Source organism: Carya illinoinensis, chromosome 16 (genome assembly GCF_018687715.1).
Source record: "Carya illinoinensis cultivar Pawnee chromosome 16, C.illinoinensisPawnee_v1, whole genome shotgun sequence".
In the NCBI taxonomy this organism is placed as follows: Eukaryota; Viridiplantae; Streptophyta; class Magnoliopsida; order Fagales; family Juglandaceae; genus Carya; species Carya illinoinensis.
In genome coordinates this window covers 29,779,025-29,848,357 of record NC_056767.1, presented here as the reverse complement: position 1 = coordinate 29,848,357, position 69,333 = coordinate 29,779,025, and the positions used below count along the sequence as shown (strand labels likewise).

The following is a 69,333-nucleotide window of genomic DNA, read 5'->3' as shown; positions in this document are numbered from 1 at the left end:
TTCACAAGTTTTTATGGCCAGCTTGATGTGAACAAAAGACAAGGCACATAAATTCAACTTGTCTATTTGAAACCTGAAGATCATATGGCATGAATGGTATGTGGGGATTTTAATGAAATATTATCACATGATGAAAAAGTTGGGGTAGGAACAAATGTGAGGCACAAATGGACAGGTTTAGGCATACATTATAGCAACGTGGGTTGTTTGATTTTGGATATAGAGGTTTGGAATTTTCATGGAATAATGGGCACAATGATTCTACTTTTACTAAAGAAAGGTTGGATAGGGAGTAGCAAATGAGAAATGGCTGGAATTGTTTAAGAATGTATAGGTGGACATACGTGTAGCAAGAAGGTTGGAGCATAAACCTTTACTATTCACTTGCTGGCAAGAACTCCACAAAAGGGGGGATCTAGAAGGCCTTTCAAGTATGAAATGGCCTAAGGTTCTAATGAGGAATGTAAGAAGCTGGTACAAGAAGATTGGTTGAAGGGAGATGCAATGGATGTCACATTAAAGGATGTCGAGACATGTCTTAAAAAATGCAATACAACATTGTCAGTATGGAATAAGGGTAGATTTTATGATATTGGAAAGGAAATTAAAGAAAAAACTGAGGTTTTAAAGCTAATGCAAGATGATGAAGGACAACATAATATTGAGGAAATCAAGAAGCTGCAAAGGAAGATGGGGAGTTTACTTAAAATGGAGGTTACAAAGTGGAGGCAAAGGGAAAAGGTGCACTGGTATAGGCATGGTGACAAGAATACTCAATTTTTTCATTCATGTGCAATACAAAGAAGGACGCAGAATATAATACACAAGATAAGGGATTCAAAGGACATTATGAGAGTTGATGAGTCAGAGATAACACAAGCTTTCAAAACTCATTTTCTGGGAATCTTTTCATCAACAAGACCAAGCAAAGAGGAATTGGAAACCTGCCTTCAATGTGCAGAAGAGTAACAGAAGATATGAATTCAGATCTGGAGGCACCTTTCACTTCTATAGAGGTTTATGATGCTCTTAAACAAATGAGCCCTTTTAAATCTCCAAGACCAAATGGATTTAGAGCTAGTCTGTTCCAAGAGTATTGGTGTTTAGTGGGGCTCAAGGTATGCATGGCTATACTAAATTTTTTAAATGGGGGGAATATGCCTTAAAATCTAAATCATACTAATATTGCTCTGGTTCCTAAGAGTAATACTCCAATGTCAGTACATGATTATAGGCCAATTTTTTTTATGTAATGTTTTGTATAAGCTTATAGCTAAGACTTCAGCAAATAAGCTTAAGAAAGTTTTATCTCATATTATATCTAGCTGTCAAAGTGCCTTTGTACCATGGACATCTATCACAAACAATGTAATGGTGGCTTTCGAGTTATTGCATTCAATGAAGCTAAGAAAGAGGGGAAAAGTTGGGAGTTTGGCATTGAAGCTAGATATGTCGAAAGCGTATGACATAATAGAATGGGAATTCTTGGAAAATATCATAAGAAGGCTAAGATTTGCTGATAAATGGATAAAGATAGTTATGAAGTGTGTGACGTCTATTTCATATTTTGCAGTGGTGAATGGTAGGCTTGGCGAGAGGTTTAGACCAACAAGAGGATTGAGGCAAGGTGATCCATTGTCACCTTACCTCTTCATACTGTGTGTAGAAAGGTTGAGCTCTTTACTTAATGAGCTGAACAAAGGGGAATGATGGGTGGAATGGCAGCAGTAAAGGGTGGAATAAAGTTCACTCACTTTTATTTGCATATGACTGTCATTTTCAGTAAAGCAAGGAAGGAAGATTGGAGAACAATTCAAGAGGTACTACTGGTGTATGAGAATGCTTTTGGTCAAGTCATAAATCGACAGAAAACTTCAATCCTATTTAACTCTAATATAGAAGAATCTATCAAAAATGCAATATTTCAAAAAGCAGGAGCAGTGCTGTGTGGAGACCATGGAAAGTACCTAGTTTTACCAACAATAATTGATAGACTAAAATACCAAACTTTCGAGGGTATTAAAGAGAGGATATGGAATAGGATACACACCTAGAAGAATTCATTTTTATCTACTACAAGAAAGGTGGTCACAATCAAGGCAGTGTTGCAATTCATTCCAACCTATACCATAAATGTGTTTCTACTTCCAAAAAAGTTATACAGGGAGACAAATGCATTATTCTCAAACTTTTGATGGAACAACAAGAAAGAAGGAAGAGGGATTTGCTGGACGAGATGAGACAAGATGGAGGAGAATAAAATGAATGGTGGAATGGGGTTTAGGGACATAAAGTTGTGTAATAGAGCAATGTTGGCAAAATAGTGTTGGCGATTGCAGCAAGACCCTCACTCTCTTGTTGCAAAAATACTCAAAAGAAAAATATTATAGAATGTCTCAGTTTTTAGAAGCAAAGATTGGTTCTAATCCTTGTTTTATTTGGAGAAGTTTGATGGCAGCACAAGGTTTAGTAAAGGAAAGCATGGTATGGAGAGTTGGCAATGGGTATAATATCTCTATTTAAAATCAAAAGTGGTTGCCTCAATCACTTTCTTTCAAAGTATAGTCTCCTATGAGAGTCCTAGAAGACAATGCAAAAGTTAAGGAGCTAATAATAGAGGAACTGCATTGCTGGAATGAAAAACTGATTTTGATATTTTTGAGAAAGATGAAGCTATTCAAATATGCAGCATACCTTCGAGTAGAAGACAGATTCAAGACAAGGCAACATGAGGTTATACAAAAGAAGGCAAGTTCACGGTGAGAAGTACCTACTATTTAGGGAAAAGCATGGTAGCTGCAACCCAAGGTGAATGCTGGAGTAGCCAAAATAAAAAACAGATGTGGGAGAAAGTTTGGAAAATACACATACCAGGGATAGTGAAGCAGTTTCTTTGGAAGACACTCAATATGGTTTTGCCCACCAAGAAAAACCTATTTCAAAAAAAAGTTGTGACTGATATGTTATGTCCCATATGCTGTAGGGGAGAGGAGATTATTTAGCATGTGCTTTGGACATATCCAGCAGCTAGTGATGTTAGGGCAGAGAGGCTAAGTGCATTACAAAAGTGGAGGTGTGAAGAAGGGGAGTTCTTTCAGCTATGGGACAAGCTACAACAGCGTTTTAATCAGGAAAAACTTGAAAAAATATTTGTAATATTTGCATGTATTTGGACTAGAAGGAACAAAGCAGTGTTTGATAGACCAAATAAGATTGTGCAAAATGCATTACTTAATCTAAAAGCTTTTCAAGAAGTTGATAAGGATCAAGGAGAGCAGCAAATCCAAGTCAGCAGCAGGAGGAGAGAAACGAAATGGTTGCCACCTACTGCAAATGTTACAAAGATAAACTTTGATGCAACTTTGAATAAGACAGAGCAGAAAATGAGAATTGGTATGATAGTTAGAAACAATAGAGGGAAGATTATGTTCTCTTGGTGTGCTGCTAAGAAGTTTGATGGAACTGCTGAACTAACTTAAGCATGTGCCTTATGGAGGGCTATGGAGATTTGTAGTGAGCTGCACATACAGAAAGCATTTTTTGAAAGATATGCTCAAAAAGTTATAAATGATATTTACAAGAAGGGGGATACAAGTGCATGGCTGGGGCAGCAAGTGGAAGATATCAAGTTCATTCTCCATCACATACCTAAGTGGGAAGTCAAGTTTAATTACAGAGAATGTAATAATATAGCACATGAACTAGCAAAGAGGGCATTACATATGGTTGGAGATGTGTGTGTTGGATTGAAGATGGACAGGATGACATTATGACTATGGTTGATAGGGAAAAGCCATGTATTGATTAATTTGTCATTTTAGTGATGGATGAAATGAAGTTCTTTAGCCGATTCACAAAAAGAAAAAAAAAAAAATTGGAATGGTAGATATGAAAATACTTATGCAGATTTTGTTGAAAACGACTAATTTAATGACATTTTAGTAGATCTTAATAGGCTATTATGAGTCGATATTATTGAAATCCCTTGATTAATTGTAAAATTATACATTTCTTAAAGATAAAAATAAATATAGATAATCTTTTGTACACTGCTTTTAAGCTTTTCTGATTAAAGATGAAAACAAGTATTTAGTGGGGTTTCAAACCTAAAAAAAAAAAGGTATATGGTGCATCAACTTCCAAGCAGTCAATCGGCTTTTTGAGTCTTTGACCCTTTCTTTTCTTTGGACTAAGCTAAAGTTCCCTCCCACCTGAAAGAGAGGTAAGAACAAAATTACAACTCAGTCCCATATCATGTCACTTCTTTTCTTATTTGAAATTACAACTTAGGACCAAATTCTCATAAGCACAAACCTAGAGACTGATTTAGGCAATTTTTCCTATTTTTAATTCACGTGGTTATACAATCTAATGGCCTACATGCTTGTAAAATTCACTAGAGAAAGTATTTCAACTTGAATAATGTCAGCTACAGTTCTTATATGAGTTTTAAATTTTTAAAATGATTACGCGAAATTTAAGTACTCTATGACTGAAAATATCATTTATCTTGTTTGATGCATACCTTTTATCTTAAAAAGTCATTTGCTTGTATTGATTAATTCTCAAATTTTTTGTTTCAATTCTAAAATCTAGAATAAAATTGAGATAAATGTATTGACAAGTTCTATAATATTTATGGAACGATTGAAAGATTACAAGGACAACTATATAGAAGCCACATATGTATCTATCCTTTTGTTTTAAACCATGAAGTTGGAACAGAAATTACAAAGAAATATGAACAGGTGCAACCGTAAATACTCATCAGGATAATTCTGTAACTATAGTTTACTTAAAAATAGACATTAAAAACTACCAAAAGCTAAGGTAAATGGGAAATTGTGGTCAAAGTAGAGGAACAAGGACAGTTGTGGAAATTGACATCGTCTGTTTTTTATTAAATAAGGAATGTCTGGTTCTGGCTCTAGCATCACTGCGCCCAATCTGCCAACCGCTCTTTCTCTCTGTCTTTCTGAAGATCCCACCATTGTTTGACCAAATCTCAGCCGTTGGTCTTTCCCCATTGTGATCTTTCCCTTTCTGCATTTATCCCAACCTTCTAATTTAGTTTTTATATATATCTTTTCAGGATAATGGGGGCATCCCCTGCATGCATGCAGCTACAAGCTCCACTCAAAATGTCGGAATTGCCCTTTATGTGGAATATTGAGTTATAATTTTTGTTTTTCCAAATTATTTAATAATTGAGAGGAATACAAATTGAAAGTTGAAACACAATCTTTGAAGGGTAAAACTGTCTTTTCGTAACTTCCTCAAAATCAGAAAACGTAGTAGTACAGATCATCACCATCAACAAGAACTCCATATAGTTTCCAACTTTCTATGTTCCTCATAAATGTATCCAATTCTTTCTTTCTTTGGTTTGTCTTTTTCCCTTTTTATTTTTTCAGGGACCTTGTTCCTCTCTTGCTAGCACCACTTCCCGTTCACCCGCTTAGATCGGATCTATTCTCTGCCAATCCCACCCTTTAGTTTCACCAGCCTAAAACCAAAAAATACCTAGGAAAAAAAGAACATTTTTTTGTTTATCTTCCAGTAAACCCAAGAGAAAATCTTAATCCCGTGTGATAAAAAAAAAAATATACGGGGTTCTGTTCCTGGCCTCCATTTCTGAACTGTGTCCGTGTTAAATGGGCAATGCGACGTCGAGTGTGGCTGCAAAGTTCGCATTTTTCCCACCAAACCCGCCAACGTATGATATATACAGAGAAGAGGATGGGAGGCTGGTGTTCCCAGGGCTGATGGCAGACATGAACGTGGAAATGAATTTGCTGGACAGCAAGGGCGGGAACAAGATTGTTGCCATGTTCTGGAGGCATCCCCTTGCTCGGTTCACGTTGCTGTACTCTCATGGCAACGCTGCAGACCTTGGTCAGATGCACGAGCTCTTCATCGAGCTCAGGGCTCATCTGCGTGTCAATGTCATGAGGTACTTTTGGCTTTTGCTGGGTTGGTTTGTCATCATAGGCCTAATGCCTGTGGATGTTTATGGTTCTGGTTCTCTTCTATATATGCTCTGTTCGGTGCTTCTTTTCTGGCTTTTTTTGTTTCTTTCTTTCTTGTGGGGGTAATAGGAATCGTTGGATTTAATGGTTGTGTTTGTGTTTTTGAATGTGTGGTTGTTTTATCTAATTCTTTATTGTTTTGCTTGCGTAAATTACCTGTTATTTTCTGGTTCTGATTTTCCAACTTTTTAAGTTTTCTCCCCCCAAGCTTCCCGAGATTTTCTTTTATTGAGTTTATGGTTTGGTTCTCGATATCATTTCAATTCTCTCTTTTCCCCTCGCCTTGTCTTTTTAGTTTTGCATAAAAAGGAGACATCTGGTGAGACTCATTCGTATGGTTCTGGTCTGATTTTTCCACAAATTTGTTGGCCTGGAATAATATGCTTGATTTTGTTTCTTGATAACTAGGTGTAATGCGTACGTCTATCTCTAAAAAGTCTTGTAAAATTTCAGAGATACGTTGATGATAGGCTCTTAAATTATGTTTGGTTGTTTTAATGATGTTCTTGGGAAGCGATTATTTAATTAATTCATTTGATTAATTTTGGCACCTGCATTGTATTGATCTTCATTTGGTCATTTAAAGCAGTACAAAGAACCTTTCCTTCGTTATTTACTTGGTATCTGTTGATATGTTGCAGCTATGATTATTCAGGATATGGAGCATCCACCGGTAAGGTAGGTACTGTCTGAAGATGGCGGGTTAGCATTTACAGTTTCCGTTTGCTTTGGAAAATCTACTGCACACAGTTAGTTAATTCCAAAAGAATAATGTTTATCTAGGGAGTCTCAAACAAAAGAGAGAGAGACACAAAGTGGTATTACAGCATTTAGTATTTTTCAGACCACATCAAATGCTCAGTAAATAGTCTTGAATTCACCTCACGTGTCCATTTTTCTCGCTTAAAACTCAGGTTTTACACAAAATTGAGAGGATGATACTAATCTTTCACTCAAAGCTTCAAATTATTATCCAAACTTGCGAAGATGTGTATAATCTACTTGTCTAGATAACTGTACATGTGACATGAATATCTCTGTAATTGTGGCAGCCTTCTGAGTTGAACACATATTACGACATAGAGGCTGTGTACAATTGTTTGAGGAGCGAATATGGGATTAAGCAAGAGGATTTGATATTGTATGGCCAATCTGTTGGAAGTGGACCGACTCTGCATTTGGCTTCTCGTTTACGCACGTTGAGGGGTGTTGTTCTTCATAGTGCCATTCTTTCTGGCATTCGGGTGTTGTATCCGGTCAAGCTGACTTTTTGGTTCGACATTTTCAAAGTAAGTTAGGCTCAGATCATGATTACTGTTCCTAATTTTCAAGCTTCTTTATACTTGGTTTTGTACTGAGGTAGCTCCCTTCAATCTTTCAGAATATAGACAAAATACGGAATGTCAGCTGCCCAGTTTTAGTGATACATGTAAGTGTTCTTACTTCTTTTCTTTTCTTTTCTTCTTAACAAAAACATTATATTCTCAAACCGATGTGTAGAGTACAGTATCCATATTACTTAAATAGTGAGATGTAATCATGTGTAAAATTCAAGTTTTAAAATTTTTCTTCCAAGTCATGACATTATATGGTATAAGTATTTATTGTGTTCTCCACACCGGATTATAAGTAAAAATTTTCTTGTACAATTCCATTTTTATAATGAATTTGAATTCTTGTTCTTACCTATTTTCTTTCTGAAATTTATTGCGCATTTCTAGTTTCGTTTTATTTGTTAGATCGATGTTTTGGTGCATAAGGTGCATGTTCTATACCACACAAAATGATTCATGGACAGTTCAGCCATCTTGCATGCCAGCACTAAGGAACCCTTCACCACCTTTATATTTTGTGTTTTAGGTCTTCAACGTCCTTGTTTGGTTTTTGAATTATTGATTATTTCCTTTTTCCCTTTTTCTTCTCTCTTTCATAAATTCATGGTTTGTGTACTCAAAATAATCTGTTTATTCATTTTTTGCTTGGTTGAAACTTATCAAAAGGATTTTTGTTTCTAATACAATACTATGGAAGAATAAGATCAATTATAAAAGTTTACCTTGTTCTTTGTTGAATCATCATAAGGAAAATTCTCACTATGGATAAATTCACTACAAGAAAAACGGACTTTTGTGATCAATTTATTGCAACCAAAAGAATATTTGTAATCAATTTTAACTAAAAATAGTCATTTCGCTGGAATTAACTAATCGTTATAAATAAGCAGTTTTCTTATAGTGATTAAAGGCGATTGGATAAAGATCATCAATCTTCACCTGATTTGTCAATAGAACTGTTTGATTTGGAAAACTGTTATTTACATTACTCTCATCTCACTCCTATCCTACCGTGGAGCGTAGTGCATGGTGTCATAGTCCATCAACACGTAGAATTTATTACTTTGATCAATCCCACATCAGCACAATGCATGTGATGGAAATGATGTGACTGAGGCATGTAGCATATATAACTCATTTATCACTTTTATTTGGTTCATTCTAACTGCTATTGGCATGGGCATGCATATGGCATATATACCACTTGATGGATCCTTTGCAGGGAACAAATGATGAGATTGTTGATTGGTCGCATGGAAGGCGTTTGTGGGAACTTTCCAAGGAAAAATATGAACCCTTATGGGTGAAGGGTGGTGGCCATTGCAACCTCGAAACTTATCCAGACTACATTAAGCATTTGCGTAAGTTCATAAATGCAATGGAGAAAGTCTCACTCACGATACCACAGACGACACAACTCACTTCTAACACCAGTTTTACAGAACAAGTGAGACGCAATAAGTGCTTGAGATTTGGAAAATGATAGCTGCTTCTTTCTCACGATTATCAGTTGATGATTAGGAAACCGAAACAGATTATATATATAGAACTTGCCTATGCTTGCTTGATTCATGGATTCAGTGTTTGGCAGTTAAGCTAGCTGTTTGTGTCGGTACGATGATTACAAAGATATGGCAAAATGATAGGAATCATAGACAGTCTGTTTGATGCATATTGCAGATCCTGTTGATCAGATTACCATTTTTTGAGGTAGCATTCGTGATATGAACCCATTCCCATTCAAGAGAATGTGCTTCTTGATCTAAATTTAATGTACAATTAATTAACCAAACTAGAGCTTTATTGTAAAGACTATCATCATCTTCAGAAATGAAATACATGGGTTTGGCAGAAATTAGCTTGTTTTATATCATTGTGTTTGTGCCATTCTTATAGACCTTGTTCTTAATTGAATAATTCTACTTATCATTTCCACACATCACACCTATTTTTATTTTTTTTTTCATTTTTTCTATAACAAATATGTGGCATATAAATGATAAGTAGAACAACTCAATTAATTTAATAAAAATAAAATAATATTAAATTATATAAAACGTGTGATGTGGGATGATTAGTAGAATCCCTCTTCTTAATTAACCATAAAAAAAGGTGAAGTAATTAAGACTTATCTTAGTCTATGTTCATGCATCCTATAAATTCGTTCTTAATGCAAGTTGATCAGTGTTACTATGAAAAGAAAGAGGTTCCAAAATTTTGAGATTTTAAGGCTCATAATAACCGATTTATAAGTGATGTAGCAAACACTTGTGAACTCTATAATTTCATAGCTAAAAAAATAAATATTCTGGAAAATAATAAGGTCTAATTGAAAGCAAATAAGTATGGTGTTGATGTCGTGTTTCATTGCATAAGCAACTCCACGCGGGGGCCCAGTTTCCAATTTGCACCTATAACTATGGAGAAATGAGAGCTTCGGGGTGGTGGGGGACACCTCTGATGCTTAAGTTAGTATGGGTTCTCTATATGGGAATTGTAGGACCTTAAGTTTAGAAAGTGTTTTTCTAATCCCTCCCCTTGCTAAGAGAGGGGATATATATATACCTAGATCAGAGCGATCCCTGGAAAGGGGATCGTGGGGGTTTTGATCCGAACTCGGGTCGCATCTCCTTGCCAACTTCCCATTGTGCAACAGACCTGCTAGACCCAACCATGGTGACCACTGACAACCCAGAGGTACGTCGTGGCGTGCCCACCCTCGTGGCTCCTTGCTATGACTTGCTCGTCTCCGCCGTCCATTAAATGCAGAGTGATCTCGGTCAAGTGTGCCCACTTCTTAGATATGTCTGGCCGCTAGGTTTAGGGATAGAGGTTATCCCTGACCCTGCACATTGGGGTTGCCGGCCCGTAGTGGTGTCAAACAATTTGCCTTCTAACCCTTGATCAGCACGTGTTGCCTAGCTACTTTTTCTCTCAGCTTCTTGGGCCGACCTAGCTCTACCCACCTATCCTCTCGAACTTTTGGGCCTGTTCAGTCCCCATTGGCCAAGCCCGTTTGGCTCGGCTGCGAGAATAACTCCCCTCGCATATGATTTCTTTGATTGGTTGAACTATAGCTCAACCAATAAATTCCCCTCTATAATAATTATTATAGTCGTGGGGGTGAAGTCGTGGGTGGAACGAAGATATCGTGAAACAACAATCTTCTTAGCCCACTTGTGGGGTAGCATCATAAATTAAACCTGGGTCGAGTACCTTGGTTTGGATGAATCTGACCTAGCTGCTCCCATGGCTAGAGGTGAAGCAAACTCTCAAGTTATTCCCATTGTCTCGAGTTGCTTTGCGTTGCATTGCATGTATTATTAAGTGAGACTACAGTTGTAATAAGAGCAGATACAATGTAACAATAGCATTTTGGATGTACAGCTTTTAGAAGATCGAGCAGCCAGACCTGGACTGGCATGAGAACAGGCTGTGGATTTCCCTCGTGCAATATTGAAATTGTGCAAAGCTTTTACATGTTTTCTCGAAGACTTATTTGGAGGCCAAGCACCCAAAACTAGTGAACCAGGAGCCATTATATATATCCGGCTTTAAAATGCATGGGCAACTGCTGCATGAGGGACCTCTTGAGGCATATAGCTAGGTCGACCCATGTCCCTAGCAGATAGATCAGTTCATGCTTATCTTAACTGTGGGGTTAATAGTACTTATTAGACCTTGATTGAAGTATGTACGTAGCTCCTATATATATAACACTACTGATCATCAAATTTACATCATCTATACATTATAGATCAATCACTCCATCCAATGTGGTACGTACTTAGGCGAAAGTTCCACGTATGGGCTCACGGCCCATACACCATGGGGAACCAATCTAGAACAGGGACCTTCCAATGGGCTTTTTTTTTTTTTTTTTCAACATGGCATGTGATGCCATGCAAAAACACAAATACTAAAAGGTAGAAGAAACCTAGAGTTTCAGTTATCATTTTTTTGTATTTCAAGATGCCCTTTTGGTTTGAATATATTTGTTTGTTTTTAATAAACCACGTGACAGCAATATCAAAAGAGTCATCTAAACGGTAAGTTTCAAATGAACCCATCAGCAATACTCACTTTAGATTTTATTTTTGATTAAATTTTATTGTTTTTATTCATATTTTTTAAAAAGAATACTGTTATTTTTCAGTTATCTACTTTTATCTTTAAATTTCTTTGAAGTTTGAATAGAGATCATGGTATTCATGAGAATGAATGTCAATCGACAATTAAGCAGTTGCAACAATAAAGGAGCAGTCGTTAATTATTTCTATCCATTTTTGGGAGGAATTCCTCAATATTCCTATTCATGCGGAATAAAATAAGTAACTAAATTAACATTACAGCCTCTAATTTCGCACCTAACATACCTATATATAATTCAACTTCATCGCTATCCAAATATTCAGCCTAAAAAAAAAACCAGACACAACATTTTTCCAATAGAATGAAGCATCCTAGTACTCTTTAACATAAATAAACTTAATAAAGTATTTTTCAGTGTTTTTCATAAACTATAACTACCTTAAAGGTGTTTTTTATTTAAGTAAACTACAAACTGACCTGACTTCGTGTAATTATATATATGCCCCGTTTGTTTATTCAAGGAAAAATTTAGTTAGAGTTTTGTTATGTATAAGTAAAGTCGCATACTAATATTGATTTTTTTATATTCAAAATTTAAATTAGCATTATTTTTAATAAAATTTATTTTTTGACTAATTATATTAAATTGGTACACATATTAGTGCACATTTATAATTAATCAAAAAGTAAATTTTATTGAAAACAATATTAATTTAAATTTTGAATATAAAATAGTCAGTATTAATATTTGACTTTACTTTTATGCAGCAAAATTCTTACTCAAACCTAAACTATCTCATTTAATCTCTTATCATCATTATAATATTTTTAAATCTTCATATAAAATATAATAAATAATTTAATTTTATTATTATTATGTTTAAGTAAATATGACCTTTAATATTAGGAAAGAAAGAAAAATTCTTGCTGGGTCCCAAGTTTGAGATGATGAGAAGTCCTAATCAATGAAATACATATCCTGGTACCAAGAGACGTCTCTAAATGTCTAATGATCAGAAGGAAAACTGAAAAGGCTGCATCTCTTTTTCTGGAGCCGGAATCTGAAATATCGGGTCCGATAGTTTCGGGACTTGAGAACAGCCAATGACAGTTAGAAACGTGGAAAAAGCTGGGGAAAGTAGTTCACATGACAAGCCTGGTACTTTTATAGTTATGGGTGAAAGCTTAGGGTGCAGTGAAGAGAGAAGGATTACTCATTCCTCCTCCTACCTTCCCTTTCTATTGCGTGAGAAACGGTCTTCCATTGCTGCTTCAAACCTGTCTACAAACAATCTTGTTCCATCCAACACAAACTTAGCAAGTAATTATGATGGTTTAAATTGACATCCTTCTCTCTCTTTATTAGGCGAATAAATGATATTTTACAGTTTAAAAAATTATCTAGTTATGAGCATAATATCGCAATAATATATATAATAATCTAATATGATTTATCAAAAAATAAATTTTATTAAAAATAATATCAATTTAAATTTTAAATATAAATAAATCAATATTGATATGTAAATTAGTACGTAACAAAACTCTTACAATTTTAAGATGTTTAACAATATGCTCCACTTTTTAAGATATACAAGGACTAGAAATTTAAAAACTGTGAGATGATTTCACTCCAAAACAATGTTTTGAATACCTTACTGGATACCATACCGGTTAAGGTACTGGAACGAAATATTTCAATATCGATACCGTTTCGGGATAGTCGATATATAAATAAATTATATGTATAAATATATAAAATTATATTCTAAAATAATAATTTATATATAACTAATTTAGACATAAATACATATATATAAAATTATAAATAATCTGGTATGAACTGGGAGTCAAAAAATAAGCTTATAGTTTAAAAAAATGAAAAAAAAAAGTAAAGGCAAAAATACCGGCCGATACGACCGGTATTCAGACCGGTACGAAACAGGTACAATATCTGTACCAGACCAGTGGCCAGTATAATATATTTCGACCTTACCGACTAATACGGTACGGTATTAAAAATTATGTTCCAAAATGTTTAGAGGATGATGTTCTATAAAATATTGGTTAGATAATTGGATAAGTTACAATAAGATTATCCAAATTGAAAAAATAAATAACAATTTTAAAAAAATAAAATTAAAATGAGAAGTACTTGAATTTGAATTGACTCAAGTAAATTAATATTATGGTCACTTTTGAGTCAACCCACGTAACTTATAAATTAATTCAAATGACTAGTTATCGCTTCGTAATTAAAACAATATTAAATTAAACATATTGTAAAGTGTCACCTCAAGTCAATCAAAATCTCCAAAAATTTTATTTGCAAAAGGTTATATTTTGACACACAAGTGTTGTGTATGACATAGAGACATGCCAAAATCCACATATTATTCAAAAGAAACAGAAGACAACTTGGCAAAATAAAGAAGATGAGCATGCAAAAATGGTAAAAGGGAACCTCTAAGGTTAGAAATTTATTGTCTTTACGTGACACGTGATAAAGCATGTGTGACATAAATATCGTGCCTAGGACATATAAATATCCTTCCAAAATATGGTGAGCTTGAATAGCATTAGCATTTAAGGCGTAAGAGAATATTTGAAGGTTGATAATGACATTTTTCACTATGGTTTTTTTTTTTTTTTCTATATGCAATTTGGTAAGGTGGAAGTAATTATTCGGAATCAATAATTATCAACATTATATTTATAAGAATAATGTTACATATAACTATAAAATATATTAATACCGTGTAATAGCATATAAATCTCTTATTTATTTATTTTTTAAATAATTATACGATGCTAACACATTATAAATATTATTTATCTAAAAATTTTACTATATATAAGTAAAGTCACGTACTAATCTGCGTATTAATAATAATTTATTTATATTTAAAATTTAAATTAATACTATTTTTAATAAAATTTATTTTTTAAATAATTATAATAGATTAATATACATATGAATGTATAAATATTTATAACTAAATTTTTTTATTTAATTATTAACCCCTCTAATAACCGTACCATTTCTTGCTTAAAAAAAAAAAAAAAAAAAAACTTATAATAGGTATGATTAAATCATTGACTGAATGAAATATGGTAATGGTGGGACCCATGAAATAGACGTATAAAGTACAATTTGACTTAGAATAGCCACAGAGAGGTAAAGGCCAAAGGTCTTTATGATTTTTGATAACTGAACATTCCTCACTGGTGATTTCATTTTATAATTATTATAAAAGAAAAAGGGTGGGGTCTATGAAACTGTGGTGGACATCACACCTACATTATCAGAACCCTAAAGGTCTTTCCTTTCCCATATACGATATGGAGACTGGAGAAAGAAAGTCAGACAAACAGAGAAAGATTACCTAAAAATTGATTGAAAAGAGAAAAAGGTTTTGAAGAGAGAGAGAGGAGAATAATGTAGAGGGGAATTAAAAATTTAGCTATAAATATAAAGGTTTTGCAGTTCTGTTGGCACAGAAAAGCAAGAGACAAAATATACAGTAGAGAGAGAACAGCTCTTCCAGCGAAGGTAAGAGAGTAGAGGAGCAGAAAGAGAAAAGTCTTTCACTAAAATACTAGAAAAGATGTCTGTTTTGTTGGGTTGAATCCCTTCACTCTGTTCTGGCCATCACCATCATTGTGCATCTCGTACAGCCTTTGCTCACTCTCCATACCCGTCTCCTCTCTCTCTCTCTCTCTCTCTCTCTCTCCAGCCACTTTCTCAGTTGCTCCTTCTCATCTTTCTCTCTCTGAGTCTCTTGCGCATGTTCTTTTATCTTCTGGGTTTGGTAAAAAAGGCTTGGATATTTGAGTCCCAACATTCAAAATTGAAACTTTTATCTGTGGTCTCTGTTTGGTGCTCTGTTTCTCGTCTGAGTCTTTCCGTTGTTGTTAACTCAGAATGACTGTGGAGAACCAAAGAGGTAGTGTGGTGGGTGAAGATTTGCACCAGGACAGGTTCCCGGCGGGTATGCGTGTTCTTGCTGTGGATGACGATCGAATTTGCCTAAAACTGTTGGACACCCTGCTTCGAAAATGCCAGTATCAGGGTCTGTTCCCTTTCTGTTCTAATTGTTTTCTGTTTTTATGGAGTTGGGTTGATTTCTGGAGCATTTGTTTGGTGGTTGAACTGTTGTTGGCTTTCTGATTTTACAAAATTTGTGTTTTATGTGAAGCATTGTATGTGTTTTATTGAAACGTGTTCGTATTTGGTGTTGTGCATATCATTTTTTTTAATCTGAACGGTGATGCCATTTTAGAATCCATCTTGTACTATAAGAAAGATTAGAAATCGTAAATGGGATTTGCTTTTGCCCTTTGAGTATTTTGGTATAATTATGTTTTTTCTTTGATTTTAATAAGCGGTGGCTAGTACTGTTGTATACTCTTCCAGTTATGCAGACTATGTTTTCGATCCTAGAATACGAGAAAATGCTTCACTTTTCATTAGTGTCTGGGTTTCGAATTTCACATTTTTTTTAAAAAAAATTTGGCTTCTTAATGTGATTTCTGGTTTGTGCAGTTACAACGACCAATCAGGCTGTTACGGCATTGAAAATGTTGAGGGAGAACAGAAACAAGTTTGACCTGGTTATCAGTGACGTGAATATGCCAGACATGGATGGTTTTAAGCTCCTTGAGCTTGTGGGGCTTGAAATGGACCTCCCTGTCATTAGTAAGCTTGAGCTTTGCTTTGTTCTTTGAGATATTTCTTGTGCTTTGATGTCCCCAACTTTCTTTAGATTTTGCTATCGATGAAAGGTAAAAAAGAGTTCGAATTAGAGTGGAAAGATTTTTCTATAGTGAGCTCAATCTAAGAAAGAGATAACTTAATTATCTATTTGGAATTAATGAACGAGATGCTTATTTGACTTAATTTTGTCTTTTTACTGTGGCTCCAGTGTTGTCAGCCCATAGTGATACTGAGCTTGTGATGAAGGGGGTTACCCATGGTGCATGCGACTATTTGTTGAAACCTGTTCGAATTGAAGAGCTTAAAAACATATGGCAACATGTGATAAGAAGAAAGAACTTTGACTCCATGGTTTTAAACAAGTCCCTGAATGAAGACAAAGCTTGCGATGGTACCGGAGACGGTAGACTAGGGGTCATATCAACAGGTAGTGCAGATCAGGATGGAAAACTCTGTAGGAAGCGGAAGGAACAAAATGAAGACGAGAAAGAAGATGATGAAGAAAATGAACAAGAGAATGAAGATGCGTCAAATCAGAAGAAGCCTCGGGTAGTTTGGTCTGTAGAGCTGCACAGAAACTTTGTTGCAGCTGTAAATCAATTAGGGTGCGAAAGTGAGTCTCTGCTACAAAGATATTATAATTTGTGTTTGTTGCCAGAGTATAATCATGCCTGATTCCTTCTCATTTTCTTTCTAATGCAGAGGCTGTTCCTAAGAAAATTCTTGATCTAATGAATGTTGAAGGACTTACAAGGGAAAATGTGGCAAGCCATCTGCAGGTATAAATCATTCTTCTCCACTTTCAAAAGTAAAATAAAATATCCTTATGCCTTGATAGCGAGACTGCGAGAGGTCTTGAATTAGAAAGCTTTTGGACCCATGAATGGCATTAGATTTGGTTAGATGGAATATCACTGAATTGGAAGGCCGTTACTATTGTCAAAGATTTGGCATGAAGTACTTGGAAATAATTGAACAATAAATCTCAAAAGGAATTGATTTCTCGTTGTATATGTAGATTTTTATTTGAATACTCTGTGACTTTTCTAATCATAGATAGGGTTGTCCTGATCAGCAGTAGTTTTATACAATTTGGGGATTTTAGCAATATGTTGCATTTCTGTGCCCCAACGAGTTGGGGAGAAGCTTAGTCTACAAGAAAGAAAGTGGGGTATATATGCCCAATGAAAATAGGTCGCACTTTAGTTGGGACATCTGAGAAGATTTAAGAACCTACATTTCATATAAAATAGAAAAAGATTTAAGAATCTACATTGCAGTGGCACCTAGCTTACTCTCACATCTTATGTTTCAGAAATATAGGCTCTACCTGAAAAGAATCAACAGAGACGCAGCACAGCAAGCTAGCATGGTTGCTGCATTGGGTGGTGCAGATTCCTCGTACATGCGGATGGGTTCACTAGATGGATTCGGAGAGTTTCGCTCCTTGGATGGATCTGGAAGGCTCTCAAGCTCAGCTCTATCATCATATAGACCAGAGGGGATGCTTGGTAGACTAAACTCCCATGCCAGTTTGGCACTTCGTGGAATTACTTCTTCTGGACTTGTACAAGCGAGTGGTCAAAACTTGAGCAGCTCCATCAATACTCTTGGGAAGATCCAACCAACTCCATTACCTTCAAATCAAAGTGCAAGTCTATTTCAAGGAATTCCGACATTAGAGTTGACTCAATTGCAACAGAGCAAGTGCACTTCCTCCACTGGAGATTTCAGTCCCATCAAGGATTCAAGAGGTTTTACAGCTGTCACTAAGAACTACTCCGACACCAGAGTGACTGTTGGTAGCTCAACTGGTTTATTGCCCGGTGCCTCAGGCAATCCTTTGGTGTTACAAGGGAATCCACAATTACCGGATGATAGGGGAGCATTTGTAAATCAATCTTCCCTTGGAGTGGCTTCAGAGACTCCAGACACTTTTGACATTGGCAGCAGAGGTTGTTCTAATTTTTTGGATCATAATCGCAGTAATGAAAGCTGGCAGAATGCAATTCAGTTATCCAGATTTTCATCAAATTCTCTACCATTGAGTGAGCCTTTTAATCACAATCAATTTCCTTCTAATAACTTTGTTATATCTTCTACTGGCCCTTGTACTGCAAAATGCCCAATTGATTTTTCTTCAACAAGTGCAGTTTCAGCTCCTCTAGGGGATTCAAGAGGAGATGCACACTGTCAAGAAGGCTTGATGGGTAATGTTGTACAGGACATGAATTACACATTGAAGCAAAGATGGGAAGAACAGAAACAGGGTTGCAATCAAAACTTGAACCACACTGTCAATACCATAAATTCTGTGGTTTCTGTCCATGGTATAATAAGTCCCTTGGGCCACTGTTTGGACCAAAATAATGCAATCTGCTGCAAGAGTTCTGATGTGCCTTTGATTTCCCAATTGCATGGTGGTGCTTTATTTATTGGTCCACACGGTGAGGTTGAGACATCTGCTCTGGACTCAAAGATGATGATCAATGAGAACTACCTCTTGGAGCAAACAAAGTCACAGAATGGTTTCATTCAAAACAATTATGATTCTTTGGAAGATATAGTGAATGCAGTGATGAAACAGGTATGATTACCATCATTCTTTTCTTGCTGTTGTTTCATTTTTCTACACACACGTCTTTAAGTCATAAATTTAAGCGGGTTTCATGTCAGATTCCATGACTCAGAGTAGCTAAGCTTCTGGATTAGTTGTAATCTTTTGGAAGAGTTCGGTACCCTATAATTTTTTGAAAAATTATATTTTCAAGCCAACGTGTAGAGCACACCTAGTAAAATGCTTAAATGACAATTTGATTTGAAAGATAAATTTTAAAATTTAAATCTTACAAATTAAAATTTACCGTTTAAGTGATGTGGATGGTGTGCTTTATGCATTGACTTGAGAATAGAATAACTCTAATTTTGTTAACAAGCCCTCACTTGTGGTGTGGATAATACCATGATAGCATCGCAGGACACCTAGGTGGTTTCAACCATTCAGGATCCAAAAACCAAGGTGTCGTAGAAATTCTAGTCAAGCAAAATTATAAAGACCATTTAGAAAGGAAATATATGGACCCACTATGACCAAGTTTCAATGACTTATCACATTCTGTCAAAGCCTACACCTTCTGCCATCTGATTAAACAAAGCACCTTTCTTAGCTCTTATTCTTTCCTTTAACATGTAATCTGAAACCACAACCCAAGGAGTCCACTAGAAGTTCGAGCGACTCCTCAATGCAGGAATTCCTGCATTATCTAGGACAAGGAAGCCCCAAACATTTCTTGGAACCTCCTGGTAACTGAAATATTCCGTGATATCTCCACCAGTATCTTAGAAGTTATTCATATCATCAAAGCAGATCTGACAACATACTAATCACGCCTCTTTGTTATGTTATTGACATATTGATGTTTGTTTTATTGATGCCATAGTTTGATCTTTTACTAAAGATTTTTCTTTTGTGATAATGCTAGGTAAATAGATCTTCGTAATGCATCTCTTATATGATGTGTCCTACCGATTCAAGTTCTTTGTATCATTCATTTGATTGAATAATGAAGATCCCATTTACATATAGAGTACCTGATTTTTATTTATTACTAATAAGATATTTATTTACATATTGAATACTTTGAATTTATTGCAACATGATTCTCTGTTTTATCCATGGCCTTTTATAATTTTAACTTGGTATAATCCAGTTGATCATTTTGCGATAGGATCATGTGCACCTGATACAGGAACATAATCAGACAATGTTGAGTGATGGGGAATTCGGATTTGATGCTTACTCTCTTGGGGCGTGTATGTGAGACTTCCGATTCTTAGAGAATTGAAGAGTATCATCATCATAAATTTATTCCTCAAAGAGGAGATTGTAGCTTCATCTATTTCCTTTATCCTTTTTTGTGTTGACTTTTTAAAGTTCTCTCTTTGGTACTGAATGCTATTTTATGGTTTCAATTGATAACATCAGACTTTTTTCATTAATTCTTTTGACTTCTCTTCTTGTTGCTGTGGAAAAAAAGGCATGAGAATTAACAAATAAAAGGTGGTTTGGCTCCCCTACCTAGAGTAATGCTAGATATAATTGACTTGCACTCTTTCGAAAAATAGTGGAGCCCACCTTAAAAAACTAGATTTTTTCATGTGGGTCTCATAGTTACCTACTTTTTCATAGAGAATGCATGAGACTTGTATACTTCGGGTCTTTATAAATAATTTCCCTATTAGGAAACATATATCAATGTAACATCCATACACAAAGGGCTTATCTTGTTTGGTTTATGCTCAAATTCTAATTATATATTTCTCTGCAATGTTTACATGAGGCACTGCCTCTCTTTTATACACAGTTTGTCAAGGAATATTCTTACAACAGAATTGTACAGTTGTGGTCATGCATGATACGCGAGCTATAGTGGGTTATTTGTTAAGGCTGCTCTAGCAGGTGCTAGTGTGATACAATGTGGCAGTGAATGCACTGCATGAATAGAATCTACAGCAACTACATGTGTTGGTGAGTGCGTTACCTCACTGTGAGCTGCATGGTTTGCATGGTGAGAATTTGTTGCTTGAACGATCCCCCTCAAGTCAAGCTGCAGGAAACGTAAGCATAGACTTGAACATAAGAGCTAAAATCTTGCTGCTGTCAATGGCTTGTAAGAATAGCAGCCAATTGGTCCTTTCTAGAGATGAAAACAACTAAGGGAGATTTATTTAGAACTCTGTTCCTTACGAAGTGGAATTCAATCTCCAAGTGTTTAGTCCATGCGTGAAAACTGGGTTAGATACGTTGCATCGAAATTGTCATAGTGAAGTGTTGGGGCAGAGCTAAGTGTTATGCCAAGGTCATTACACAAGTGTTGTACCCAGATGATTTCTGTAGTGGCATTAGCAACTCCCTTGAACTCAACTTCTGTTGAGGATCTTGCTATTCTGTGTTGCTTCTTAGAAGACCAAGAAATTAGATTAGAACTTGAGTATATGAGATACGCACTAGTAGACCACTGATCATCGGGGCAACCTGCCCAACTGGCATCGGTGAATGCATTGATATTCATGGCGTTGGATTTTGAAAATAGCAAACCAAGGTTGACACTATTTCTTAGATATCGAAGTATCCGTTTTACGGCTTGCCAATGAGGAAGTCGAGGTGCATGCGTGTATTGACACATCTTGCTTACTGCAAATGCAAGTTCAGGCCGTGTGAAATAGAGATATTGGAAACAACCCACAGTGTTGTGGTATAGATATGGGTCTTTGAAAAGATTTTCATCATGAAGGCTGAGCTTGACAGAAGTGGCCATTGGAGTTTGAATTGGGTTACATGAAGTCATGTTGGCGCGTTTAAGGAGATCTTCAATATACTTCTTCTATGTGAGCAAAAGGCCCTCTTGAGTTTGTGTTGCTTCAATTCCTAAGAAGAAGTGTAGTGGACCAAGGTCTGTAATGGGAAATTCTGTGCGCAGTGCATGAAGAAGCTCAATAATAACTTTCATAGTAGAACTTGTGACAAGTAAGTCATCAACATACACAAGCACATACACTGAAGTTGATCCAGATATTCGAACAAACAGAGAAGCATCAGCTGTTGAGATGGAAATCCAAGATCAATTAACTTTTGGCTTAAATTAGAATACCATGCACGTAGGGACTGTTTAAGTCCATAGATAGCTTTCCGAATCTTGCACACATGTGAAGGGTATTGAGAGTGAGCAAAGCCTGGTGGTTGTGCCATGAAAACTGTCTCAATGAGTGGTCCATGAAGAAATGTATTATATACATCATACTGGTTGATGGGCCAGCCATTTGTGGCCACAAGAGATAAGACTAATCGAATTGTAGTGGTCTTCACCACTGGACTAAACGTCTGATCATAGTCAAGCCCTGATTGTTGTAAAAAGCCCTTAGCCACTAATCTAACTTTCCTTCGCTCGATGGTGCCATCTACAAGATATTTAGTACGAAAAACCCACTTGCATGAGATAACATTTGGTGCATCAATAGTAAGTACAAGGGTCCAGGTCTAGCTTTTGATAAGGGCGTTGAATTGAATTGTCATGGCATGTCTCCATTTAGGATATTTCTGAGCAATGGAAAAATAGGAAGGGTGGTGGTGGAGAGGTGGGACAAGTGATCTTGAGGTGGTGGCCAAGGGATGATGCCATCTGTACATTGTTGTGGGCGAGCTAAGCCAATTTGCAAGCATGTCAATATTAAACGTGCAAGCTGCTAAACAGAGTGATGACTCGAGTGGGAAGGAGAAAGGCTGGGGGAAGAAGACGGGGTGGGACTTGAGGAAGGGATTGGGCCTAATATTGATGGAGTATAAGATATTGGACCTAGAGTAATGAAAGGAAGTGAGACATAGGTGGGCTTAGAAACTAAGTTGGGCTCGGGTGGATGAGCAAAGGAAAAAAGATCTTCATTGAACCAAATATCTTTGAAGATGAAAACACGGCGTGTTGGAATGTGGTAACAAATTGAACCTTTGTGGTTCGAGCTGAGACCTGGGTTATACACATTGAACCGATCTGTAGTCAAATTTATAAGGATTGAAACGCCGTGTTAAGGGCCAACATGTTGAGCCAAATACAAGAAGGCTTTTGAAGTCTAGTTTGGTTGTGTAAGATGAAAAATGGAGAAAGATTTTGCAGTGAAGAGGATAGAAGCATGTTGATGATTCTAACAACATGTTGAAAAGCATAAGGCCAGAATTGTAATGGAATGGAAATGTGAGCTAACAAAGCTAACCCAGAATCAACTATGTGTATGTTTTCTCTCCAGTATTCCATTTTGGGTATGAGCATGAGAACAAGTGATTCGATGCTTAATACCCGAGGTGGAGAGAAGATCAATGAAGGACCTAAACTCACCTCCCCAATCTGTTTGAAATTGCTTAATTTTAGAATTAAATTGTAGTTCAACATATGCTTTGAATTTTGCAAAAGTTGACAGTGCTTGAGATTTGTTTTGCAAAGGGAACAACCAGGTGTAGCGTGAATAATCATCAACAAAAGATATATAATATCGAAACCCTTCAAAGGAAACATGGGGTGAAGGCCCCCAGAGATCACTAATTACAAGATCAAAAGAAGCTAAAGATTTAGTAAGCTTGGTTAGAGCAAGTGCACAATGTCGTTTAGCCATGGCACATGCATTACAGAACTATTTTGAAGGAAATTTTTCAAACAAAAGTCCTTGTTGGAGAAGAATAGAGTGGACAATCTTGAGTGAAGGATGAGTAAGTCCGAAGTGCCAAAGTGGGACAGACGATAGTGTGCTTGAGTGAGCTTGTGGAGACAATGTAGAAAATGTATAAAGGCCATTAGAGGTTGTCCATTGGAGCAGAGTTTTCTTGGTGTTGCACTCCTTAACACAAAAACCATCAGAAAAAAATTGGAAGTAAACATTGTTGTCAAGACAAAACTGGTAGACACAAACAAGATTTTTAGTAAAGAAAGGAACACATAAAAGTTTAGTTAAAAGAAATTGAGAATATGGGGAGGGAAAAGTGGTGGAACCAGTAGGAGTAATTGGGACTAAAGAACCATCACCAACTCGAAGATGATCATCACCATGATGTTCAACAGCCTGCAAATTCAGATTGGCAAGCTCGTTGGTAATGTGAATGGTGGCTGTTGTGTTAGGGTACCAGGCACCATCAAATGGTTGGGTGGAGGTGAAATGAACCAAAGGAGACATAGTAGCAGTGTATGCTTGATTAAATTAGTAAATGCACATAAGGGCAGTGTGACCTATTCTATTGCACACTTGACAGATACGTCTGAGCTAAGTGAAGATTGAGAAGAAATAGGAAAATGATTACTTGAGTGCCCAGAGGGTCCATGACCTCTGCCATGGTTACAATTGCCATTATGGAGGCTATAATAACCACAATTGCGACCAAAAAAGTTTGCAGTGGGTTCTGGTGTCGAGAAAAGAGAAGTGGCGGTTGCATGGTGCTGCAACCGAGCCTCATGAACCAGTAGGTGACTAAGTAGCTCCTCAATAGATATAAGGTTCATTTGTGCTGTACAGAAGAAACTAATGCATCATAATTGGGGCCAAGGCCAGCTAACAGGTAAGGGACAAACTCTGCAGAAGACAAAGGTTGCCCAGCAGCCACCATGGTGTTGGCAAGGAGCTTTGCTCATTAATAATAAGCTTGGATAGAGTCAGTGCCCTTTTTCAAAGAAGCGAGTTAAAGTTGGGTTTGGATTAGTCAAGCTTGTGATGCTAAGGCATAGGTGGATTCAAGGGAAAGCTATACCTCACGAGCAGAAGGACATCCGACAACTTGAGCAATAATAGATTTAGAGAGGGGAGAAATAAGGGTAGACATGATCAATTGATCATGTTGAACCCAAATTTCGTATTCTGGATTGGGTGAGTTATCGGGGAGTTTGGTGGGGGGAGGTTACAACTGCCATCAACATATTTGTATAGATGTTGTCCTCGCAGATAAGGGACAACTTGAACCTTACAGAGAAGGTAATTATCATGAGAAAGTTTAACTGAGATAAGATGGGAGAAGTTGGGTAAGGGAGGGGTGGAGAAGGAAGAAAAAGAAGAGGTAGAAGCAGACATGGTGGACAGCAAGTCCTTAATGCTCCGATACCATGCTCAAATTATAATTGTATATTTCTATGCAATGTTTACATGAGGCACTACCTCTCTTTTAAACAATTTGTAAAGTAATATTCTTACAATAACATAATTGTACAACTGTGGTCATGCATGATACGCGAACTATAGTGGGTGCTTTGTTGAGGCTGCTCTAGCAGGTGCTAGTGTGGTAGTGCTAGTGTGGTACAATGTGGCAGTGAGTGCGCTGCATGAATAGAATCTGTAGCAGCTACGTGTGTAGGTGAGTGCACTACATCACTGTGAGCTGCATAGTTTGCATGGTGAGAATTTGTTGCCTGAACAGTTGAAAACAATATTATTTTTTAGAATTGACAAATACAAAACACGTTTATTCCAACTTGAGAAAAATTAACCTATTGCAATTTCACCATGAAAAAAAAAACCACCAGTCTTAAGCTGTTATATGCATTCGGGATTAATCTGTTAATACAAAGACAAACACTGAAAAATATAAGCAAGGCGATGTTTCCCTTATTGAAAAAGATTGCATCGTTAGTAAGTATCGAGAAAAGAATGATGATGTTACAAACAAATGAACAGAAATGCATGCTGGGGAAATTCATGAGACAAGGAAAACAAATTGCAGAGAAAAGACGCTTGGAACGAGTAAATGGAAACATTCACCAAACTTGATACGTGACTATTCTTTCTCATCTCCTTTCGTTTTTACTCTTTGGTGGGAATAGTCACCAATGACAAGGAAAACTGAAATCGTGTGAAGCCCCTCTATGCAAATGCTTGAATCCCAATCTTTCATCTTTAATTCGGTCTGTATTCTGGGCAGTGAAATCATCGAATTCCAAGGCACCATATTATATCATCACTAGAACCCGAGATGAAAATAGATAACGATTCAGGTCAATCTAGCTCGGTAAGCTGAACTCTCCTTTCTGCAGCTCTCTTACTTGCAAATTTCCTCGACCTTAAAGTGATTTTAAGCTTAAGCCATCCAACAACAGCTTTCCCTGAGCTCCGGCCATGTTGATGCTGAAATGTCCTATCTATCAGAGATATTCTGCACTACAAGAGAAACAAGCCTCATCTGTAAGACCAAAACCAGCCGCCATTCCCACACCGACTCCCATACTATATGTATTTAGCAGTCTCTGCGTATCATCATTCACCACATCTCTGCACTCCTAAGTCGGATTATTTCAGCAAAAAGATCTTCCGATCTTGACCATTCCTTGGGTGAGACCAATCTTTTGAAAAGTGTGAACCCCCAATTGCAGAAGTTCCGACTGACATACAATCTATGCTGCTTGAGAATTCTTCTTGTCGGTAATAATGTCATAACTGGTGTTTGACGAGACCTCAAAAACGGAAACTCAATCAACCAAGGGACTGACTAGTGGTTATAGTGGCAATGTGTGCCCGGTTCAGAGATATTCTGCTGTCTGTTATGAATAGTCTTACTATTCTGATCTGAGGCATATTTGTGGTCAGCTATACGTGCAGTGCAGCTGAGGCTCTCATCTTCTTCTTAGTACTGGCAAGGGAGTTCAAGACTTTGCTATCATATTCTATTACTTCATGCCAATTATCATATGCTCTCTTCACCAGGGTATCCACTGAAATCTGTATGAAGGTCTAAATGAGTGTGCTGTTTACTAAAAGAGAATATAAAAAAATGCTAACTAAACTAGAACAGCAAGCTATAGACATAATTCACTGTGGCCTCATCCTACACATGTCAACCGTAAAATGAGTTCGTTAAAGAGCCAAATTTGCTTTCTGATTTTAAGATTTTCCATTTCATGGAGATAAAATGTAGAGAAACAGTCAAGATATCAACAATTTAATGCTGGCTCACATCCATGAGGTGATACCTTTAGAGGTTTTTCTGATGGTTTTGTGTTAAAGCAATGATTCCTGCACATGCAGCACTCAGTTGCCTGCACATGAGTAGACCAACATCACATGCAGCACCTTGCTCCACTAGCTGCAGCAAAGCAACGATCCCCATGCAGCACTCAGTTGCCTGCACATGAGTAGACCAACATCACATGCAGCACCTGCGCAGCACTTGCTCCACTAGCTGCAGCACTCAGTTGCCTGCACATGCATTACGTACAGCACCTACAACTCGTGTATAAAAGAGGCAAGCCTCATTGTAAACAGCAAGATGAAATATACAAAGTTATTTCATTTATCTTAGCATGGTATCAGAGCTATACCAGGACTAATCGTCCACCATGAGTGATTCTAATCCCCTTTCTCCTCCTCCCTCCCTCTCCTCACCAAATCTGTCTCATATTATCGTTGTCAAGCTTACTCCCGAAAACTACCTTTTGTGGAAGGTTCAAATCATTCCATATCTAAAAGGCCAAAGATTATTCAAGTTTGTAGATGGCACTCATCTAGCTCCCTTACCCAAACTGTCCAATGACTCCCCTAATCCAGAATATGATATGTGGGTGCAACATGACCAAATGGTCATGTCTGCATTAATCTCCTCACTATCTGAATCTGTTATAGCTCAGGTAGTGGGCTGCATCTCCGCACGAGAAGTTTGGATCTCTCTTGAAAAATCATATGCTTCCACCTCTCAAGCCCACCTCACTACTACCCTTGAAATTCCTGAAAATCCCTCTTGCTTCTCCATCGCCCACAAGTATGCTGCATGGCGGACTGCAATGTCCCAAGAATTTAATGCACTCATTGCTAATTGCACATGGTCCCTAGTTCCAGCCGCTCAAGCTACGAACATAATTTCGTGCAAATGGGTTTTCCGCACTAAGAAGTTTGCTGATGGAACAATCGAGAGACGGAAAGCACGATTAGTTGCTAAGGGCTTCTTGCAACAATCGGGCATCGACTATGACGAAACTTTCAGCCCCGTCGTCAAAGCCACAACCATTCGCCTAGTCCTTGCTACTGCCGTGTCAAATGAGTGGCCTATCCATCAATATGATGTTCAAAATGCATTTCTTCACGGACCATTATCTGAAACTGTCTTCATGGCACAGCCTCCCGGATTTACTAATCCTCAGTTTTCAAACCATGTATGCAAGCTTCGGAAAGCCATCTATGGCTTAAAACAGTCTCCACGTGCTTGGTATTCTCGGCTCAGTCAAAAATTAGTGGATCTTGGTTTCACCATCTCCTCTGCTGATTCCTCTCTATTTATTCGCATCTCCTGCCATAAGCCCATCTATGTTCTTGTGTATGTTGATGATTTACTCATCACAGGAGCTGACATGAAACTTATTACTGACCTTGTACAAACCTTGCGACTTGAGTTTCCAATCACTGATCTCGGTAGACTCAACTTTTTCTTAGGGATCGAAGCTACTTATACACGTGATGGTCTACTGCTCTCTCAAGCCAAATATGTTGCAGACTTACTCAAAAGAACCAAAATGGAATCAGCAAAATCAGTAAAGACCCCTATGGCAGCATCCGAAAAATTAAGTATGCATGAGGGAAACTTATTTGATGATCCATCTCTTTATAGAAGTATTGTCGGCTCATTACAGTATCTCTCATTCACTCGACCCGATCTTGCCTTTGCCACAAGCAAAGTATGCCAGTACATGCATACACCAAGAATACCCCACTGGAAAGCTGTAAAAAGAATTTTGAGGTATCTCAAGCATACTCCTCACACTGGTTTACTCTTCTCTAAATCGGCAACCATGAACCTAAGTGCATTCACAGATGCCGACTGGGCAGGATGTATAGACGACAGACGCTCTACCAGTGCATACCTCATATATTCTGGACCAAACCTCATCTCCTGGTCCTCTAAGAAGCAGCCAACAATTGCAAGGTCATCCACCGAAGCTGAGTTTAAAGCCATTGCAAATGCCACTGCCGAGCTCATATGGCTACAACATCTGTACCGAGACCTTGGTCTAACTCTCAGCACTGCTCCCACTCTCTACTGTGATAACTTAGGCGCAACATATCTCTCATCAAACCCAGTGTTCCATGCTAGAACTAAGCATGTGGAAATTGACTTTCATTTTGTCAGGGATCGGGTCCTAAATAAGTCTCTCATTGTGTCGTTCATCTCGGGCAAAGATCAGTTAGCCGATGTGCTTACAAAACCACTTCCAGCTGCACGTTTTCACCATCTCTGTTCAAGTCTGCGCTTAAGAGATCTCCCGCTTGACTTGAGGGGGTCTGTTAAAGCAATGATTCCTGCACATGCAACACTCAGTTGCCTGCACATGAGTAGACCAACATCACATGCAGCACCTTGCTCCACTAGCTGCAGCAAAGCAACGATCCCCATGCAGCACTCAGTTGCCTGCACATGAGTAGACCAACATCACATGCAGCACCTGCGCAGCACTTGCTCCACTAGCTGCAGCACTCAGTTGCCTGCACATGCATTACGTACAGCACCTACAACTCGTGTATAAAAGAGGCAAGCCTCATTGTAAACAGCAAGATGAAATATACAAAGTTATTTCATTTATCTTAGCATTTTGGAATCCTAAAATTTAGGAGATGGAATAGCTCCATATAAGAGTGGTGACCATGTTAAAGAAGAGAAGTATGAAGATATGTCTTGTGGTGCTTTCTACTTTATTTTTTCCATGTCTTTCACAACAAAGAATAGTAATCAGAACTAAAATTAGAATCCTGATTAGTATGAATGAAGAATCTATTCAGCGACCAGGTACATAGTGCACTCTGAATATGTATGCCACTGTTAAGAGTTCTTTTCTAATAATTTTCTGTTTATCGTAATAAAGAGGATAAGAAAGTCGTTTTTCTGTGTGTGTAAAGTTCAAATATTTAAGGGTGAGCTAAAAGTCCAAATGTGTATCCGAAACATCAGATTGAGATAAATGCACAGCTATCACCTATTACAGCAGTTTTGTTTCACTTAATAGACATTAATTTAAATGATCAACATATTCAAGAATAGAGAATTCTGTTTTTTCTTTTTCAATAAGGAAAAAAATTGACTTTACGTCTCACAATTTTGCTGAGAAGAAGCTCCAAAGATGAGCAAAGTCTCTGCAAACTATCCACCTTCACAGCTTCCACAATTACACTGCGCATAAAGCTGAACGTTAATGGACTCCCAAAAGAGTAACTCATTCAGTGAAAACAATTATGGATAACAAACCTCGCCAAAGTTTGCAGCTTCGACCCAGGACATCCTCCATTCCCTGCTCATAGCCTTTCTTCTCCACTATATTACTCCTTGAAGTTTCCATCCCATCTGACAACATATTTATAGTTTTATCGACAAAATACAACGACTAAAAATCCATATATACTCCAAGAAGTTCACAGAAGCAACAAAGCTTCAAGTTTCGCCCAAAAAACAAATGTCTGATATTTTGAGAAATTTTGGATCTGGGTAGTGTATAATAGATATGATTGACCGGTCTAGGAAAGATCTAAATTAAAATTTTATGTAATACGTAAGGTGTGTATATATATATATATATATATCGTATATGCATGTGTGTCTGTATGGGAGGATAAAATAAGGACCACCTCACAGCTGTGTTGTGTCGGTGCATCAACGTTGAAAATTGAAACCGTGTTTTTTGGTGTCTTTTTCGATATGGTGTAGGAAGCTTCTACTCCCATCCAAATCTAATATTGGACTGTATTTCCTATGAAGAAATTCAATCGGTTGACAGTTGGGGAGACAGAAACGACCCCACGTATCTGATTTATATATGTTGGAGTCTGATAAGGATATTCAGCGCCTGTTTGGATAGCGGGAAAATGCATCACGGGGACTGTTTCTTCACGAGAGCAATAAACCACCTAAGCTAGGCCATAGCTTTGTCTTTTAAGTTAACCTCGTCCAAATGCTGGTGCATTATACACCCTTTGGAACTGCAACTAGCAAGCTTTATTTATTTATCGATTAGCAACAAGAAGCAAGCTTGACTAATGCTAATCGGTAACGACATTCATAATTATATCTGAATCTAATATTCAAAATTCAAATTCTCAAACTGGAAACCAAGTTGGTTAAAGTCGTTAAATTTAAGCTGAAAACACGTTGAAACAAGACAACCAACCAATGAAATTGCATTACTAACAAGGAAGGAAATGCTCGTCACAAGAATTAGAACCATCCCCCTTCAACACCTCTCTTAACGAATAACAAGATGATTAGAACTGCAATATATGAGTGGTAAAGCTGAGAGATCCATCACCTTGTAATTTATAATTTAACGTGAATGTATACGTGGCATCTAATGGCAATGAGAGAGAGAGAGAGAAAGAGAGAGAGAGAGAGAGAGAGAGAGAGAGAGAGAGCATTTCTGCTTCGACAAGGTGACAACTCAAAGCACCTTGCTTGCGTGCTTTTATAAATACCACGGGTGAAAAAATTCACCGCCGGTGGTCTGAAAAACTTGTATCAAATATATCAAATTCTATAGATTACAGTTACTCCCCTTCCCAACCCATTTGACGGGCACGTCGCTCCCACAATGAAGTGAACTTTCTTTCCTTTATCAGTAATGCCTCAGCCCGCTCTCTGGACTCCTCACAGGTTTCAGTAGCAGCATTGCATTTTTCTGCCTCCTTCTGGTACTGGGAAGCCACCCTTTTAGCTTCAGCAAAGGTTATGTTCATATGGCGAGCACGTTCCTGCACAACAGACTCTTGCAGCCTCAACTCCTCTGTCAGAAGGTCAACAAACTGCTTCTCCATCTCTCGCTTGAGATCTGGGTCATTACTTCCACAGTCTGCTCATTGGCATAATCAACATCAGATTCATATCACAAACAACTAGAAAGATATCCATTCTGTAAGCAGTAAGTGCCAACAACCACATCAATTGGAAGAATATCCTAAAATTATTTATTGGAAGATGGCATGATTTTTGGGGTATATTATAATAAGCTGTTTAGATTTTCTAGCATTTGAATTGAAATAGCAAACAAGAAACACCCGACAGAAAGGACGAAATGACTTGAAACCCCGGAAAAGTGTCATTTAGCAAGCTTTATATAATAAGATTGGAGCTCCATAGTTAGAAAAATCAAATTTATAGCAACAAGTTCTAAAATAAGCTGTTTAGATGAAATGATATTCTTCAATAATTTAACAGAAAATAGATAAACATAAACAAAATTGACATGGTAATTTCTTCACCAAGTTGAGTCAGCAGGATGAAATCTAACCTGCAATGGAGAGATTAGCTAGCCCTGCAAAATAATACAAAAACCAGAGATGAAAAATATTAGTATACAATCAACAATCCTATCCCAAATATAGCAAATAAGGCTGTGATGAATAAAAGAAAAGACAAGAAAATCAATAGTTGAATTTCCGATCTGCATGCAATTTTGATAGCCAAACTAGTTTGTTCAAACCCTGGAATAAGAAGTTGCAGACAGCTATATGAAACATAATGCAAGAGAATAGGTGCAAAAGAAGACTTATAGAAGCATGTAGAGAAGATTTCTCAATAAATTAAACCCTCTTTCTATGAAACAACTTTGACAAGCAAACCCCTAGATCTATTATTAACTTTTGCCAAACGAATGGCTATTCTCCATTTCTTCATCGAGAATCAAACATTTGGATTTTATTTTTGTTTCAGCCCACCCTTATACTTTCAATATCACAACTAGCTGGAAAGCAATAGACAGATTGCCATATGATATAACCTTAGCATCCAGAAAAGTAGCCAGTACATTCTTTCTTCAGTTTACCAGAGAGTGATAACGAGAGTGATAACGACAAAGAAGCACCTTAACAAGAACGAAGAGGACCAAAATCCAAATCATAGGCAAATTCAAACAGAAATACACCTCTTAACATGAATTAGAATTTACTAATTGAAAAGTATTCTAAAGAGGCAGGTAATTAGAAATCTCAGAATCCGAGATTATTAAAAGGCCCCAAATCGACGAGTTTGTCAGCACATAATGAAACTGAATAAGAAAATAAATCCAAACCTGAATTGGGTTTAACTTTCTTAAACCAATCGGATAGCAAACAAATAGAAAAGAGCTTTTAATCCAGAATCAGCAAGACGACGATCCAAAAACACAAATTCATGACATGGGTACTGCCTAACTTCATTTCAATCAATATATAACCAATCAAAAACAGATTTTTACAGCATCCCACAGAAAATACACCAAAACCAAATTAAAAACGACGAAACCCAGAGCGCGAGAGAGAATTTATACCAGGAGCAATCTTGAGAAGGGACAGAGGAGGGGGGCAATCACAGATGCAAGGAGGACAAGAGGCTACGGTACCCCCAAGCCGTAAACTCTTTTTGAACCTCCAATACAGAGCCGGCCCACACACTCCCAGAGCTGATACGATTGCAAATACGACCAAACAAAACCTCAAGCATGCCCCAGAATCAGATCGCCTTGACATCTCTGTCTCTCTCTGTCTCTCTCTGTGAGAAAGTGAGATCTAGAGCACACCTGGCTAGTTAGGAAACTGTACTAGTTTTCATGTCTTGAACTCCGCTGTTGTGTTTGTTTGAAGAAGTCAAGACTTCACATTTATGAGCTGTATCCAAATGTTACCATGCCAGACCAACCGATCATATCATCATACACCTCTGTTCAGTCGTGCCAATTTTTATATTACAAAATCTGGTGTAAGGTAACATCCCACTGGTTCAAAAGTCAATGTTTTTCTGTTTCTAATGCGCTTGCATGAACATATTAATTATTCAATTTCTTATTGACATTTTATTCTTTTTCGGTTTGATTGCTTATTTTACTTTTTGCTGATGGTGGTTGTGCTGCTAGAGTGCTAATAAATAATTACTTGGACTGCCGTCATGTTCATCATCCATACATTCATTTTTCTCCTTAATTTTCTGTAATTTTCTAGCTCTAATGGTGATTTTAAAATATGATCATGACTAAGATCATAAACAACTTATGACTGGCAAACTATATGAGTAATTATTAAGTGATTTTGAAAAATGAGGTGTAATTTTCTCCTCGTACCTTATATTATTAATTTAAATTAATAATATTATTGTGGGCACAAAATGTAATGGATGACAATAATTGTAATCATTCAGTCCCTTATGGGCTACACATTTTTAACTCATCACAGCTTTCAAGTCTTGATCTACACATCCATATTTTTGTGACTTTCCTTCTACCCCATCTGTTTCTTTCTCATCCACATTAACTTCACAATCCCTCACTTTAGTTATTTAGAACAAATATAAGAAAATTATTATGACATAATTGCCTATAACATCAACTATATCACACCATTAATTGTTTTTTTTTTTTTCACCATCACAAATTTTTAAAGAGAAATGTAATTTGCAATTTGACACTTTTAATACATTATTAATGTAAAAGTTTTCCCTATCAATTGAAGTGTTTTAATTTTATTTTATAACTATTATGAATATCATTTTCAAAACCTTATCCAAAAGAAGCAAATAAAATTATAGAAATAAAATAGGGACAAACCTTAGAATAATGCTAGTATATTATCTCATTTTGCACTCCATTTTGATCGTTTATGTATTTAATTTTTTAGAAAAAAAAATTATTTTTACTTATTGATTAAGAAAGTGAATAATAATGTATTGATATTTTTTAAAATGTTTAAATATATTTAAAAATAAATATTTTAAAAAATATTTAAAATAAAAATATATATAATTTGCATTAAAGTATACACGGCAAATTGAGGGACATAATATCACTGCCCAAAACCTTATCACCCAAGAAACTCCCATGTATATCTTTGCCAGTTACCCAATTTACGCGCAACTGACGAAAGGCTCGTAGTCCTCCACGTCTCTCTTCGCATCACTTTACGCCAAACGCAGCTCAGCCGTGCCCTCCATAATTCAAATCCCATAAAGCAACAACCTGAATCTGCAAAAATCCTCTAGTCCCATAACGCAAAGACTCTCTCTCTCTCTCTCTCTCTGCACTGTCGCTTAAACAATGGCAAATAAAGAGATGGACGTGGTGAAGGGGCTAGACATAAATAGGTACATGGGGAGGTGGTACGAGATAGCCTCATTCCCATCAAGTTTCCAGCCCAAGAATGGTGCGAATACAAGGGCTACATACACTTTGAGAGAAGATGGGACAGTGAATGTGCTGAATGAGACCTGGAATGATGGCAAAAGAGGCTACATAGCGGGCAGTGCATACAAGGCTGATCCCAACAGCGATGAAGCTAAGCTCAAAGTCAAGTTCTATGTGCCACCATTCCTGCCCATCATCCCTGTGTTGGGTGACTACTGGGTTTTGTTCCTTGATGAAGACTATCAGTTTGCCTTGATTGGCCAGCCTACCAGGAAGTTTCTTTGGGTATGCCTATGATTTTTGTCATCCCTTTTAAATGTGTGATGCCTTTTTCTTTCATTCAATAGATATATGTGGTTAATAATTGAAGAACTTTTATTCACACCGAAAGTTTGGATATGATTCATTGATAATGACCAAATTGTGTATATGTATTTCCCTGCAAAAAGTTGGCTTCTTGTATTTTGTCTCCTTTCTGATTTTATAAGGCTTCTTCAAACTTTTCTGTTGTAATTTGTTTCTTTTCGGGTGGTGTTTTCTTAGATATTATGCAGGCAAACCCATCTGGATGAGGAGATATACAATCAGCTAGTTCAAAGGGCAAGAGATGAGGGGTATGATGTGAGCAAGCTCCACAAGACACCACAGAGTGAACCTCCACCAGAGGGAGAAGGCCCTAATGACACCAAAGGCATCTGGTGGATTAAATCCATTTTGGGAAAATAGATCAATATGTGCTTTCTCTGTTTAACTTTCAATAAAATAAAAGGTCAAAAGACCCCGATGGCATAGCAACATCCAGATTCCAGATTTGGATATATAGTGTTGGTTTGCTAGTTTTGAGGTTTTTTGTACAGTATATGTTTGGAGAAGTTGGGCTATGTAGTATGAAGTTTAAGATCTGTGAAATATCAGCTATAAAACCTCCCATAGGAGACATTTTCAGTTTGTTTTTGCTGTGAAAAGTTTTCAGTGGTTGATGATGGAATGGCTTCAAAAGGATTATATGTATCTATATATATATATATATCTATATACACACTAATAACAATGGAAAAATCACAACACACCATCTGATTTGAGCTTGTCAAGCACATAAATACTATAATAGAAGGATCTCCTGCTGATACACAGTTTCCTTTCTTTGGTCTAGAATATATGGGGAAATGCCACAGAATTTTGCAAAGCAAACAATTGATAAACGATATAGACATAGTACAATCACGATTTGTCATCCATCAGCTTCGACCTTTGAAAATGTGAATGCAATTACAGGAGAGCCGCTTGATGAAGAAGTTCACAGTATGCTACAACACTGATTCGTCTTTTTTGCTTGCTTGTAAAACATCTGTTTCCACCAAGACCAAGAAGCAGGTTCTTAAATTAGCAACAAGGTTAGGTCCATGGTTCATTTCAAGAGGATATATGAGTATCAATGTAGACTGTTAAACCAGTTCATGAAAGTAAGTAGAATGACCATAATTGAATTGATTTCATGATACTTCTTCAACCTTAAAACAAAAGCTTCAACTTCAATTTTCAATATTGTTGCTACAGTGTTCGGGTCTCAAAAAGGAAAATTGTTCATCTCAAGACTGTTTACAACAAATGAGTCCGATGAAAGCGAAAAATATAGCAAATTCCAACTCTAACAATGCGTACAATAGCACGACAGATGACTAGAGGTATGAGCAAAATACATAATTGCGTTAAACTAATAAGCTCATGCAGTATACTATGTGAAATCTATGGATGAGTATAGTGGCAAATGCATATTGCTGATACATAAATTTTCTTAACCAACCTGAGATGCTGCACTGAGATCTGAACTCTTCTCAACTAAGCTATCCAATTTCTCACCTCGTGCAAGTACACTGTCAATAGTCTTATGCTGTATCAAACAAAAGACACGCTCATGAGTAAGAGAAAGAGGAAAAAACAAGTAGAAACAAAACGTAAGAAACCTAGCAAGAATAAACCCCTTTTTTTACGAAACACTGAGCCCCCCTACCCCGTCTCCCCCACCCAACAAATTCTCCAACATATTCTTCATTAATAGTATTCCAAAAATACACATATTTTCTTGTAATTTGTCTTTAACGCTTCCTACAACTCTTTTTTTACCTTCTAAGATAGAAAAGGGAAGGAATTTTGTATCAAAGCCAAGCTAGAATGTTAAACCAAAAAAATCTGCCAAACATCATGCACAACTGATCTGAGAATTATGAAGCAACTGAAGATCTAAAATGGATGATTGCTTAGTTAAAGAAAAAGCACATATCCAACTAAAAATGCATCTCTACAATCCACAATCAAGAAAATTGAAGGAACGCAGCTCAATCAGTCATTGTCCAACTTCAAACAAACTATCATAGTGATGACTCAACACTTACGAGTATAATTTTAGTTTCATCCAACTCCCTTTGAATTTTCAACAACTTATCAGCCTCTGCAGGGTCCTGAAGAGTTAAACAAGAAGAAAAGAAGGAGAAAATTATTCAGTTATCACACTTATAAAAATAAAAAATAAAATAAAATAAAAAAATTATTCAGTTATCACTAAATAAAATACGATTAAGAAACAGAAATATAAATTTTGAATGTTTGAAGCTTCAAACATTGAAAAAAAACATAAGAAAAGGAAAAACCCAGTTGATAGTACTATTTGATAAATAAAACACCATCAATCTATTTGACACCTATGAGTCTATGACACAATCTTAGAAAATGATGAAGATCGAATCTATAAGTACCTGAAATTTTGTCAAAGCTTCACTCAGATAGGGCCATGGTTGGGTATTATCTACTTGTGCAGTCTTCCATGAGTCACCAAAGTTTTTCTGGTACTCATCTATCACCTGGAAAACAATGCAATCATAAGCTATACCTTATTGCAAGCATATATAAAGCGTCTACCTCAACAATCCTAGAACCTGAACTTACAGGAACCTCGGGAACTATAATATCAAGCACACAGGCTCCCCCCTCCCAACAGACACCCACCTCCACGCCAAAAACAGGCACTTCAGCACAGCTATAGCTATGAAGTGTGGGCATAATGAAATCAATGGCAGCAACAAGAATAATTATCCAAGTAGATCTTTTCATTTCCCTGATCACCTTTAAATCTCTGCCCTTCAACCTTACAAACCTTAAAGCATAATGATATGATTACATGGAAGAAAGCAAAAATCTGGTGGGTTAATCATTTTTGTTTATTTTTTGGTAGGTTGGTCGATTATCTAACATACTGGTGCCAGAATTCTAGCTCCTGAAATAGAAATGCATATGCAGATGGATAATAATTATATTGAGTATACCTGGTTGAGTAGAGAAAAGGAGCTTCGAACTGGGTAGTGATCATCCATGAAGCCCAATGCGCAAAGGCCATTTCTGTTGTAAGAATGGACCTTGTACTCTGCATTAGGAAAAAAAAGGCAAATTGGATTTACAAAACTAGAAGGAATGCTCAGAAAACTAGATTAAAAAAATCAGGATAAGTCATGTTACTCTAAAATAAAAAGCGTGACAACATTTTCATGATTATATTGGGCTCTTGCCTATCCTTATGATCAATAAATCTTGTTTGCCATTAAAAAAATAAAAAAAAAAAACATTTTCCTGATTCATTCCAAGAAAAAAATCAGTAGTTAATTTTCACAAAAAGGAGATCCGGAACACGAAATCCACATTCGTCCACTTTCATAAAAAAAAGCACTCAAAACACATCATCGCAAGCTAAGCCATTAATCATATATAAATGCGAAACTAATAAAATTTCATAAAGCCGAAAACACATACAATTCCACCATTCGAGTACGAGCTAAATCACCATGGGAATTCCTAAAAAAAATCCATTCCATCACCACCATTCAGACAAAGCTGGTAGAAATTCATAAAAATATGTAGTAAATTTCCATACAATCCGACTAATGCCGATAGAATTCAAGAAACCACCATCTTTTATTTACACATAAATTACCCAATTCAAGCTCATGAATCACAGACGAAATAAATTTAGATTTCCGAAAAAAACCACTTTACAACCAAAATAAATTCCTTAAAAATCACCAAAACCTAATCAGTTTCCACACAATCCAACCAAAATTCACCTCTAAAAAAACTAAAAGAAAGGAAAAAAAAAAAAAAATAGGACCTTCACGCTATAGAATTTATTAAACTCTAAAGCGAATTAATTCATGTGAAAAAAAAAAAAAAAGCAAAAAGAGAAAATCAAAGAAGGAAGATATGGAGGAGAGATCGTGAAACCTTCGTGCTGGACGGATTGGCGCTGGGAGGGAGGGGTCCGCTTGGCGACAGTGCGAGCGACGAAAAGGATGAACTCCTTGACGCTGGACCTCTGGAAGTAGCCGAAGTGGCTGACGTCCGTGGCGTTCGCAAGTATGACCGGATCGGACCCTTCCGGGTTGCACTTCAACACCAAGAGCGCCGTGATCTTCATCTCTCTATCTCTCACACACACACAATATCTCAGTCAAATCTCTGCAGCTCTCTCTCGCGCACTTTGATTTCGTCGTGGGAAGAAAGCGATGAGTGATTCGGTCCCAGGAACAAGGTTGGGATCTGATGCGTTTTACAAACTTTACTTTATACTACAACTTGCTCCGTGCGCGGAATATTTGGAATTGGGCCGACGTTTGTCACTGTGACTCTGGCGTGGGTATTTTCGGAAATTCATCCCTCCTTGTCTCTAAATTTTCTTATGTTAAGGAGTAATGGTAGATATAATATTAATTATATAAGTACAGTGTATTTTTTTGAGAAAAAATAAAATTTATTATAAAAAATTAATTTTTTTACGTAAATTTTATATTTAATTATTTTTTTAAAATAAGTGTGCGGTGCTAATATATTCTATGATTGTAAATATTATTTATCAAGAAAATAATAGGAATAATATTAGATCAATCCTATCGTGTATAAGTTTAGTGCATTTTCTTTATAAAAAAAATGAATATTAAAATAATAATTTTTTGTGTATACTAAATTTTCTATTTTCTTAAAAAAAAAAAGTGCGACACTTGCATATTTTAACATTGCAAATTAGTCTATATTATTTGTGTTAAGAAATTTATAAAAGGTAATGAAGCCTAAAGGCTAAACACAAAAAATAATTCTACTTATTATTTTTACATACCACACATTATATTTATTTTAATTTTTTTTTCCTATAACAAATATATAGTGTGTGGATGATAAGTAGAACAACTCAATTAGTTTAACAAGAATAAAATAAAATTAAAATAATATTAAAATATATAAAGTGTAATGTATGAGATGATAAGTAACATAGAGTGTAAGGTATGGGATGATGAGTAATATCTCTCAAATGCAAATAAAACATGTAAAATTAACGATCCCTTTAATGAAAGAAAATTTAGAAATACTCTGTGTAATTATTTTTACGTGTATTATATATATTTTATTAATGTGATCGGTTATATTATTTTTTAATATAAAATAATTGATTTGATCAGTCACGTTAGTATAATAGGCAAAAATAACCCTACGTAACATAACTCATAAGAGAGTACTTCTACTTTCTTCAACAAAATGGAGTACTACTCTCTTCAACGAGAGGCAGGACCAAGGTTGTCTCTCTTAATGAAATCAAATCATGTCAATGTGGGAAAATGGAGTGGCGTGGAGCCTCTAAGCTAGCGTTTGTGCTACCCGAGAGTCTCTTGAGCCAATCAAAAAACACTGGCCATCTAGTGGTGAGGAGAGGTGGATCAGTGGACGATAAGACCAAAGGGAGGGCGTTATATATATGACTGGTGTTAAAAACAGATCAAAGGGAGGTGGAAAAACCGTTTTCTGCGTCTTCATGACATGATTTAATTGTTATCAGTCAACAGAAGAAAGTTTCGATCTTTATGACAGTTAATTGCTCATTGATTTTGGAAGTAGTACCGTTGCATCAAGTTTTTAATTTGGAGGCCGGATTCGTTAGCTGCATGGAGGTTTTGATTACACTATCTTGCCTGGGGAGATGCATGCATGGTTTCAACCCTGCCATGATTACCTTTAAGTTCTATTCTCCATTTTTCTGCGAGCGTTTACGAGATGATTTAAGTCCATACTTCAAAATCAAAGCTGTTTTAAGAAAACCTCGTCAAAAGACCATCAAACCAGACGTCGTTGGTCATGTGTTTGGGGAGGGGGTTTGGTTCAGAAAATGATTTAAGCCATTTTAGGCTCTGAGTTGTCTGCTTTCCCGCGGAAAAGAAGACAACACAACTTGCCTCATCACTAGAAACAAGGAACTATAATTAGCCCTCCTTTTAGAGTGAAAGAATCCTGGCCAGTTATTAATGCGAGAAATGTGTGTGGGAGTCACCAGAAAAGAGGGAGGGAAAAAGAAAACACCATTTTGGGAGTAAATCAAATTCCAGTCTTCTTCATCACCTCCACTTTTCGATCACATTCCCTAGAGTTTTTTTTCCCAGGAACTTGACAGGGTAATGCTTATGTCCTCATCATAAACTACAAGATGCAAGTAAGTTCGAATATTTTGAGTCCGTTTTCATTACAGGCCAGGAATTTCAAGATTTTCATGCCATTATGTTCCTAAATTTGGATGTCGGAAAATGTACTGGAGGAAGTAAATACTGCAATTCAATTCTCGTAGGGGATATAAAAAACAATCTTTGATGGGAAAATATTGACTTTCCGGAAGTCATTAAAACTACAAGTTAATAAAACATGGAAAAGAAAAACTGTCTGCATTAATATGTAAGGAAGAGTTACAAGCTATTATGGCTACATTCATGGCCTACAGTTCTAACTGACAGATTTACTCTTCCAAATTAAGAGATGAGGAAGTATGCCAAATGCTCTACCCCTCCCCAACAACAACAAAAAAGGATTTGAAATTTGAGTAGTGCAAGTCATTGTAATGTTCCTTTTCTTTGTCCTTCTGTTTCATGTTGTTCATTGACCAAGTAACTTTTTAATACATGACAGGCTCATCAGAAGAAGATGATCAGGATCTTACTTTTAATTTCTGTGCTTATCCATTCAACTTTAGGGCAAAAGTTGTCAGAGGCTCCATCACAGAAATGGCTGACTCTAAATGGTAATAATCCGGTGACCGGTCTTACTAATTCTGTTTTATCAATTAACAGGAATTAGATCCCTGTACCAAGTTCCAAGATCTGGTTTCTTGAGGAGGGAGAGTCTGAACTAGTCTCCCGCACCCTCGTAGGGTGGTCGGAAGGACACCGGTCAGAATAAACTAAAAAGAAAATAATGGAGATAATCGTGTTATAATTATTTCTAACAATAGATTTTGAGACACTATGTATTGCACTTGCTGCAGGTGAACGGCCCCTTGTGATAGCCAGAGGCGGGTTCTCAGGACTGTTTCCAGAGTCGAGCTCATTTGCAAATCAAATGGCACAGACTTTGAGTCTGCCGGATACGGTGTTATTCTGCAATCTACAACTAACAAAAGATGGCATTGGTATATGCCTCTCGGATATCAGGCTCGATAATTCGACCAATATAGCAACGGTATACCCAAAGGGGCAGAAGACCTACGATGTAAATGGAAAGCAAGTGGACGGATGGTTTGCTGTGGATTATACGATCGATCAGCTATTCAACAATGTATCATGTCAGTCTCAAACAACTTTTCTTTCTCCTCTTTCTTTCGTATATAGTAGGTATAGCATTTAGAATTCTCTGCATTTTCTTTTGAACAACCTACTGATATGGAGGACCCAATTCACATTTAGTGTTTATGTTCTTTTAAACATTTATTTAGTAGCTTGCCAGCGAGATGGCAATTAACAAGAAGTTTTTGAAACAAAAAAAGAAACGTATATGCTAGGAACATTTCGCACAATATTCGTGTTATGAAGAAACACAACCAGATAATTGATGGTATTTTCTGGAGTGTGAAGAACTAATACAGATATAATACATAATAATACCTAACATGATGAAACAAGTTGCCGTGGTAGCCATGTATGCAGATATTTCAAGAACTTGTAGCAGGAAACAAGTTAATGTATACCAAGTTAACCTATTTGCTTTGCGATGATCTTCTTAACAGTGACTCAGGGCATACTCTCTCGACCAAGTTTGTTTGATTTACAATCACCTATTTCCGCTGTTGAGGATGTAACGGGAATTAAACCAGCCCAATTTTGGTTGAATGTTCAGGTCTCTCTCCATCTAAACTCAATCTAGACCATCATTCATTCATTATTTTCTAAGATGGCTTTGGTGTGCAGTACGATTCCTTCAATACACAACACAACCACAGCCCGGCTTCATATGTTCAAAAGGCAATAAGACTTATGGGTATCAACTACCTTTCATCTCCTGAGATTGGTTTCTTGAAGAGCATGGCTGGCAAAGTGAACAAAGCCAAGACAAAGCTCGTCTTCCAGTTCCTTGGTGCAGACGAGATTGAACCCACATCCAAAAAAAAGTACAGCTTACTGCTGCAGGATCTTGCCTCGATCAAGTCATTTGCATCTGGAATCCTTGTTCCCAAAGAATACATATGGCCAGTACAGGCAAACAAGTATTTAGGAACTCCTACTACGCTTGTATCTGATGCTCACAAACAAGGACTAGAAGTATATGCGTCTGGTTTTGCAAATGATCTTGTTGCAAGCTATAACTATAGTTATGATCCGACAAATGAATACATTCAGTTTGTTGATAATTCTGCGTTTTCTGTTGATGGGGTGCTTACAGATTTCCCCCCTACAGCATCAGAAGCCATTGGTGAGATACCCTAGCTGCCATGCCTTAATCTATGCTTCCCTTAACGTTTCATTTCATGAGCTGTATAACAATCACGTAATTGAAAATATACTATATGGGGAACCCAAACATTTAGCTCAAGAATATAGATCGGCATTCCATTGGTTCTTGAGTTATGGTCTGACCCTGCCAATGCTCTTGTTGGCGCAGGATGCTTTGCAAATAAGAAGAATGTGAGCAAGCCCATCAAGGGTATGATACTAGTATTAAATCTTTCCCAAAGCACATATTACGACCTTAAATTTTCTTAGATATGGTCAAGAAGATAAAGAAAGAGTCATTTGCGAACAAAAATTTGGTGCATTTTCAGGAAAAGCTTTGATCATCACTAAAGATGGAGCAAGTGGAATCTATCCTGGCAGCACCGATCTTGCTTATCAGCAAGCAGTAGATGACGGGGCAGACATAATAGACTGTTCGGTTCAAATGTCAAAGGACGGAGTGGCGTTTTGCTTGGATACAGCTGACCTCGTGGGAGATACTACTGCTATGACTACATTCATGTCTAGATCTACTACTGTCCCAGAAATCCAACCGAAGGCTGGAGTCTTTTCATTTGACCTAACATGGAGCGAGATTCAAACCTTGAAGCGTAAATTTCTTAAAAAGATCTTTTCTTTTCTTCCATTCACTGCACCCATGGAGGTTTCCTAAGCTTCTAATCCTTCCTTATGCCTGAATCATTCATATTGCAGCTCAAATCGCAAGTGTTTACCAGGACTTCCAAAGAAACCCAGCGTACAAAAATGCGGGTAAATTTACCAGCCTTCCTGAATTTCTGGATTTAGCAAAGACAAAGGCAGTTTCTGGAGTTCTGATCAACATTCAGGTAAGTGTAATATCTGGTCTTTCTATAAAACCTCATTGTTCACCATGTCAAATCAAATCAAATAACACCCACATAGACACTATTCTCCATCGTGTCTCAGCTCCAAGGTTTTCCAATTTATATTCCAAAAATTGATGCCAATATTTCTCTCTCAGAATGCTGCCTACCTAGCATCAAAGAAGGGGCTTGACATTGTAGGTGCCGTTACCACTGCCTTGAGCAATGCCACCTTCGACAAGCAATCCACTCAACAAGTATTGATCCAATCCGATGACACTTCAGTGCTGTCCAAGTTCATGAATGTGCCAACCTATAAGAGAGTGTTGTCAATTGAAGACAAAATCGGTGATGCACCCAAACAGCCAGTGCAGGAAATCAAGAAGTTTGCTGATGCAGTTGCCATTTCGAGGGCATCCATCATTCAGATTAATGAGTACTTCACCACAGCTTTGACCAATGTTGTTGGGGAGTTTCAGAAAGCAAATATCTCAGTCTATGTCTATGTCCTGAAGAATGAGTACATCACACTCGCATTTGACTACTTCTCGGATCCTATTGTGGAGATTGCTACTTTTGTTGAAGGAGCCGGAGTTGATGGGATCATAACTGAGTACCCGGGAACTGCTAGTAAATACATGAGTAAGTGTTAAAAAGTTCCAACCTTGCTTAAGTTCTGTTGGCCATTTGACGAAATGATGCTGATCAAATGAATAGCACATAGTTTTCAGTTGGAAAAATAGGGTCTATACATTGAAATGCTTCACACATTGCTCTTTATGGGTATTGCAGAAAGCCCATGTACAAATACAGATAAACCAGAATACAACATCCTACCCGCACAAGCAGGTTCTCTACTTTCCTTGGTTCCTCGTGAAGCACAGCCACCAGCAGAAACACCGCTTCCACCCCTCCAGGTTTCAGACGTTGTTGATCCTCCACTTCCACCTGTGGCCAACATCACTGATGCTGCTCCTTCAACAGTTAATGGAGCTGAGGCACCTGGTTCAAGTGCGTTGGCAAATGTTGCGAGCGTGAGCCTTTCTATGGTATCAATCATTGTGCTTGCTTTAATATTCTCCATAGGACACTGAGACGATGGATCAATTGTGATGTGGCTTGTGCCAGCCTGAGATTTTCACTCTCTTACTTCCTTTGATATAGTAGACATTGACAATTAGCTCGTACCATATAAGAGATTAATTTGAGTGGATTTTTATAATTAGTGCATGTAACTACTAACAAGTGTGCATACATGTTAGTCATTTAGCATATATATACGGAGGCACACATACCTGATTTGAAAATTTTACAACTTTTTACCAAAAATCTGAACTTTCTTTGTTCTGTAAGAACCCAAGAAAAAAATTGGTCGAACGTAGAGATCATAAGTGAAACAAAACAGACAAAAAAAAGGGAGGGGAAAACCACGAGAAAAAATTTTGAGAAAATTAATTGAGACCCGGAGAGGGGGGGGGGGGGGGGGGGGTGGGGATGATGTTGGGGGTGTTCGTCTCGGATTAGAGTATTCATAGACGAGGAAAAAATTACCCTCCACGGCTGCGACAGAGACCAGAGTTGCCTGTGGAAAAAAGACAGCAGTCATTTTACGCACAGAGAGAACCACCGAGCCTAGTCGCCCCGCCAAGAAACGGGCCGTTCTTCTCATTCTCTGAATAGACTCAATAAATCATCACCACCTCAATTCTATTCACTTTTACAGAAGAAGAAGATGACGACGACGACGATTATATTGATGAGAATCATCGGCTCGCAAGCATTCAGAGAAAAAGGAGGAAAACAGAGATTACTGCTCCCCGCTTTCTCTAAGCGTAGAGCCTCATTTTCAGAAGTTATTGTACATGTACCAAGTGACACTGTCATATATTGGAGTAAACATTTGGTAAATCTTTGAGCTCCCCACCGGCCATGGCTGCGAAAAAGAGCAGAGAGAGATAAGAGAGAGAAATCGAGGCTCAGATTCGCCTTTTCTCAGACAAAAGGAGAAAGGAAATCCACCGGCCATGGCTACAACAAGGAGCTGCCAACGAAAAAGGACAAAGTAGTCACTTTAACACAGGAGGCTCGTAGTTGCCCCGCCACGAAACGGGTCTGCCCTTTATCCAGTGTCTGATAGTTTACGCTGAGGATATCATCACCGCCTCGGGGTTTAGGGATGATTAGTAGAATTTTTCATGTATAAATGAGGCTCCGTTGGGACACTAGGCTGCCTTTAGATGCTGAGCACAGAGAGAGAGAGAGAGAGAGAGAGAGAGTAATCGAGGCTCAGATTCGCCTTTTATCAGACAAAAGGAGAAAGGAAATCCACCGGCCATGGCTGCAACAAGGAGCTGCCACTGAAAAAGGACAAAGCAGTCACTTTAACACAGGAGGCTCGGAGTCGCCCCGCCAAGAAACGGGTCTGCCCTTTATCCAGTATCTGGTAGTACAAGCTGAGAACATCATCACCGCCTCATTTATTATATATATATATATATGCATATGGATAGATAGAGAGACAGAGAGAGAGAGAGAGAGAGAGAGAGAGAGTCTGTGTGCATGCATGATCATATAGATAATCCATTGGGACTTGGGAGTGCTCTAAGAAAATCATCGGCTCCGCAGGCGTCCAGAGACGGAGGGCAAACACCGCCTTTCAAAAGGGCGCCGCCAGCCATCGTCTCTGAGAGCAGAGCCTCATTCTTAAACTAATGAGAGTGAACCCTAAATGTCCTCCTCGGAGGACTATTTATATTACAACACTATACTTTGTCGTCCTCATGGTTTTGCTCCATGTCACGTGAGTTTTCAGAACTTCCCACTCCATCAGTCCATTGCCCGTTCGGTTTCTGTCTGGCTTCCACCTCGAGAATTTCTATAATATTTATTGATGGTTGCATAGCTCTTGAGTGTAAGACTTTTGATTCAATATTAGTGTTAGTTTATACATATATAACTAGTACCTGAAACTTCATTTTCAAATAAATCTGATTATTCAAAATTATTTTTAGGATTATGCCGTCGTAAGAGTGATACACACATAAAATAACCAACATAGTATTAGGGAAAAGATGTTTGTTATGAAAATTCACTCGGATAATTATAAATGGTCAATGATACATCTTATGTATCCATCTTTCTTCTGTTATAAACTTAAATTTGAATCCATATAAATAGAAAGAAATATACATTAAAAAAAATTTTATGGGCTTAACTCGTCTCATTCCTTATAAAAATGTCCAATGCCTTGTTTACAGGCAATATGGAATTATTCCTCAACAAATTGATAATCACATTTTCTAGTCCCCAACAAAATAGTACTTTCAAACGGTTGAAAACTTGTTGAGAATGAATGGTGTATCTGACATAGGAAAACTTGCTTCAAGTCGAGGGGCAATTCAAATGCAGTTTCTTTTTGAAGATTGCATCATGGCTTCACACAAGGGAAAAGTTTTGATCCTCAAAATGAGGATTTTACATCACCTCCTTACCCCTGTGTTGGAGCACAATTTCGTGCACAATTTCCCCAGCTGAGGAAATGAAGTAGGTTGCCTGCAACACAACAAATGCATCAGTTGGTGATTTGGATAAGAGCTTTTAGACAGCATCTAGATGTTTAGATGGATGTTGAGTTAGTCAACTGTGTTCCATGTCAAACATAGTAGACTAACTCACACTTTTCGATTATCCAAACATCCTCAAATTTCTTTAAGGCGCATTTATAATGCACAAAGATTTAATACCCACAATTTCTATTGCGCTGACTCTGTGAAGAAGAAAGCCATTGACCAATTCTCTGAGGAGAACCCAAAAGAAAAAAGTCAGGAAACGGTTGCATGTGTGGAGTAAAATGCAGAACGTTGAAACTGAAAAGAGAAGTAATTACCCATTCAAGGCTGGTTGTCCACTTACAGTTGCCGAATAAGGTTCTTTCTCTCTCGAGGCCGGATTCCCAATGTAAGCAATGTTGCCAGGACGAACATGTTTAGTGCAATCATGTCCGCTTAGGTACGCATTCTGGGAGAGGTTAAGCATATCCGTTAGTAGTCAGTTATGCCATCATGTATAGAATTGATACATATCAAGAAATTCAAAACGCTGTGAGTGGAGGAATATAAATGTAAACATTAGATATAGTGATTTAACACTTACAACTCCAAATCTTACAAAAGTATGGTGTAGAAGCTCATAAAGTTGCTTTGCCTCCATTTGCTCATTGTTCTCTTCACAAGCAACCAATTGATGGAATCCAACAACAATGCGCCTAGATTCACAATGGACAAAAGATTCATTCCGTGATTCAAAGTGGTGTTTATACCATAATTTCCAATCTTATGTAAATATCCCAAAGACCATCACATCTCATTTCTATAGATTTAATTCAAAATCTTGCAAGTTGCAAGTACGACCACAAGGCCTCTTAATAGCCTATACAACAGACATGAGTTTTACCAGTTACCACTGATTGCTTCTAGTGTCCTTGTCAGCCAATGTAACTGACTGTGTCCAATTTCACTCGATGATCCCCTAAGCATCAAATCCTTCAAATTTAAAAAAGGCAAAAAAGAAGAAGAAACAAGTAAGAGAACATAAAATGAAAACTTTGGGCAATAAACTAAATCGATTACCCTCACCCTCGTATAAAGAGTAATGTCGATTACCCTCACCCTTGTATAAAGAGTAATGTGATATTATAGATCTAAAATTTCAGTGAATTCCCATAATGTGGTAATCATAGTCAATTATTATTTTGCAGAATATTCAGTATCATACCTAAGTCAGAAGCCTGTTGCAGAAGCCAAGGAATGATTGTGAAAGCAGGTACCAAAAGCCTAGCAGTTTATTAAGCTTCCAAAATAGACATATAAAGACTTTTATTACCCCAGAATTTCATAGGCCCATTGGCTTAAGAACTCAAGAAACTAACTTAAAATGATGCTCCATAGATCTTGCTATCTAATCCTGGGGAAAAAATATCGAGTAAAAGAATTGCATAATATCACGTCCCAGAAGTCTTACTGCCTAGCTGCAATTGTGAACCAAAAGTCACCAAGTATATGTTCCTGTATCCATTGAAATTATCCAATATTGTTAGTGCCCCCCCCAGTCTCAGCCAGAGAAGTTGATATGACTGGCCCCCCTGCTCGAAGAACTGAAATCACGAGTAGAAATGTGGGTGAAATACAATGACCATACATTTCTTTTGCTAGGCAAGATCAAAGCCTATGCCCTATTGCAGCTTTACCCTATCCCTTTACCACCTGGTATGCATTGAGTCACATAAGAAAACAGTAGAAATACTGGTCCAATATATTACGTAAGTAGTCATCAAACTGGTAAATTATATTCTGAACCCCTGAAAATGCTACCATGTGAGATTGAGATGCATCAGGAGCTCAGAGAAGTCAACACTCGACAAATATAGGATTCTTTGAATCCAAGAAACATGTACCTGTAATGAACCAGTATCCACACCGACAATGTCTAAGGTTTTCCCATAAGGTAGCTTTATCTGCTCTAGGAAGCAACAGACTCCATGTCCTTTTGTTGTTCTAGTAGTATACCTACAAGTGCTAGTAATCATGATTTTGCAGTAGAGTGATTGAACCAAAAGCACAGATGTTGCAATAAAAACATTAGTATGTGATGCAAATGTCTCCAGTTCAGAGAACTAATTTGCAAACAAATGGTATACCAGGGAATTTTCAGGGATGAGAAAAACGCAGTACCCTGAAAAAGTTGAAGTAGGATTGTTGTTAGTAGTCGGAGCTACTAAAATCAAATTAATTCAGAAAAATGAACTTGGACCAATTCCGCTAGGGTAAAATATGCATAAAATCCATCATTTTTTTTATTGGTGATGAAGAACGAAAGGATCTTACATTCTGCATGAGTGGATCATCCTCTCCAAGTTCACTAGTGTTCACCACAAAACTTACATTGTAAACCTTTGCCACTTTGTCCATCTTCATAGACAAGAAGAAACACCATCAGAAAGGAAAAGTTGGAAAATATTCAGAGATGTTGAAGGAAGCCACAACCTAAAGAAGTTAATTTTGCAAACAAAGAACGCCAAGACGATAAAAAGCACTAGTGAACACCTCTGCTAATCAGAGTCTAGAAGCAGGGAAAACTGGAATTCTTCTAGCAAATAACACAGAAAGTGAACAATCAAAATTCATTCCCCCAGAAAATTGGAACCAATATTATTTCCAAAATGAAATCTTTCACAAGGTAAACAGGAGACCCATATAGTCAGGTTTTTCATTATTTTTCCCCTCAGCAGTCTGTTACTACCATGACGTATAAGATATTTTTCTCACATCTTCAATTATGTATATGTATTTTTTTTAATCCTATTATATATGATATATAAACATTGTATACAAAATAATTTATTTTGCATTATATACAAAATAATTTATTTTGCATTATATACAAAATAAATTAAATAAATTAAGTTTGCCCCTCTAGAATAAATTCTTGGCTCTGCCACTAGCAACCAATATAGTCAGGTTGGTTACCACTAACAAATTCAGTTTTTTGTTAACTCAAACAACATAAAACATAAGATTACTAGGTCTTTCCAAATAAGCCAGACCCATCAAATAATATCATAAATTCTTCAACACTTTCAACATATATTTGAAGAAAGAAAGGATGAAGAAAAATGAGAGATTTACCAGTTTCAGAAGATGGGTCTGTTGCTTAAGTGGTCTGAAACCCCCTCTAACACTGATGAAGTAAAGATCAAGAGCTCTGTTTCCACTCCTATTCCGTTGAATGGGCTTCTGAGGCTGACCCAAGTTGAGAGCAAGATAGAGAACAAAGCATAGAGACACCTGTACGAAAATGGTTCGAAACCAAGATGGCTTCTCCATTTCTTCGGAGCTTAGAGTTCTCAATCTATGTGCTTTCTATGCTCTCAAACATTTCAGGCTTGAAGTTATCAAATCTGAATCTATCGTGGTCTTTATTCTGTTGATACGGCAAACGCAGCGTCTGCATGTCGTTTTGAAGGGAGGAGATTGCTGATAGATAAGATCATGAGATCATGACATGAGATGTGAAGTGAGGATTTTAAAAAAGGATAGAAAGTTAAATAAAATATTATTATTATTATTTTAAAATTTATAAAAATTAAATTGAGATTTGAAAATATCTAATTATTTATTATATTTTGAATAAAAATTTAAAAAAATTATAATAAATAGATAAGATTAAATGAGATTACTTTTTAATTCAAATTAAATAATTATATATTTTATTGATATAATTGATTATATTATTTTTTTAATATAAAATAATTGATTTGATCAATCAGATTTTATATATAAAAAATATATAAAAGTTATTCCATAGGTAACTCTTCTTTTCTTAAGAGAAAGAGAAAGAGAATATCTTATAACCGTCCGTCTGGTCCTTCTAAAATGTTATTGATTCGTGCATTGATTTTTAGCAGTTGGGTGAATTGTTTTGGCTCCTTTTAACAAATCTTAGGGATTTTGGGTGCATTGATTTACCCAGTTCGATTCACTGATATGCTAATGTGTAATTGGTTTTTTGGGTTGATTCGTGCTTTTTGATGCTGTAAATGGTCTTGAACCAAATATATCTTATTAGTGACCCCCTTCTACCGCGGCAACTGAGCTTGGTGGCGGCGATGGGTTTAGTGTCTCACGGTGCGGCAGTGGTCTGGTTTTGCCGATATGAGAAACTGGTATGCTTTCAAGGGGTAGTGAGGCACGGTTGTAGGGCCCCTCGTCTCAAATGGGTGTAATCAGATGAAAAATTATATACTTTACATTTTATGAAATTTCTAAGTGTCGGATTCTAATTGGAGGCTGTTAAATCCATAAGAACAATCGGGCTGTTCTAAAGAGGGGCTGTTTTAATCAGAGTTAATCTTATAATAAGTCGAACTATTTTTCCCCCACCAACAGCCCTCCAATAGATAACTTCCACATAGCCAACTTACATTAACTAGCATGTGCCCCCATTGTATGGTATTACGCAAGCTGCCCTCTACATTCTCCATTCTCTCCCCACTAAACCAGGTGACAAATCCTCTCCATTCTCTTCCACAGAACCCAGACGACGACCCTCTTCGCCACGACGTGGTTGAAGATCCTCCGGTGAAATGCTCTCGATTATTTCTATCGAGAAGTTGTCCCTCTGTAGAAACCCCAAACAAGGCTCAACCTCCGCCGCATTAGCCTCACCGTTGTTGTCATTGTCGGAGGACAACGTGGGCAACATCGCTAGCCTCTGTAACTCTCCCAAGATATCGCCACTGCACACCAAAAAGGAGAAGTTATGGAACCGGCATATAAAGAGAAGTTAAAGAGGAAATTTTAAAAAATTATTGATTGGGTTTCACAGAATTGAAAGACATGAAGGAGATAAGTATCACTTTTTTGGAATGGCATGGTAGCATAGTCACGATAAGAATGAGAAATCCATCTAAATTTTTCTTCAGACAAACGGATACAAAACAAAGTTTTCATTATTGCCATGTTTGATTGTATTAGTAGAAGAATTTTCCTTTTTAATTATTAGTTTTTTTTTTTTTTTTGGGTACAGATATTACAGTGAGACTACTATTTAGAAATTATTTAATACTATTTTAATACCATTCACAAATCATTTCAGATATTCTTTGTATCTAAACAGAATCTTAATTCTTCTTTCTGAATCCCCTCTGTATCTCAAATCATTTCAGATATTCTTTGTATCTAAACAGAATCTTAATTCTTCTTTCTGAATCCCCTCTGTATCTCTGTAGTTAAAAGGTGTAAGTTTCATCACATTGGAGGAACTCAACACATATACAAGGAATATATCTCTGAAAAGTGACTAAAACCATTGCTTTTTCTTGTTTCTTTATCTTCAAAATTTCGTAACTTTTCTTTTAAACTCACTAATTCGAGAAGTACAGAAGGAGCATCTACTTCAACTATCTATCTTTCTACAGCATAAAATGAATGCAAAAAGAATGTCAACCAATCGGAGATACAGAATTCAGATAGAGCTAAAAACTGCTGTTTTCTGCATCAGTTCTTCTATTCAAACATCTGCCACAACCAGCATATGCTGACATCACCAGCCTTGCCTCTTGGCTTCCCCAAAGATCAGATTTGCCACCTCCCGCAACCCATATTAACTCTGAGTCATACATTTTAAGAAATATAGCTAAATATAATTCTTTTTGCCACCATCAGTGATCAATTCAATGTTACATTCACCGGTATTTACACATGATATCAGAAGTATAGGGTGGCATCATGGTTACAAGATGTTACAACTATCGCAGAGATACGTGACCAACTCATGAACTGGCTAAGCTCTGTGATAAAGAATCAGGCCAAGACTTCGCTCTATACTGCAGGAGCAAATCAACAACAACAATACAGGTCCCTCGATTTCACATTTAGTTACTTATCCATCTTCTTTTCCGAGGCGGCCGCTCTTGTTTGATCTCTAAATCTTCAGAAGGCTCACTTTTGGAAGAAGGCAGTGCTTCACTCTCCATCTTCTTAGTTGTCGAGGACTCTTTCTCCCTTGGCATTGGAAGCTTAAACCGTTCACTTCGCTTTTTCAATTTCTCCACTGTATCAAGGTGCCTTTCCTCCAAAGGTTTTGTTTCAACATCTTTGCTTTCCAGATCAGAGACATCTTTTTCGTCAGTCAATGGATGTCGATTATCAACAGCCTCAACTGTCTTGGTAAATTCATCTGGAGGTTTGCTGGCTTCAATAGATGCACCATTGTTATTCCTATCAATCTCCTTGAATTTCAAGGAAGATGATGACCTACCGTTGATACTATAGTCCCTCTCAGTGTGGCTAGTCCATCGTTCCAACTTGGAGCGCCCTCTTTTTGAGTCATGCTGTTCATCTTCTGATGAAGCGTCTTCCCTATGTTTTCTGGACACACGACGATGCACTGGGATCTGATGGTCTGCATTCCCTTGATCACTGGACCCTTTCAAGCCCTATATAAAGACACGAACAAACTGAAGTTTCAACACTTCCTACCACATTTAAGTAGAACATTAATGAGAAACCAGAACAACCCAGCAGAGAAACTTCCTAAATTAACAAATGGGGGTCAAGTAACACATTCTCAGCCATAACTCAGGTTAATCAATTAAAGTCACAGGAGATGGCAATACGAAATGCCAATCAAAGATGGCAGTCTGACCAAGAGAAGCGAAGCAGTCTAAACCTCAAGAATGAGATCAAGTAATGAAAATCTAATCCGTATCAGAAAGTTGAAACTTAGTAGAACCATCTTAAAAAACATTGTTCCGTCGGATATATTCCATATAGTAACTAGGATCATGAATTATGGCCAACAAACAGTAACAACTGCAAGATACATTGGTCAAAGTTTCGTGACTAATTTTCTACATCGCTGCCAATTCCTCCCTATACATATTTTAAACATAAAATTTCCATATTATTACATTATTTATGACAAGTAACAGATTAGCTACTTACATTTGAGGTTCTTGCACATAACAACTCCCTCCGTAGTTGTAAGTAAAGGTGTGGCTTAAAATACAATGGAGGTAAAAAAAGATAATAACCTGGCCAATTCTCAAGATTTGGAAATTACCTCTTGGTGCACATCAGGATGCTCACTATTGAATTAGAAGAGAAGACATTCAATAATTCCAAAGCACTTGCCTAAGCAAGAATTATATAACAGTGCTCTTATTATTGATTTAGTTAAACTTATTTATTCACATGTTTTAAATTTCAGGCAATAACATTGCCAAATAACCGGCAAAACTAGGGCTGGTTAGCTCAACTTTACCTAGGAACTACACAATTTTGAAGTGACTAACAGGTAATGAGATCAATTTGTCACATTGAAAACACAATTTCAACTTTATTCCAAAATCTGAACAATGAAAACCCAGTGAACACATACTAAATCAAGCTTCAACAGTCAGATCCTTGAAGTAAGGCCGTCAACTGCAACCGCTCCACCTCCCTAGGCCCTTCCCCAAAACTCTAATAATCAGTATTCCAGAGAGAAAAAAAAAAAAAAGCAATAAGCTTCAGCCAAACTTTCCGGACAAGGGATTGAGCCAGATTTTCTTTTTTCCCATGGTGTTTTTTATTTGTATCAAATTCAAGTTTATGACCCACATTTCTTCCTGCTAAGACTTTGCCCAATAACTTGACTTATCTAAGAGAGAATTGCTCCCACCCCACCCCCCCGCCCCAATGTTCAAGGAATTATACATTCTTGTATCTAAACATGCTACATACCGTCTCATTAATTCGACCACTTTGGTCTTCTTGATGTCTCTTGGAAGAGCCAAAATCTTTGTGATCACCACCCTCATAGTCTTTATTCTTTCTTGTATTCTCTCTATGTTTTTTGTCACGTCCTCTTTGGCCATCAGAAGCATTAACTGCACGATCATTACGAGAACTAGACCTCTCTGGCCTGGATCTTTCATCATTACTAAATTGGTTTCCACGTGGATAAACATCATCACGTCCCCTGCGATGTGAACTTTCATTCTCAATTCGGTCCTTTCTCTTGGACTGTTCGCTGTGTCGGACCATGTCTTTTGATTGGTATTCTTTATCAGATCCTCTGTAATCATCCTTTGCCCTAGGATGGCTAATTAATGCTTTGTCCTCTAGACCACGCCCACCCCTTCCAGCAACCCGTCCTTCATCTCTTTCCCGCTTGGGGAGATAATCTTCATGAGACTGTTTTAACCGATGCCACTCCTCCCTCTCTCTCTGCCTTACACCCCTTTCTCTCTGCGACCAGATCTCATCTCTGTGCCCTACGGAGTGGTGATCATCAAGATTATCTCTATGTCTTAGCTGTTCATCTCTCTTTCGAGGGTCCAAAACTTCTTCCCTTTCTCGCTTTTGACGGCTAGTACTTTCCCTGTGGCCATGCAATATTTCTTCTTTGTCACCATGGTCCCTACTCAGATATTCCTCATCTTTCCTTCTCTTGCTATGGTAATCATCGACATTTTCATACCGAACCTTCAGACCATCATCTCTTTCCTTGTGGCGTGAACCAGCCTCCTTATCATACTGAACCCTATAGCTGCCATTATTTAACTGTTTTCTTGAATGTAGATATTCATCTTTCTCACTCCTCTCGCCATCTCTAACCTTATCCCTGTGTCTGGTTCCAATTTCATCACCGCGCTCCCTCTTCCTCATGTCTTCAGTTTTAATCCTTCTGTTATAAGGATCGTCATCTCTACGTCGCCAGGGTCCATCAGAATTGTCCCTCTCCTTTCGTCTGTTAAACCCATCAGATTTCACAGGCAATTGATGACCTGAGCTGGAATCCCACTCTCTGGAGGGGTAATCTTCTGTTCCTTTTACTACCATGTGATTCCTTTCCATCTCTTGTCTTCCATCACGGTTCTTTCTTCGGAGACCTAGTTCATTTTTGTCAAGGTGATTTTTCATCATGGTCTCCATGCGTTTTGAGTGTCCTTCTTGAATGGCTTCCTCCTCAGCCCCATCCCGCCACTTTGGATACTCTCTGCTGCTTCCTGATCTTGGTTTGTTATTTTCGCTACTTTCAGCCCTTGACTCCCCTGCATCATCAAATTCTTGGAGCGCAGGTTGTTGCACTTGAGAACTCAATTTCTGCTTCTTTACCAGTCCATCGCCAAGGTTGTCATCTCTGTCTAACGTATTCAAAGTCCTTTCATCTTTCTCTATTTCATCCTTGTCCATTACAGGGCTTCCATCAGCAAGCACAAGCACATCATCCCCAGCATCACTATGCTCAACACTCAACTCCCTGACATCCCTAACTGTGTCAGGAGATGATAATATCGGACTACGTTTACCATTCAAGCTATCAACTGATTCTTCCGTCTGGGTATCCTGAAATTTACCAGCACATGTACTTCGACTGGGAGTCATATGAGGGGATTTGTCAAGTTCTCTTCCCTGTGTCTGCCTGTATTCAAAAGGGGTATGTTATAAGCATTTCTTGAGTTCTGATGCTATGGTACAAGTTAAATTCGTGATAAAGGATAAATACAACATGAACTTAAGTACATCATAGTCAATAAACTTGTATCTATTTGAATGCCCAGGTAAATAGTTGAACAAAGCAGGTAAAAATTTGGGCAAACAAACTACACTATCAAAAGATATGCATGATAAAATTCTTTTTTGAAATTCTACAAACTACACTATCAAACTACACTATCAAACGATATGCATGATAAAATTCTACAATGCAAAGTACATACTGCTGACTGAAAGCTCCCAATGGAAAATACAGACACTAATTTCTTTCATTGATTAGACAGCATCCCCTTCTCTGAGCTGATAACTTTGAAAATATTTTAAATTTTCCTCTCAGATGATTGTATTTATTTTATACATATTCTCCATTACCACTAGATCTTCTTGAAGATCTATTATCATGCTTCTCTTATACAAAAGAGAAGATATTTCATTTTGCTTCTACACGCATTCACATGTTCAGACTGACACCCTCAGCTTGTGTGTAAAACGACGAGCAATTTATAGCATAAATTGGTCTGTCAAAACTTAACATGGAAAGAGAAGCATAATACAAAATGAAGATTTCAAATCCAATCCCAAGTAGAACACAAAAGTCCCATATTGTTCAGGATAACAGATAGGCTGGTTTTATAACATATATCTCAAAACACAGATTTCAAGACTGTTTCATACCTTTCATCATAAGGGGTGCCAAACTTCTCGCTAGGATAGACAGAAGTCGGCCTCCTAGAACCAGGATTCTGGGCTGGAGCATCTGGAGGAAAAGAAAATTTCCCTTCCCGATCAGGTAAATTATCAGCAACAGAAGACATTAATGTCATCCTTTTTCTATCAACCTGATCTCTCTTTCGACCATTGTAAGCCCGTGGAAAAGCATCAAAATCCCCACTGTCCACCTGGACGGCATCTTCTTTGGCTACATCACCTGCTCTAAAATCCTCTCTCGAGGAATCATTGTCTGGTGGTTCTAGGGCACCATTTACTGTGGAGGAATCATCATCTAAAGAGTCCTGCAAGACAATCTGTTCCCCCAATATTTGTCATTATCTACACTGCATATACATTATGAAACGAAGCATCCAATTACGCCATTAGATTACTGCACTTAAAGGTGGGTTTTATTTAATACCTCAATTATGGCATCTGAATCACGGATGCGAGGAGGTCGGGTGTCAATGGAAGGGAGACGTTCACCATTACCACCTTCCACCTGTATTGCTCTTCCAGTAGGCTGGTAGCCAAAGAAAAGAAAAATAAAATATTGAGCTTGGAAACTGACACCAGAAACTTTTTTTGCCTAAACTGTCAAAAGCTAGACATAAATAAGGTGCCAATTAGATAGGCCAAAAGAGAGGGAAAAAAAAAAAAAAAAAGAGGAGAAGGAGAAGAGAGGTACATGAAAAATGAAAATCGGAAACTAAACTGAGTGGCAGAAATTTAACTAAATAAATCATCCTGTAAAAAGTTAATGTCAAGACAGTTGCACATACAATAGGTGGGCGCAAACGAGCAGATCCTTTTGCTAAATCACTCTGTCCAACATCCAACTTTCCAAGATTTGCATTTTCAGCTGAAACATCATGAACACCAGTGGCAGCTACTAATTCCGGGGGTAAGTCTGGATCATACTCCTGGGGAAAAATAAAACCAATAAAAGATTTCTCCTTAGGGCCAGAACATGGGATAGAAACCAGGAATTCTATTTGCAAACCACAATAATTTCTTGAGATGAATAAGCATCTCATTACCTGCTCCGTTCGTACACTTTCATAAACCCGAATTTTGCTTTGCATAGTAGATTCCATGCGGAGTTGTTCCTGAACAATCAATATACAGGGACTTAGTTTTCATTTATGTAGTCAACAGTAGGACAAAAGATTGGTACGGTTACCAATTGCTTGCAATAATCTTTCCAGCTCTCCTCATTCAAACCGAAGTTGAAAAAGTCTGATGTATCGACACCAGGATATTTCCATGGTTTCTCCTCAAAACTATCAATGTCAACCTCAAATATAGTCCTGAAAATATTCAAGAGGGACAAATAAGAAAATTATAGTAAAAAACCAAACTTTGAAGATCAGTTATTTTGTAGCACCCTACTAATAAAAAAGGTATTTGTGGCAGCCTAATACAGTTATACTGAAATATGAAGAATATGGACAACATAATCCAAAATTGTTGAGAGAAAAGGAATTGCAACGAGAAAACTTGCCTCTTTTTTACACTTCCCACACCGCTGAACCAAAATGAAGCTCATATACTAGACACATGTGAAACTAACAAGTTTTTCAAGTAAACAGTTAACTCCATTTCAAAAGGGTCAAGAAAATTTGGCAATGAACAAACTCTTTTTTATTTCTTTTTTCCTTTCCACTCCTCCTGTCCACTAAGATTTGTTGGTATCCCTCGATTATAACAGTCTGAGAACTCTAAAACCTGATTATAAGATAATCCCCATTAAATTTAAAGACACCAAAATAAGGACCATTTATTAGCTGTCTCCTTCGCTGGCTCTTACGATTTTGTAGTAGAAAAACAGCATATTGGGTGGACCCCACCTATTGCAGATAGTGTAACATTATACCACTCAATTAGGGAAACATATCTGCTAAAAGAGACCAACAGACTAAAACCATCCACAGGATGTTGTGCTAGAGTGAACTAGAACAGAGAGGAAATAGCACCTACAATCTAGCTTCTTTAACAAGAACATAGATAGCTACCGAAACCAAAAAGGAGAGACACCGCGCCACAGAAAAAGAGCCACCTCTGAGGTTAGCTGGGATACAAGACACCATAAAACAGAAAAAGTACAAGTGCGAAATGGAGAAGTTGCAAAATCCAGACCTACAAGCATCAATGGTATCTTATAAAACCATTCACTGTTGGAAAAAATATCAAACACTATTGAGATAAGAAGCAACACACTGATTAACCTAAGCCTGCATGCTAATATCTAATAACACAACATTAGAACCAAAGAAGATTGCTCTAATGCACAGTCGCAGACTTTCTTTAGGTGGTCAACCTGCCTCCACCGCTAAATTAAGAACTCCACAGCATACCAAAAGTTTTTTTTTTTTTATAGGTAAATCCACAGCATACCAAAAGTTCACACAGCATCTGTCCTCATCATGCCCTCAACAGAGTCACTACTTTAAAGGACAGACTGTGAACAGTTATGAGAAACAAAAAAAATCCTTTAAGATACTCCATGGGTTGAAAATTAAGGGGAATAATCACTCAAATGAAGCTTGTCATTTCCTTCATTATTATGAGATAATTCCCTCCACCATGTGAAGATGGAAATCAGGTCATATTAAGATTTTCCGAAGCATTAGAGCTGCAGGGTGAGCAACATCTTTCTCCACTGTATCGTTGCACGCAGGACCTAAATTTTTGTCTATTTAGGATTTTTTTTTTCATAGGTAAAAGAGGTTTTATTGATCCACGTAAATTTTTATTTAGGATTAAATTAGATAAGCTGAAGTGTAAGTTTAATTTTGATAAGCATAATGACCAACCAAACTTATGACAAGCATCAAGCATAAGAGATGTTTGCAGACCACCAATCAAAATAATGTTTGAGATAATCCTCAATGTATATTTTATTTTTTTGATAAGCAATCCTCAATGTATATTATATGCATAATCTATCTTGAGAAGAGCTTGTTTATAGAGAAACAGCCTAGCAGCATTAGATATTATTTAGATGTGATAATACAGTTTTACAGATTTCTGTGAAGAAGTGCCAATCTGCCAATTAGACGTGTATTGTTTTGAGAGGCACCAAAGGCATAGATGTCAGAGGTAGACTCCCCTCACTTGTAAACATTCCAATCATCAATCATGTGTCCCCTAAGATTTTGATCCCAGAAGCTCCCACTAGAATGCAATGTTAATGAACCACCACTAACCACGGCCTTTCACATATCTAACAACACAGAGAACTGACAATAAAATATTACATATCAAGCAAACACCATATGCAACCAAATGAAAATTACTTGTGTGAAGGAAGTGTGAATTCCAGTCCACCCCCAAAACCTCTCCCTGCAGTGTTGTTACCCCAACCAGGCAACCCAAAACCCGAATGGAAACCTTTCTGCATTGAAGGCGCAGTTTTTATTCCCATTGGTCTCCAGTCACCTCTACCACGACCAGCAACAGGACCTGTGTTGGCAATCGGACGAACCTGACCTGGGGCTCCTCCAGGAATGGAGGTAGCTGCTCCATGCATCGGTGCTGCACCAGGTCTAACATACTGCATGTTGACAAATGTAAATCATAAGAATTTATAACCAGATATGGGAAAACAAACAGGTATAAGCTGAAAATCTTAAAAAATGCTTTAACAAACAAAGAGAATAGCTGCAGCTATGGCAGCTTCTTTCAAGTTCAGCATTCAAAGAAGTTAATTTTCACATTGTTATTTATGTTGAAATAAGATACAAGCCCACCAGGAAAGAGAAGAGTAAAAAGGGGGAAGATCAACCTTCCTAAGCATTAATTATTAGGATTCTAAACTTCCTAAGCATTACAATTTAAGATTCTAAAAAGTTCATATTATTCTTCAAGTTACAAACAGATGGCATAGTTCTGAAAAAAAAAAATTATAAGAAAATCTATTTTATTAAGACCTCAAAAAGAAGGTACAATGCAAATACACAAATAGAATTTTGAAAAGTTGAAAATATAAATAGTAATGAGAACAAAAGATAAGAACGAGATAGCTTTTGATAAGTACGAAAAAGATATAGTCTTAAGAGGTTATCACAAATAACATTTTCAAACCAAATGCCAAGATAAAAAGCAATAGCTGTAGATTAATATATTCTTTTCTCATAGCAGGAAAGAACATATGATACAATCAGGAGACATGAAAACCTAGAGATAACCACAGAATTAATCATTTGTCAGACCACAGGCTGGAGACAGTCACTGTAAAATGCCAAGCAAAGCTCAATCATTATAAAAACTGTTCTTCCACTTTTACACGATGAGCTTACAGCAACTTAGTGATCCATTAAGGCTATGTGCCATTATGAAGCACCCATGCTTTGGTATAAAGATCAGTAATTGTTACGGAATAATAACAGATCCCCAAATGCAAGAAACATTTCATACAAACTGGAACCAGCTTGAACTTTGGAATGCAACCAATGAGGCAGGCCAATAGAAATCAAGAGTATGGTAATTTGTGCTTGTCTTTAGCAACTATTTTATTTTAGGATAATAACAAGCAGAATTCTTTTTCGTGAGTGGGTTAGAGAATGGGGTGGTTTGTAGGGTGGAGTACTTGAGACACTTTGCAACTTTATTTTACATGTCAAAAGGAATTTTTCCCAGCTACATAATGTAACAATGGCATCCATAATTTCACCAGTGGTGTCCATGATTCCAGCAGTGGTGTCCACAACTCCAGCGGTGTACTTTTTACTGTTAATGTAGTATCCGGACTGCCCAGAAGAAAATTTAGTAGCTGGATTCATCATATCTCATAAAGTAAATACAACATGGAATCCAATAAACAGTCCTAACAAAAATTGCCCCTTCTCAACCATCCCATCCATGGCAATACCACTGTAAAAGATAAATGCAATATATCAACCAAGGCAACAAGGTATGCCTCATGTAAATTTATTGTCGCATAAACTACCTTCTTAGATGGTGATGATAAAAACAACGAAAATGATGATAAAGAAATTCAGGAATAAACAAGGCCGGCTTTGCGCTAAAAATTCACAACATTTAATCTCAAAGACTCTACAGATCGGTTATTTATTTATTGTGCCATTACTGCCATCAAAGGATTACTCAAGAGCTTTCCAACAGAATTATATTGGTTCTGCATAAGAAATATAGAACTCCGAACACTAGGCACTGAAATGAACAATATGAAGCATGGCACCTGCACCGCACAGAACTTTCACATAGAATTAAACACATTATTTATGTCATAGATTGAAGCACCCATTGACATCCATTTTAGGCCCGCGGGTAAGGTAATTTTTATAGGTAGGCGATTGGAAGCAAAATAAACCACTTCAAATTCTTCCGAAAATATGCAAATCTTGACATCACATCAGGGCTAGAAATTTCGTAAACCAGATGATTTTACCAGCCAGCTGGAAGCATCAACCTTTACTTTCAATAGCAATTGTCATATAATTTGCATTTCCATTATTCAAAGCCTGAAGAATACAATTTTTAAGGGCTCACTTCTTTCTACCTTTTTACAACACAACATATACGAAACTTATTGCCATAACGCAAATCCAAATCCAAGGCATAAATTTTCCCAACAATTCACAGCTTACAATAATTACAAGCCACAACAAACTCTATTTCCCATCAATTAATGGGAAAATACAGTAAATCCCATGTACACAGCATTTCACTATTTCCGGCAACAACATTTAGCAACTGACCTTAAACTGAGAATGAAATGGATGGTATCCATGATTGCTATATCCAATTTTTGGGGCTATGACGGCACCGCCCCCACCACTAACTTTTCCCACCTCGCCTGTCTCCTTCCTCTCTCCATCCGCCGCTGCCGTCTGCACGGAATCGTCGCCCCATTCCTGTGCCTCCATATCCTGATTCAGCTCCCCGTCCGCCACAATAACCAGCGGGTCCCCATCTTCATCATCATCATCATCGTCACCGACGACTCCTCCTCTCTCCATTGCCATGGGCCCATGGTTGTTATCATTCAACACTATCTGCAAATCGTCCTCGCTATCACTGTCCCAATCATTATCGGCAACCACGTCGTCTCCCCTAGAAGCTTCAAGATTAGCCGCCGGCGAGCCGGAGAGTCCCGGAATGATCGGCTCGGAACCCGCATCGTAAATTCCAGTATTACCCTCCTCGATATCGAAATTTATGTCCTTTTCCATCAAATCCCCAGCTGTGTCCCCAGCATAGTTCAAATCCTCCGGAGGATCCCTTTTCGGCAATCCAGCATCTCCTTTATCCAAAACCCTTGACCCAGTAGCTAAATCATCTTCCCTCACGTCGCCAGCCTTCAAATTCTGAGCCGAATCAGTCCCGGCGGGGGGCTCGAGTATGGGAGTGGGATCCGCAGGGCGGGGAGCTAGGGTTTGATCGGAGGGAAGATTGGGAGCAGCGGAATTGGAGCGGGGAGCCCCGTAGAGGATCTCGTTGCCGTCGCTACGGAGGTTGAGGTGAATCGGATGGTGGAGAGGTGGTGGGGAATGAGACGCCTGGCGAGGCTGCGGAGCCGCGGATGACGATGATGATGGTTGTGTCGAAGCAAAAGGTAGGAGCACGTCCGTATACAGATCTCCAAACTCATCGTCGTCTTCCATTAGAGAGACGGAGAGTTTTGGGAAGGGTTTTGAGGTTTGGGAGGCGAGTGGGCGAGCCAAGGAATGTGTCCCAATGCTAGTACGGCGTTTAATGTTTGCGTCCGTGTTTTGTGACTTTGTTAGTAAAACTTCTAAATAGATATAAGGTTTTGTTATATACAATTATGTATTAATTTATATATTAATATTGATTTATTTATATTTAAAATTTAAATTAATATTATTTTTAATAAAATTTACTTTTTGACTAATTCTTGAACTACATTATATAAATAATTTAAAAAGACTAGAATTTCCAAAAAAAGAAAAAAATTATTTGACTCTCTAGTCTTTTAAAGTTGTTTGGATAATGAGATGAGATAAAATAATTTTAAATTAAAGTTGAATAAAATATTATTAAAATATTATTTTTTAATATTATTATTATTTTAAAATTTAAAAATATTAAATTATTTATTATATTTTATATAAAAATTTGATAAAATTATAATGATGAAATAAGTTACGAGTATTTTTTAATGGAAATGGCCTCTTTCTCTTTGCAACAAAATTATTAGCATAAGCGAATGTAATACAATTTATTTATGAAGGTAGATATTTAATTTATAAAAATATCTCACAAAATATCTCACCAACTTAGCATGAAAAATTATTTTTACGATAAGAAAGAAAGATGCAGTGAGAGTGATCAATATCATCGATGGTTGCTTGGAGCAAGAATCAGCCCTATTTCTATACTGAAAGCATAACCAAATCAATAAAAATAGAAATATGGGAGTTGGCACATAACATTTTCATTTCCCGTAATATTATTTACTATACTAGTTTATGAACTCTATTTTCTAGAAATATTTTCTTGAATTTATTACTTAATTATCAAAAATTCTATTCGGGTGCTTCTTCTTTTTTTGAGAGAGAGAGAACCAGAATTTTATTTATAAGCATCAACAAAATGAGTGAATATATTGAGGAATCTCTTTTTCTTTTTTCTTTTTTCTTTTCTTGAAATAAACCTCAAGAGTCAAAACTTTTATTAATAGAATCATTGAATACAATGCCTATCTTGTTCTAGACTATGTGCTATACAAGCTGGAACCTCTTCTACACATACTTTTTCCTCATCAAATCTTAAGGCAACCTTTGTCAAAATATGTGCTACCGTGTTCTTTTCTCTAAAGTCAAATTGTAAACTCTAGTTTTGTCTATTTATCAAAACTTTCCTAATATCTTCAATTAAGTGACCTATAGTAAACAAATTCTCTTTTTCACCACCTCTATGGTTGCCTTTGCATTTCCTTTGAAGATAACTTTATGCACATTGAGCTCACTGCACACCTGCATTACCTTCAAAAGAGCAAGGTATTCTGCTACTTCTGCCGACTGGACATACCTTCTGCTGTCACAAACTGCAAGTAATGCATCTCCATTCTCATCTCTCATAATCACCCCCATCCCCATCTTCCTCATCTTAATATCAAAAGAGGCGTCCCAATTTACCTTAACAAACTCTGCAGCAGGTTTAACCCATGCTGCCAAATTGTCTATTCTAGATACCAGCTGAAGTTCTACCCCTTGCCTTTTGTTTGCCTGCTTGAATTCCACTAGAGATTCAGATGCTAATACTAACAATCTTCGTGGGCAACTGACTCTGTTCTCAAAAACAAATGTATTCCTTCTCAACCAAACTTTCTTAATTCAGACAGCCACTTCTTCTGGCTTATCTTAATCAAGATCCTCTACCAGTTTTTCCCATAACGCCATAAACTCCCTTCCATCCCTTTTCTACTTGTGTAAACCACTTAAACTATTAGCCCATACCTCATTTGCTGCTTGACATTCTCAAAGCACATGCAAAATGATTCTTCCTCTCTAAGACATATAAGACAGTAAGGGTCCTCCACTATCTTCTTCTGGTACAGGTTTTTTCTTGTAGGAAGCAATTCATCAGCTGCCTTCCACAGAAAAATCTTAACCATGTTGGGCACTTCAAGCTCCCATATCCTCCGCCATCTAATATCTGCTCCCCTCTCCTTGGATGTTTCCCCTAACCCTCTTCTTCTTCTATCAAGCTGCAAGAAATAGGTACTTCTCACATTAAAGTTTCCCTTCTTTGATGGCCTCTATATTTTCTTATCTTCAGCCTTGCCTTTGCTAAGAGGAATGCTTAGAATCTACCTTGCTTCTTCTTCCTCAAAAATAGTCTTTACCTTATCTTCATTCCATTCTTCTTTTCTCTATCCCAATAACTCTTCTACTTTAGAATCTATTCTGAGAATAGAAACTGGTGACTGGACTGAGTAAGAAGTAGGAGTACTCAACCATTTATGACCCCAAAATGTTTATCTTTTTTCCACCCCCCACCCTCCATCTCATCCTTTCCTTGATCAAGTCCCTTGCCCCCCAAATGCTTCTCCAAATCAAAGAGGGTTTAGTGCCAAGCTTAACATCCAGAAAATTAGAGTGCTTAAAATATTTTTCTCTGTATATTATTGAAACCATAGAATTAGGGAACTGAATGAGCCTCCAACCTTGCTTACCTAGTAAAGCTAAATTGAAGCATCCCAAATCCCTTAATCCCAAACCTCCCTTCCCTTTCTATCTAGCCATCTTTTCCCACTTTCTTCACTGAATTCCCCCTTCCTTTTGATGCTTCTTCCACCAGAACTTCAAAAACATACTATTAATGTCATTACATAGTCTGATGGGTAGCTTAAATACACTCATAGTGTATGTGGGCATTGCCTGCAGCACAGCTTTGATCATCATTTCTTTGCCTGCTTGTGACTAGAAGTTATTCTTCCAACTCGATATCCTATGCCATATTTTTTCTTTTAATACTCTAAAGGTGTTGAACTTTGATCTTCCTACTACTGTAGAGAGACCAAGATACCTCTCGTAACTACCACAAGCTACTGAGTCACCTGCTGAAAGGATGCTATTCTTCACCACCAAAGGGGTATTGGTACTGAAAAATATATAAGTTTTTTCTTTATTCAGAAACTACCCAGATGCCTTTTCGTACACCTTTAGAATCCCTTGCCTCTTATGCCATTCTTCAATAGAAGCTCTACCAAACAGTATGCAATCATCTGCAAATAATAAATGGTTTATAGAGTAACCACCCCGTGACACTTGTACCCCTCTTATACTCCCCATTCTAACAAATTGGTCAAGCAGACAACTGAGCCCTTCAACACATAAAATGAAAATGTAGGGTGATAGAGAGGCACCTTATCTTAAGCCCTTTGATGGTCTGATCCTCTCACCAGGCTGCCCATTAATTATAACCAAATAGGTTAAAGAGATAACACACTTCATTATGAGATTAATCCACCTCTCACAGAACCCAAGTTTTTTCTTAACAGCCTCCAAAAACGCCCACTCAATATGATCATAGGCTTTTGAAATGTCTAGTTTAACTGCTATGTTCCTTCTTTTCCCTTCTTTCTATTTTTCATGGAATGAATAAACTCATAGGCTATCATAATGTTATCTGAGATAAGTCTTTCAGGTAAAAAAGCACACTGTGTAGGGGCTATAATCTCAGACAAAACTTTTTTAAATATGTTGATAATTGTTTTTTAAATTAGTTTGTACAAAATATTACACAAACTAATTGGCCTATAATGACTCGCCAATTTAGGCTCTTTAACCTTAGGTATCAACACTATAAACATATAGTTGAGAGAGGGATTCCAAGTATTACCATTGAGCACTGACAAAACAGCATCACAGATCTCATCTGCTACTTGATTCTAATGATTCTGGTAGAAGCAAGCAACAAATCCGTCTGGTCCAGGTGACTTCAAAGGGGATATTTGTCGCATAGCCACTTCTATCTTTATTCTGGAAAAATTCTTTAGTAGCATCCCATTCATTTCCCTTGTCACCCTTGGCTCCATGCCACTCAAACAGTCTGCCAAGTTTGCATTAGAAGGGTTAGTAGAGCTAAACAGCCCCTCGAAATAATGACTGGAAGTTCTTTCAATCTTCCTACTCTCCCTAACCACTCTGTTATGCTCATTGATAACCTACCTTATTGTGTTTTTCTTCCTTCTTATATTTGCACATACATGAAAATATTTTATATTTTTATCCCCAAGCTTGTACCAATTAACCTTGGCCCTCTGTCTCCACCTAATGTCCTCCTTCTCCAATAGTATACTCAGCTCATCTTTTACTTTTCTTATCTCAGTGACATTCTGCTAACTTTCATCAGCCTGTAACTATTGTAATTGTGCTATTTTTTCCTCAACATCCCTTTCTCCCCCTCTTCTTCTATCTATTCCACCTCAGCAAAGCCTTCTTGCTGTCATTCAACAATTCTTCAACTTTTTCCAGAGGATTCATGCCACATTCATTCTTTTTCCATCCCCCCTAACCACATCTTCACATTCCTCCTCTAGAGCCCAGCTTGCTTCATACTTGAAGTCTTGGTTTTTAACCCAACACCTCCTCCTTCCTTTCAACACATGAACCAAAAGAGACTTGTGATTTGAAGTTCTTGCAGGTAAAACA

The 69,333-nt window shown here is 37.3% G+C and overlaps 8 protein-coding genes and 1 long non-coding RNA gene across 15 annotated transcripts; 4 read left to right on the top strand and 5 right to left on the bottom strand.

The window, feature by feature from the left end:
- The first annotated feature begins 5,332 nt into the window (after positions 1-5,332).
- Positions 5,333-9,231, top strand: LOC122299256 (alpha/beta hydrolase domain-containing protein 17C-like). The gene is made up of 5 exons (XM_043109376.1): positions 5,333-5,953; positions 6,671-6,707; positions 7,082-7,318; positions 7,411-7,458; positions 8,586-9,231. Exons 1-5 carry the CDS (start codon positions 5,655-5,657, stop codon positions 8,844-8,846), a joined length of 882 nt encoding a protein of 293 aa, XP_042965310.1. The 5' UTR covers positions 5,333-5,654; the 3' UTR covers positions 8,847-9,231.
- Positions 9,232-14,849: 5,618 nt separating this feature from the next.
- LOC122299254 (two-component response regulator ARR12-like) lies at positions 14,850-20,171 on the top strand. Of its 4 annotated transcripts, none has more exons than XM_043109374.1 (8): positions 14,850-15,008; positions 15,380-15,528; positions 16,002-16,154; positions 16,381-16,785; positions 16,875-16,951; positions 17,488-18,220; positions 18,326-18,759; positions 19,901-20,171. In XM_043109374.1, exons 2-8 carry the CDS (start codon positions 15,381-15,383, stop codon positions 19,991-19,993), a joined length of 2,043 nt encoding a protein of 680 aa, XP_042965308.1. In that variant the 5' UTR covers positions 14,850-15,008; position 15,380; the 3' UTR covers positions 19,994-20,171. The 4 variants fall into 4 exon arrangements, with proteins under 4 accessions (XP_042965308.1, XP_042965309.1, XP_042965306.1 ...); XM_043109375.1 differs by having other exon boundaries at positions 19,883-20,171; XM_043109372.1 differs by having other exon boundaries at positions 17,488-18,759; positions 19,922-20,171.
- A 5,104-nt stretch (positions 20,172-25,275) lies between these two features.
- Positions 25,276-29,913, bottom strand: LOC122299260. The gene is made up of 2 exons (XR_006239641.1): positions 29,762-29,913; positions 25,276-26,411 (listed from the first exon to the last, which is right to left on the bottom strand). It is a non-coding gene; the product is annotated as an uncharacterized LOC122299260 (long non-coding RNA).
- A 1,165-nt stretch (positions 29,914-31,078) lies between these two features.
- Positions 31,079-33,353, bottom strand: LOC122299259. Its single transcript, XM_043109379.1, has 3 exons — positions 32,966-33,353; positions 31,949-31,972; positions 31,079-31,510 (listed from the first exon to the last, which is right to left on the bottom strand). The coding sequence occupies exons 1-3, from the start codon at positions 33,162-33,164 to the stop codon at positions 31,209-31,211; spliced, it is 525 nt and encodes a 174-aa protein (XP_042965313.1). The 5' UTR covers positions 33,165-33,353; the 3' UTR covers positions 31,079-31,208.
- Positions 33,354-34,625: 1,272 nt separating this feature from the next.
- LOC122299258 (temperature-induced lipocalin-1-like) lies at positions 34,626-35,755 on the top strand. Its single transcript, XM_043109378.1, has 2 exons — positions 34,626-35,092; positions 35,351-35,755. Exons 1-2 carry the CDS (start codon positions 34,721-34,723, stop codon positions 35,531-35,533), a joined length of 555 nt encoding a protein of 184 aa, XP_042965312.1. The 5' UTR covers positions 34,626-34,720; the 3' UTR covers positions 35,534-35,755.
- Positions 35,756-35,881: 126 nt separating this feature from the next.
- Positions 35,882-39,408, bottom strand: LOC122299257 (VAMP-like protein YKT61). Its single transcript, XM_043109377.1, has 6 exons — positions 39,077-39,408; positions 38,128-38,225; positions 37,561-37,665; positions 37,201-37,266; positions 36,612-36,698; positions 35,882-36,155 (listed from the first exon to the last, which is right to left on the bottom strand). The coding sequence occupies exons 1-6, from the start codon at positions 39,267-39,269 to the stop codon at positions 36,105-36,107; spliced, it is 600 nt and encodes a 199-aa protein (XP_042965311.1). The 5' UTR covers positions 39,270-39,408; the 3' UTR covers positions 35,882-36,104.
- A 1,762-nt stretch (positions 39,409-41,170) lies between these two features.
- LOC122299099 (glycerophosphodiester phosphodiesterase GDPDL7) lies at positions 41,171-45,747 on the top strand. The gene is made up of 10 exons (XM_043109030.1): positions 41,171-41,327; positions 41,795-41,906; positions 42,150-42,446; positions 42,888-42,997; positions 43,069-43,570; positions 43,760-43,801; positions 43,920-44,201; positions 44,305-44,438; positions 44,594-45,077; positions 45,228-45,747. Exons 1-10 carry the CDS (start codon positions 41,322-41,324, stop codon positions 45,527-45,529), a joined length of 2,271 nt encoding a protein of 756 aa, XP_042964964.1. The 5' UTR covers positions 41,171-41,321; the 3' UTR covers positions 45,530-45,747.
- Positions 45,748-46,714: 967 nt separating this feature from the next.
- LOC122299100 lies at positions 46,715-51,485 on the bottom strand. Of its 4 annotated transcripts, none has more exons than XM_043109034.1 (9): positions 51,119-51,485; positions 50,318-50,401; positions 50,131-50,165; positions 49,888-49,999; positions 48,888-48,976; positions 48,603-48,699; positions 48,348-48,452; positions 48,183-48,231; positions 46,715-47,987 (listed from the first exon to the last, which is right to left on the bottom strand). In XM_043109034.1, the coding sequence occupies exons 1-9, from the start codon at positions 51,314-51,316 to the stop codon at positions 47,923-47,925; spliced, it is 834 nt and encodes a 277-aa protein (XP_042964968.1). In that variant the 5' UTR covers positions 51,317-51,485; the 3' UTR covers positions 46,715-47,922. The 4 variants fall into 4 exon arrangements, with proteins under 4 accessions (XP_042964968.1, XP_042964966.1, XP_042964967.1 ...); XM_043109032.1 differs by having other exon boundaries at positions 48,322-48,452; positions 51,119-51,481; XM_043109033.1 differs by having other exon boundaries at positions 48,588-48,699; positions 51,119-51,480.
- A 1,803-nt stretch (positions 51,486-53,288) lies between these two features.
- On the bottom strand, positions 53,289-64,938 carry LOC122299098 (FIP1[V]-like protein). Its single transcript, XM_043109029.1, has 9 exons — positions 63,910-64,938; positions 61,486-61,742; positions 59,370-59,496; positions 59,227-59,295; positions 58,969-59,109; positions 58,608-58,709; positions 58,151-58,500; positions 55,718-57,401; positions 53,289-54,429 (listed from the first exon to the last, which is right to left on the bottom strand). The coding sequence occupies exons 1-9, from the start codon at positions 64,813-64,815 to the stop codon at positions 53,866-53,868; spliced, it is 4,200 nt and encodes a 1,399-aa protein (XP_042964963.1). The 5' UTR covers positions 64,816-64,938; the 3' UTR covers positions 53,289-53,865.
- Positions 64,939-69,333: the final 4,395 nt, after the last annotated feature.

What these genes read in the sequence shown, in the direction of transcription:
- LOC122299256 (XM_043109376.1), top strand. Translation starts at nt 5,655, where the DNA reads ATGGGCAATGCGACGTCGAGTGTGGCTGCAAAGTTCGCATTTTTCCCA. An exon ending in CTGCGTGTCAATGTCATGAG is followed by an intron (nt 5,954 to 6,670) that starts GTACTTTTGGCT and finishes GATATGTTGCAG; the next exon opens with CTATGATTATTCAGGATATG. An exon ending in TTTGGTTCGACATTTTCAAA is followed by an intron (nt 7,319 to 7,410) that starts GTAAGTTAGGCT and finishes TCAATCTTTCAG; the next exon opens with AATATAGACAAAATACGGAA.
- LOC122299254 (XM_043109372.1), top strand. Translation starts at nt 15,381, where the DNA reads ATGACTGTGGAGAACCAAAGAGGTAGTGTGGTGGGTGAAGATTTGCAC. An exon ending in AAATCAATTAGGGTGCGAAA is followed by an intron (nt 16,786 to 16,874) that starts GTGAGTCTCTGC and finishes TTTCTAATGCAG; the next exon opens with AGGCTGTTCCTAAGAAAATT. An exon ending in TGAATGCAGTGATGAAACAG is followed by an intron (nt 18,760 to 19,921) that starts GTATGATTACCA and finishes CACCTGATACAG; the next exon opens with GAACATAATCAGACAATGTT.
- LOC122299259 (XM_043109379.1), bottom strand. Translation starts at nt 33,164, where the DNA reads ATGTCAAGGCGATCTGATTCTGGGGCATGCTTGAGGTTTTGTTTGGTC. An exon ending in CCTTCTCAAGATTGCTCCTG is followed by an intron (nt 31,973 to 32,965) that starts GTATAAATTCTC and finishes ATTATTTTGCAG; the next exon opens with GGCTAGCTAATCTCTCCATT. An exon ending in AGCTAATCTCTCCATTGCAG is followed by an intron (nt 31,511 to 31,948) that starts GTTAGATTTCAT and finishes GCCAATGAGCAG; the next exon opens with ACTGTGGAAGTAATGACCCA.
- LOC122299258 (XM_043109378.1), top strand. Translation starts at nt 34,721, where the DNA reads ATGGCAAATAAAGAGATGGACGTGGTGAAGGGGCTAGACATAAATAGG. An exon ending in CTACCAGGAAGTTTCTTTGG is followed by an intron (nt 35,093 to 35,350) that starts GTATGCCTATGA and finishes GTGTTTTCTTAG; the next exon opens with ATATTATGCAGGCAAACCCA.
- LOC122299257 (XM_043109377.1), bottom strand. Translation starts at nt 39,269, where the DNA reads ATGAAGATCACGGCGCTCTTGGTGTTGAAGTGCAACCCGGAAGGGTCC. An exon ending in CCTTTTCTCTACTCAACCAG is followed by an intron (nt 37,666 to 38,127) that starts GTATACTCAATA and finishes ATTGTTTTCCAG; the next exon opens with GTGATAGATGAGTACCAGAA. An exon ending in AAGCTTTGACAAAATTTCAG is followed by an intron (nt 37,267 to 37,560) that starts GTACTTATAGAT and finishes TTAACTCTTCAG; the next exon opens with GACCCTGCAGAGGCTGATAA.
- LOC122299099 (XM_043109030.1), top strand. An exon ending in GAGTTCTGATCAACATTCAG is followed by an intron (nt 44,439 to 44,593) that starts GTAAGTGTAATA and finishes TTTCTCTCTCAG; the next exon opens with AATGCTGCCTACCTAGCATC. An exon ending in AACTGCTAGTAAATACATGA is followed by an intron (nt 45,078 to 45,227) that starts GTAAGTGTTAAA and finishes TGGGTATTGCAG; the next exon opens with AAAGCCCATGTACAAATACA.
- LOC122299100 (XM_043109031.1), bottom strand. Translation starts at nt 51,316, where the DNA reads ATGGAGAAGCCATCTTGGTTTCGAACCATTTTCGTACAGGTGTCTCTA. An exon ending in TCATCCCTGAAAATTCCCTG is followed by an intron (nt 50,000 to 50,130) that starts GTATACCATTTG and finishes TAGCACTTGTAG; the next exon opens with GTATACTACTAGAACAACAA. An exon ending in GAGTCAGCGCAATAGAAATT is followed by an intron (nt 47,988 to 48,182) that starts GTGGGTATTAAA and finishes GTTGTGTTGCAG; the next exon opens with GCAACCTACTTCATTTCCTC.
- LOC122299098 (XM_043109029.1), bottom strand. Translation starts at nt 64,815, where the DNA reads ATGGAAGACGACGATGAGTTTGGAGATCTGTATACGGACGTGCTCCTA. An exon ending in CATTTCATTCTCAGTTTAAG is followed by an intron (nt 61,743 to 63,909) that starts GTCAGTTGCTAA and finishes GTCAACATGCAG; the next exon opens with TATGTTAGACCTGGTGCAGC. An exon ending in CTCGTTTGCGCCCACCTATT is followed by an intron (nt 58,710 to 58,968) that starts GTATGTGCAACT and finishes TTTGGCTACCAG; the next exon opens with CCTACTGGAAGAGCAATACA.